This window comes from Anas acuta, chromosome 1 (genome assembly GCF_963932015.1).
Source record: "Anas acuta chromosome 1, bAnaAcu1.1, whole genome shotgun sequence".
NCBI lineage: Eukaryota > Metazoa > Chordata > Aves > Anseriformes > Anatidae > Anas > Anas acuta.
The window spans coordinates 72,883,216-72,955,304 of record NC_088979.1 but is presented as its reverse complement, the minus strand read 5'-3'; the positions used below and the strand labels follow the sequence as shown (position 1 = coordinate 72,955,304).

General features: G+C 36.3%; 1 long non-coding RNA gene across 1 annotated transcript; it reads left to right on the top strand.

The window, feature by feature from the left end:
* Positions 1-37,375: 37,375 nt before the first annotated feature.
* LOC137850159 (uncharacterized) lies at positions 37,376-48,002 on the top strand. Its single transcript, XR_011092309.1, has 3 exons — positions 37,376-37,446; positions 46,232-46,325; positions 47,108-48,002. It is a non-coding gene; the product is annotated as an uncharacterized lncRNA (long non-coding RNA).
* The last annotated feature ends 24,087 nt before the right edge of the window (positions 48,003-72,089 follow it).

Below are 72,089 nucleotides of genomic sequence, written 5' to 3'. Positions count from 1 at the left end.
CTTCAAGGATCGCTTCTTAAAACCAAAGAATTACTCAGCATCCAGATTGCATCTTAAACAGGAATTCACATAATAGTTGTAACAGGTATTGGTTAAACAAACAAACAAAACAAAAACAAAACAACAGCAATGATAACAACAACAACAAAAACATGGAGAAAAAATCAGGAATTTTATTTTCTAATGTACATTTTGCAGTTAATAAATAAATCTTGTTTTACTTAAACTTTATGCAGGTTTACAATAACATATTTGCAGACAATCAACTTATACAAGCCTATAATGAGTTAACAGATACTCTTATCTGTTTTTATGTTTCTATAATAAAGGAGCAATTTGACCCCATGGTCTTGATACCACGTACTCATGCCTTAAATTAAATTAACATAAAGTGACATACGTTGTTTTGTCTAGGTTGGAGGACTTTAATTTAATTTAAGAGAAGAAACTGAGAAAGTCTTATTTATATCCTCGTCTTTGCTTTTGATGAAATATTTATGCTATATGTAAACTGCTAGACTAAACAAAGTAGGTCTCTCTAAGTCAGAGAAAAACTATTATTTGTGACAAAATATTCCATCATTAGTATAACTGTCACTGAAAGGATCTCAATCACCACCAAATTTATAACAACTGATTAATAGAGGTTGTTTTTTAACCCAGACTTAATTAAAACCTCAAAAACGCATTATAGAGAATAATAAGGACAAACTTGATATTTTAAGTCTACCTGCAGCTAGAAAATGCATCTTATAAAATATACAAAAATATCCTTATTTTCCTGAAGTTATTCCCCCATAATATGAATGTTGTATTCAGATAACATTATTCATTAATGACTACAGAATACAATTTATTTTCATATTTTCAACTCTTACTGTAAGACATGAGAACATTCTGATGTGAAACTGTCATTACCACAGTTTCATTTAATAGATAATAATAAAAACATGTTTTCCTCCTGATGTCTTTTTTCCCATTACACTGTAAGATATTCTATAAGGAAGAAAAGTCCCTTTTTGTGAATCAGATAAGGAAAATAAAATTTCTTTTTTTTTTTTTTTTCCTATTTGCAATGAGAGTTAACGATGCATATTCCACCTCCCATTGTTTGTCATATACACATTTTTATTATATTAATGCAGAGAAAATCTTGCAACCTTACACTGAATTTTCCATTACAGGATAGTAATTTAAATAAATAAATAAATAAAAAATCAACAAGTTTCTTTATGGGAAAGTCAATTTCCTATTTAACCTAAGGAAATATGTTGATATGCATCTTAGTATATTAATGAAAATACATTAAAGAAAGTAAACATAAAAAAATAATATTCTTATATTTCAAATGAATGCTCTCACAAATATTTTTGTGAACATTAAAACATCCACAGCGCTAAAACTAGTCTTTAAACAAAAACAAGGAGGCAAAATGCCTGATGTTTATGAATTATATCATACACAAATGAACTTATTAAGGTTAGACTATTTCCCCATTGTCTTTAGCTTCTTAAAGAAGCTCAGGCTTAATTCACTTGTCAAGAGGCACAGTTCTTTTAATGCTTGCAGTTTGTGATAATGCTTTGGCAACTTCACAGTGATAATGCTTTTGGCAACTTCACACTTTCTTAATCCTTTGGGTAGTAGACATGCTAAAAATAGAGCAGCTTTTTTTTTTTTTTTTTCCTTCAGGAAAAGCAAAACAGTAAAAATAAAAATGTCCTCAGCAACAGTGCCCAAGTTATGTTAAATAAAACAGTCAGTGAAATCTGTAAAAAAATGAAAACTTTTAGTTGAAACAATGCCAGATTTTAATGAGGTAACGGAACAAAATAAAATAATAACAATGTTTCGTTAAGGTTCTACAGAAATTCTTTACCCTTCCCTTCTCTTCCCTTTCCATCCCATTTAAGATGACTTATCAGGCTGATTAATTAACTTAACAAGCTTTAGAGGGCTTTCTTTTTTTTTTTTTTTTTTTTTTTAATTCATTTGTTATCATAGCTCTCTCTTTAAGCAAGCCAATGTACTAACCAACAAAAAACTTCTAGATTACTTTTATCACATGAAAATCAAAGTTTTTTTTGTTTTGTTTGTTTGTTTGTTTTTTCCGCTCCCATGTGTCCTCCCCTTTCTGGAGTTCAGGGAGTGTAACATTTCACCGTAATTTAGAAAATTATATTTTATAGAATCATAGAATCATAGAATATCCTGAGTTGGAAGGGACCCTTAAGGATCATCAAGTCCAACTCTTGACACCGCACAGGTCTACCCAAAAGTTCAGACCATGTGACTAAGTGCACAGTCCAATCTCTTCTTAAATTCAGACAGGCTCGGTGCAGTGACCACTTCCCTGGGGAGCCTGTTCCAGTGTGCAACCACCCTCTCTGTGAAGAACCCCCTCCTGATGTCAAGCCTAAACTTCCCCTGCTTCAGCTTAACCCCGTTCTCGCGGGTCCTGTCACTGGTGTTAATGGAGAAAAGGTCTCCTGCCTCTCGACACCCCCTTGCGAGGAAGTTGAAGACCACAATGAGGTCCTCCCTCAGCCTCCTCTTCTCCAGGCTGAACAGGCCCAGTGCCCTCAGCCGTTCCTCGTACGTCTTCCCCTCCAGGCCTTTCACCATCTTCGTAGCCCTCCTCTGGACACTCTCCAACAGTTTCATGTCCTTTTTATACTGTGGTGCCCAGAACTGCACACAGTACTCGAGGTGAGGCCTCACCAGCGCAGAGTAGAGCGGGACAATCACCTCCCTTGACCTACTAGCGATGCCGTGCTTGATGCACCCCAGGACACGGTTGGCCCTCCTGGCTGCCAGGGAACGCTGCTGGCTCATATTCAACTTGCTGTCTACCACGACCCCCAGATCCCTCTCTTCTAGGCTGCTCTCTAGCATCTCATCGCCCAGTCTGTACGTGCAGCCAGGGTTTCCCCGTCCCAGGTGCAGGACCCGGCACTTGCTCTTATTGAACTTCATGTGTCTGGTGATTGCCCAGCTCTCCAATCTGTATAGATATCTCTGCAAGGCCTTTCCACCCTCGAGTCCACAACTCCTCCAAGTTTGGTGTCATCAGCAAACTTGCTCAAAATACCTTCTATTCCTACATCCAGATCGTTTATAAAAATATTCAAAAGTACCGGCCCTAAAATGGAGCCTTGAGGGACCCCACTGGTGACCGCCCGCCAGCCTGACGCAGCCCCATTTACCATAACCCTTTGGGCCCTGCCCGTTAGCCAATTGCTCACCCATCGTATGATGTTTTTATTTAGCTGTATGGTGGACATTTTGTCCAGTAGGATCCTATGGCAAACCGTGTCAAAAGCCTTGCTGAAGTCCAAAAAAATCACATCAGCTGGTTTCCCTTGGTCCACCATACGGGTGATCTTATCATAAAAGGAAATCAGGTTAGTTAGGCAGGACCTACCCTTCACAAACCCATGCTGGCTGGGACCAATGACTGCTTTGTCCCCCAGGTGCGCCTCAATAAGTTCGAGAACCATCTTCTCCATGATTTTACCAGGCACTGACGTGAGACTGACAGGCCTGTAATTGCTAGGGTCTTCTTTCTGACCCTTCTTGAAAATTGGCACAACATTTGCCAGCTTCCAGTCTACCGGGACCCCTCCAGATTCCCAGGATCATTGAAAAATAATTGAGAGAGGTTCTGCGATGACGTCCGCCAGCTCTTTCAGCACCCGGGGATGAATCCCATCCGGACCCATGGACTTGTAGGGATCCAGGCGGAGTAGCAAATCCCGCACACGTTCAGGGTCGGTTGGGAGTTTGTCATCCCCACCGTCCTGGTCCTCCAGCTCAGGGCACCCTGGGTCCCGAAGCCCATCATCGGCATTAAAGACAGAGGCAAAGAAGGCATTAAGCGTCTCTGCTTTGCCTATGTCATTGTCTGTGAGGAGACCTTCCCTATCAAGGAGCGGCCCTTTTAGTTTCCTTTCTTCTTATAATTTCTTACTAACTCTGATGTATAAATTAATTAGGATTGTAGTGGATCTGAGCTTCATAAAAAGTTCACAATGTAATTTATATAAGTTTTATAATGAGTAATATCAATTTTATGGTTCATCCTTAAAGAATTACTGTATTGAAATTGGAGAAAACATTGCATGTTATACATGAGATTTAAGAAAAACAAAATCCCTGAGTATGCTCTCTGAAGAGAGCATAAAATTTTATTAAAATGAGGAGTAAGTATCCTTGACAATGCTATAGTTAGAAGTTATAGAAAAGAAGAGGAATCAAAGGTTAAACATTGGTTTTCTTCTTTGAATATATCAGTATATTTCTCTAACTAGATTCAACTACCATAACGGACATTTCCATTGGGCATTTTCTATTTTGATACAAACAAAATCCATAACAATATACAGAACATGTGATAATGATACTTCAGAAGTTTTTGGAAAATAGGAAGGTCATTTCTATAAACTCGTAGATAAATATAAAAACTTTTATCACATACCTTTTTAATTATTTTAATTTTTGTCTACTTAAAAAAACATTCAGGTATGTTAAAGAAAATTATATGTTGTTTTGCCACTGTTGTCAACAGTAGAATGAAGTTGCAATTACGTGACTAACATAGACACAGTTAGATTTGACATAGAAAGCATACACACCGTAGAAGTCCGTGAAGAAAATTACAGATCTCTGTGGTGGGAATGAAATGCATCAGTACTACTGTTTTCATGTGGTCACACCACAGTCATCTAGACTGTGGTAGCAGGGAAGTTGTTTTTCTCTCTGGGTTTACACAGTATCTGGTAGCTTTGTCTTGTGTCAAGATCCTGGGATGGCTAGGGCTTTGAGGTGGCTGTCGGGATGTCCTTCCCCACAAAGCAACACAGGGATTTTAAATAAGAAAAGCTAGGTTTTATTGGGATGAGAATGAGAAACACAACTCTTTAAATATAAAAACCTCAGGGTACGTCTGAGCTGTCTGACCCCTTCAACGGGCACAGACATATTGGAACAAAGAAGCAGATAATCAAATATGTTCCATTACTAGGTCTGCTAATGCTATTGTATGAGAGTATTAATGGACAACAAAGGTAAAATGACTAGCTACAACTTCAAGACAAATCATGAATATTAATTCAATGTAATGGCAACCTGTCTAAAAAAATACCACTGTGCTTATTTAATGTTTTGATCAGTTAATAACATTTTGTAGAGAGATAGTTAATTTAACTACACATTGTTAAGAATATAATTTTTACAATATTTTGGCTATGACATGTATTTTACTTGCATGTATATGTGTTTAAAATCCGTATTAGAAAAGAAATTTCATGATGTATATAAACAAGTTTCTTTGTGGAAGAAAATTTGCTGACTCCTCTATGTTGTTATTGATTTGATCTTGCTGCTTGAATAATACATTAAATGTAAGCAGCAGAAGCAAATTATGCACCATAAATAACTTGTCATATCATGTACTATATCACTATAGTGTTACCAAGCAGTCTTGTAAAAAACTGATGAATCAGCAAAAAAGTTTCAAAGAAACTGTTCATTCTATTTATTTACATTAAAGAAATTACTGAATAAAATATAAAAAAGATCAACACCCAAGTGAGTATTTCTGCTTGCACAGAGCAGAAATGTAACTAGCTCTTTCAGAGACATAAAAAAATTAAAGGTTTTATTTTTAAAATATTTGTATTCATTTATTTATTTTAATAATTGCAGAGTGAATTTTAACTGTATTGCTACTTCTACTAATCTAAGGGATGCAGCAGAAAATTTCATCCAAGCAGTACCTGTGCTGTCACAGAAGCTTCTAATGCATATTCACATAATACATCTAAATCATAGAAAAAAAAAATGAACAGAATGAATATGAATTAACTATGGAGTTTTATGTCACTAAGTAAGAAACTGATAATGCCAAATGGTGTCATAAATCCTTGAGTGAGAACACCTCTACAAAGTACCATGGCAACATACTTTTCACAGTGTAGATAGTGAATTTTTATTTTATCTGAGTGACTCAGTAGAAAGCTGCCACCACATGTGATTATGGGTGGCATAGCATATACATAGCCCTGTGATGGTGTGTTACTGATATTTTAGCATGTAGTGATATATCGGGCAGTATGCTTTAATCCTGCCAGCCATAAAGTGTCTGCCATATTGGCCCATTTGCCCAAAGAAATGTTTGAATGCTGTAAATTAGTTAAAAAGAAGAAAGGCTTAAGAAGAGGACTTCTTCCCAAATACTATTGCCAGGAACATGTAGGTCTTTTGATTACAAAAAAATAGTCCTTTTTTAAGGTACCCTCCTGATGCACACTAAAAGTTCATCTTTTTATCTAGAGAGAGTTCTGAATTAACATAATTTGCTCAAAAATTTAATTAAAATCTATAGAAAATATAGACAATATTTAAGTCTGTTGATCATTGTTTCACCTTTTTTCTTCACTTTGGCTTGCTTTAAGTTTTCAGTTCCAAAACAAACAAACAAAAAAAATCCTACCATATTGAAAAAAAATTATTAACAGAAGTTTCCTTCAGCTGTTGAAAAAAAAAAATATATATATAATATATATATATATATATATATATATATATATATTTTTTTTTTTTTTCTGGTGGTTTTGTGTGTGTTTTTGTGTGTATGTGGTTGTTGTGGTTTTTTATTTTGTTTTTCCTGTAGTATTAGTATGTGAGAAATCAACAAACCTTTATGACGGAAGGAGGCTCAGAGAAAATGGGCACAGGTAATGTCTGTGAAGATCAGTGAAGAATATAGGGGATATACAGCTGCTGTAAAGGAAGCTGAACTTAACATAAAGGGGACCAGAGGGTAACTTTTGCTTTTGATAAACAGCTGTGTCAGATCAACTGGCTGTGTAAATGTCCTTCCCCAATTAATCTAAAAGATTGGAGTGTCTTCCTGAGGTAGCCAGACCAAAATGGGGGAATTGTACTTGTGGTCAGCCCAACAGAGAATGCAAAAACTAATCAAACAACGAAGTGGATTTTGAAAAGAGTGTTTGAGTTAGCTTCAACCTACATGTTCATTCCTGGTGACAGGGAACATACAGTGTCATAACAGTAAACATGTAGGGACTGATAATGAGCATCACATTAGTGTTGTGATCCAATGATACATTGTAATTGCAATTGTATTATGACTGCAGTGCATTGCTCTATCACCCTGATAAATCAAAAACCCATGTGCCATCCAATATCTTCAAATGAGTAAATCTGATATTAAAATGTTAAACCTTCCTCATGTTATATATATAAAAGAACCTTGTCAGAAAGTATTGGACACAAACATAGTAGTAAAACAATTGACAGACTCATAAACTGCAGTGCAGGAGGTCTGATTAAAGGACTGACTTTCTCCTGAAGTTGCTGAAAATTGGTTTGCTTTAAAAAAGTCATACAATGTGTATGGGTTTGCATTAAGGAGTATGATATTTTCAATTATTCCCTGGTAAGACTCCATCTCTGAGGAACTTATTTTTAAACTTCTGGATTCTAATACAGCCCATCATACTGATTAAATTGTATCTGTATTTCCATTTCTCAATTTCACAGTTTCTTAAAAATTACCATCCTGATCCTGATCATTTTTATTGCCACTTTTCCCACCTACATGTCTGTGTTTAGTGCTGATGCTTATAAGAATATATTTTTTTATCTTTTGTTAAAAAGGCTTTTTCTTTTTAAAATCAAAATGATCAGATGTACAATTTTTAATGCAATCTCAGAACAGCAGTTCTTCTGGCTGTAACTCCCTTTATGAACGGACAAAAGTAGTAATAATTTCATTGACTTTGATGTTGAAGAATTTGGCTCAATTTCCTATTCACATGGAGTATTAATGTCTTGGCATCAATGACTAGGCCAGCTCTGCAACTCAGAGCCAATACATTAAGTCAGAAAAATAATTGCATTGAGACAAAATCTCTTTTATGCCAGATAGAAAATTCAGTACAGGATCTGAGCCCAGGTGGACAGTGCCCAAAAATGCCACCTGTTGGTTTCACTAATTTTTACTCCCTTACAAGCTCCTTAAACAAAAAGGAACACAGTAGCTGATCCCTCCACTGTCACTGTTCTACCCTGACCTATTTCCACTCTTGGGAATAGGACAGGAGTCTAATTGTCAGCTCCGTGCTGTCTCTCAGTGAGATCAATATTGTGGAAAGCTGACTTATAGGAAAAGAAAAGAAGCTGATTATTGTATTACTGCATTATATGGCACCAAAGTTTGTGTTTGTTGTTGTTATTGTTTGTTTGTTTGTTTGTTTGTTTTTTTTTAAAAAAAAAAAATGTTAGGGGGTTATTACCATCCCACACCTACCCAATCTCCAAATCCTAGAAATATATTATTCATAACAAAAATGCTATTTGTTATTACATCCTGATTAGTTTATTTTATTGAACGATTTATTCCTGAGAAAAGAGTTTACAAACCACCTTGATGACTATTTATGTAATATACAGACATGTTACTAAGATTATCTGTTTTTATACCCTTAAGTATACCTGTCCATAAAGATACAGGTCTAGAAATGTCAAAACACTTGCAGATGTTATGGGATATGTGTACATAAGAAGATACTTTAAGTTCAGAGACAAATGGAAGTATAATTTTCAAAGCAGGATCAAGAAAATGCAAATTGAAAAAGTGGAGTCATAAATTACAAATAAATACATAACAACAACAAAATATTTGGGAACTCCTGCTGATACAGAAATAATATTGGACAGTAGTGCTGTGTATTGCATACTTCTAATAGTATGTATTAGTACTTCTATCTCTTGGAAGATAGGCAGTTTCTACATATCTACAGTTTTAAAACAAATTGGGCTGGGGCAGGACTGGTCAAAGATATTATACAGAACTAGAGACAATTCTGAATTTATTTTTTTTTTCTCTTTCCCCTAAGCAACATTAGATGGTGTAGTACACGCCTTTCAATTTTACTAGTTTTGCCAATACATTTTGTATTATCTGGAAACTTAAGAGATTATTAATTTAACCCAGTTGTAGAGTTGTGGAGGATAATTGGTATTTTCAGCATGTATTTTCTGCTTTGTCTATGAAATATATATGAAACACATGCAGTCCCAATGTCACCTTTCAGAGCCCTGTAGTTGGTTGACTGTGAAAGAGAAATGTATTCACATGCACTCATGACATCCCCCATAATGGAAGGTTTGGGGAATAAGAAACTGTCAGCACAATTGTGTAATAAACAATTAAAAAATCCATCTTAATATTCTACAAAATCTTGTTTATATACATAACAAAATGCAAAGAGTAAATGACATTTTATGACAATATTTTAATAAAAGAGATGGGTTCTTGTCTGTACTTTACAGCAAAATAGAAAAACAGTGCAAAATAAAGGGAAATATGTTACTTGCACAGAAAATACTTTGTTACAAGAAAGTATATATACACTCGATGTCTTTCCCTACGCTAATTTTAAACTAGGCATTCAATTTAATAAATGTCCTTGAAGTCATAGATACAAAGCAAAAGCAGCTGATTGTTTGCAGTTGAGAGGGTAGACGGGACAATTTCTTTATTCTAAGAGAGTATCATCCACAGATGATTAGTAAACTTCCTGTTTTTGAACTAACAAAGGTTAGAGGAAGTAAGGAAAGAGTAATCACTATGAAATGAAAGCAGAGGAATGTAAACTATTCAATAGTTTGCAAGCTAAAAAAGCTATATTAGATAACTAAAAAGTAAACAATGATTGAAACAGTAGAAAACTTTTTTCTAATAATGAATGAAAGTTGAAATAAGAAAGAAATCGCTCATTCATAATAAGTATATCAAATAACTTAAATTTTGGTCAGTGTTTGTGAAACAAGAAACAAAGAATCCTGAGTGCCACGTCCACAGAGCATCTGAATTCTGGAGCCAGTAAACCGATGGCAAAAGAATGTGTTAACTCTTCCTTGGCCATTGCTTGAGGGAATCTGGTCAATGAATTGAACTACGAAAATGCTATAGAGAAATCTGTACTTCTTTCACTGGAAATTAGCTTTAACTTTTTAATTAGTTTTCCCTCTAGGAGAAATGCTCTGCTTAATAGAGGCATGTAATAGCAACAAGAAATCTTATCATTAGAAATAGATATGTTTAGTTTGTGTTTGGATATAACAACTGTGATTTCCTTGTTGAAACCAAAGCCTGCACTCAGGAACTCTAATGAGAATGGCAGTCTTGTATTACGTACTGTAAAAGCATGTACAAAGTCATCCATCAAGAGAACAGATATCAAGTAACATTATTTTTTTTTTTTTGTTTCCTTTTTTTCCAGGTTGAAGATTTCTTCATTGTACAGAATTGGCTTCTGTTTCAAGGCTGTAATTTCACATGCAGAAAAACAAACAAAAAACAGAGCAGTAACAGGTAGTTGTGGTATAGTGTTAGCTCTTTGCAAATAAGTTTTGGTCAAAGAAGTCACAAAAACAATTGCATTGGCTCTAAATCTATATAATTGTATAATTCATGTTCAGTATTACAGATTATTGTTGTTTCCTATATTAAAAAAAAAATCTACAACGACCATGTGCCCTATGTACTTGATCTCAATTAATGATTTCCATGACACTTCTCACTCAATTTTTGCTGCATCCTAATTTTCATCTGGAGACTCAGTCTCCACAGTTTTATATTCAAAATGTTGCTATGGGCAAAAAGAAAGTACACTTTATAAACAAACCCAAATACTTATTGTGCATGATAATAACAGCTAAAATAATTATGCACATAGTTTTATGTCTATGCTTTTTCTGATATTATTCCCAACCTTCCCCTGCCTTTCTGGATGGTAAGATCTGTACTTTCAGTTGGTGAAAGAGTACTCAGCATCCTGAATCCCTTCTCTGGAGGAAGTATGATGATGACGATTTCTTCCTCTTCACATGATCCACTGATAGGTTCATCTCTATATCTTTGCTAAAATTCTCTACATTTTGCAGAGTGGCCTGAAAGTTGATGCTACATCTGAATTTACTGGGCTGTTTTCACACACGTCAGAAATTTGTTCTTTCTTCTTTTTGTTTTGTTTTGTTTTGGTTACCACTAAATCCAGTTTTGCCCAGGTCTACATTTCTTTAGTAGACACTTGCGAGCTATTTATTTCAATGCCAGTCCATATGTCTTCTTAAAAATTTTATTTGTTATCCCATACTTACTGTTCTCTGTAGTAGGCATAGAAGCATATCTGTCTGGATGTACAATGAAGGCTGAGGTACTTTCATTATAATCAGGTCACTTGATAGAGAAATTAGTAGATGAAAAGATGACAATATATTTTATAGTCTCTCAGGACATCATGGAAAGTTAAACCACGGCTAAAATACTGTTGTAGCATAGCTGGTATAACCTTTAAAGTGACCTTTCTCTATTGTTTAATAAAAAACAATGATGGCTTGATAGAAAACAATATTAACGTTATTATTATTATACAGTAAACAGTATAATAATCTTTAGCTACAAAAACTCCATTAATATCTTGCAAAGAAGATAAAATTTATATAAAATTTCATATGATTACTCCAAAAAACATTGTCATTACCAGAAAAAAAAAAAAAAAAAAAAAAAAAACAGACTAAAGGAAACAAATATATTGAGTTTTACCATTGTAGTATTGACATGCATGACATATACTGACATTGTAGTACCAATATACATGAAAAATGAGTTTTTCACAGATCTGTTGAAAGGTGACAGAAGAATACAGGTGCAAATCCTACTCATTTTCATTTGTATTTCAGATATTTGTTCTCATACACAATACATTTTGCATATTGATTTATAACTTTATCTTAAAGGAATACTCAATATCTTACAAAATATAAAAACAAGCCTGATATGTGTGAGTATGCTTATGTGTTTATGTGACAAGTGCAAATAAGACTTAAATACATAGCTTATTCCTGTGAGTCAACGCATCTGAAACTAAATTCGGTCTTTATTAAGAGAAGATTTAACTGTGATTCTACAATTTTAGCTAATATTTTAGCCTATTTATACTGACTTACTTTCTGTTACCTTCATTTATGTACTTCATCCCAGTCTCCTTTATTGAAATCCCATGCTATGGAACTGTGAGAAACAAACAACAACCGAACCAAAAAAAAAAATCAAAGCCAACAACAATAACAAAATAAAATAATCAAAAAAAACAAAAAACAAACTTCATATTTTTCCATTGACTGCTTGAACAGTAAGTCCTTTGACTAATTCTGTTTATTCTGGCCCACTGCTATAAAATGTAGTAGCAAATTTTTAGAAATTCTGTGGGCTTATAGTGATCTTTAAGTGTCTAGTGGCCAGTACAGTACAGTAAAATACACTCTAGCCAGTAGCTATCTAGATAGACTGTCCATCTAGGTAGACTGTCCTGCATTTGAGAATTATCAGGAAAAAAAAGAAGAGAGAGGAAAAAAAATATTCTGGATAATGCTTCAGGATGACAGAAGTGCCTTTTTTTTTTGCTGGTACATGACACCACCTTTCAGAGCTAATTAAGGCTGACCAGTTGAACAACATTTCATCCTCAAGTAAAAAATTACAACAGACTTACAGCTGCTCTGACATTAATTTTCTAATTTTCTGGTCAAAAAAAGCACAGTTTTTTTTAACTAGCACCGGCTAGTTAAGACTAGCACAGGTTATAATAACCTTTAATAATACTTGTTATATTAATTAATACTTGTTATATATTAATAATGGAAAAGATTTTCTGCTTGTACTCAGTTTCTGAACCTTAGCTACTATGACAAAAGACAGCCTGAAAACAAGCCAGTTGCCCTTAACGGTTCTAGTAGTTGCTGATCAGCTGTATAATCTAAATTCAAGCAGGACAGTCAGTAGCAAGATAGAAAGTAGATATTTTTAAGTTTTATTAGAGAGAACTTGAACCTTCCACACTCCTTAACCTTTCTTCCTCCTGTCTTGCTGTGCCACTTACCCCTGCAACACAGTTAAGGAAAAAAACACGCTATAAAGACAGCAGTTATTCATGATGAAATTATCATTGAGGAGATTGAAATTCAACCCTTCTGATACACAAGATGCACAGGGTTTGATTATTCAAGATATTTTACTTGTAAGACCTGTCATAAATGAAACAGAAGACATTCAAATAATGAAAATAAAGAGAAAATTACCCTTGATTCCATGATGCTGTACATCAAGAGAAAGTTACTTGGAGTAAAAATGGTGATCAACAAAAGGAAGGAGATAAGAGGAGAAGCAGGAAAAGTATTTAGAAGGAATACACAATCTTGTATCTACATATGAGGCAAATTGTGATGGACACAATGACATCAATTGTTTTGATACTGCAAATGGAACCATACTTCATCAGAAACAAAGTGGATATAACAATAATTGTAATTTATTCTTTTCCCATTTTCATAACTCATTTTATTTGGTACTGAGACAACATCCACTTCTATATGTCAACCTATATATGTCAACCTTCTGTATGTCATTACTGGTCATGAGGTGGTATAGTTGTACTTTAATGCATATTTTTTTTTTTACTAATGTGCATGCAGATCTCATTTCTAAAAGTTTATTCATCATTACTGATCTCATAAAAACTTAGGCAAAATTTACAAGTAACCTTCCCCCCCACACACACATTAAATATATACCTCATTTAATTATGTATAGCGTTTGATATTACATTGATCTGTTGAATAAAACACAAATCAATAAAACACAAATCAATAGAACATACAGCAAAATTATAAGAAAACAAAACACTGGGGTTTGTTCTCCCTGTCCACATATCTAAATAACCAAAATATTAATACAGAAAATCTGTATCAAAACCATCTCTATCCACAGAAACATCTGTATCTGTGGATACAATTAATAACTTTCACTTTAAATTTGGAACATCATTACTGTACAGCTTTGGCATTCCATTTTCTACTATACATATATATATATCTATATAGTCCTTACAGTCACAGATTTTATGAGAATGCAAAATGTTTCCAAAGAATAATTAATATACAACATTTTTTTTTAAATCCACTTTGTCTTAGTTGTCACTAGTCAGAGTCACAGGCAATTAAATTGAAGAAAAAACACTGATTTATTGAATGTTGCAGACTATTCTGGATACCTGAAATTTAAGTATGATCTTTACTAACTTGTTTCCTTCCAAAGAGCTTCCTAGCTCTCTGACAACTGGAAGCCACTTCTTCTTTACATGTTTTCTTTGATATAACACCCAAAACTGCATATCTTGCCTTGTGTTATGTAGGGTGCTTACATGACAGCTGGACACTTCTTGGAGATTAACTACCCTCAAGTCAAATTCACAACTTCATGATAATACACTAACTCAGACCAGATTAAAAGAAAAGGTAAATATCTGAACAGAGAAGGGTGATCACAAACATTTGTAGATGAAGACATGAAAGAAAACCTTTCTTGACCTATTCACATATGGATAAATAGGAAAAAATAGGAAAATTCCATGCCCCTTGATTTAGCTAAGTAGTTAGAGATGTTTTTCTGACACACCCAGTTCCCTTTTTTTTTTTTTTTTCTTTCTGTAGTGAAATCATGCACTTAGCACAGTTATTTCTCCTTGGAAATTCTTTTTTAAGAACACTTATTCTAGTTCTAATTTGTTTATAACTTTCAATTTCTCACCCAATTCCTTTTATTTGATCATTTGTAGGGTGGGTTGTATTAAAAAATATATTCAGCTAAAAATAAAATCACTATTTATTTTATTTTATTTTATTTTATTTTATTTTATTATTTTATTTTATTTTATTTTATTTTATTTTATTTTATTTTATTTTATTTTATTTTATTTTATTTTATTTTATTTTATTTTATTTTATTTTATTTTATTTTATTTTAATGTTTTTTATCTTAAGGTATTTTATTTTATTTTATTCTATTTAGTTTACTAGAAATGGATTTATTTCACTATATCAATTACCTGTATGAATCAGCAAACATTTTTGATAGCTCCATAGAGAGGTGGAACAAGAACCAGAAATAGAAAAGAAAAAGTAGGGGTGGAAAATTATTTAGTGGAAAAAGGTGGTGAGGGGAATTTGTAAAGTCAATGCTACTGTAAAGGAAAAAGTACACTGGATAATTTTGAGAACACCATTCTAGTGGAACATGAGTTCTTCACCTGGCCCAGTCTACCTCCTTCAAAATAAATTGTCCTCGAAATTATTCTCTTAGTTAAACTTTCTTAATGTTGGAATGCAAATATAGTTCAACACACCACGTATCTTCTCTGTACAATACTGCCTTATTAACTAGTTCTGTTTTTGCGGTCCCTCCTTATTACTGGATGATTCTACAAATCACTTTCTTCGAACTGGCCCAATAGCTGGAAACTTTCATTTTATACCAACCTGCACACTGACAAATGTTTCTCAGTCACTATGAAACTGATGCACAGAGTTCACTAGGGTACTGAGTGATGACTGGGTGCAGTGGCAATCGTTACTTTGAGTGATAATGAGTCAAGAGATTGAGTTGAGAGAAGCTCGTTTTCCTGGGCACTGTGACACTATCATTTTTGCAATCTGAATATAATTCCATCATAGAGTGGCTGACAGAACATTGCTGTAGAGAATCACTATGAACCCAGCTTTGTGGCAGAACAGCCATGTCAGCCTGATACCAGTTTATGTGGGAATCCAAAAAGTGGCTTTGTTGCATATTGCAGCTTGAATTGGCTTTCATAAACCAATAATTATATACCTTGAAGCAGAAAATTAATTTCCCCCATATTGGAGTTAGAACTCCCGTAAAGAGTTTTAACATTTATCAAAATATAATATCCAGTGTCTTTGTAGTTGTAATAGGTGGTCTAGAATTAGTTGTTTTCTTTTTGAGTGTTTTTAGCCACAGTAATCAATAACTTTCTCATCCTCAAAAAAAAAAAAAAAAAAAAAAAAAAAAGGACAAGTCTATAGTATACATAGAAGTTTCATTTACCTAGATCTTTGATGGAGAGAGAAAGAACTTTTTACACTGTCTAGAGAGAAGTCACAGGTATATTCATGTAATTGCTGGCCTGTCATTTTCTATCGTTTCAGTCTGCTATAACATTGTCTATTTTAGGAACTTTTTCAGGATGATCCTAATGACATTCAGCTTTCTAGACATCAGGGTCTCCTAGATTCAGGGTGTCAAGAAGTGCCAAGAAGTTCAAGATGAAGAAAGTAGCAACTAACATAAAAAAGAGGAAAAAAAAAATGCTTGCATGAGAGAAATGAGAAATTGTTGGTTATGTCTGTTTAAATAGAATTCTTATCAATATATTTTAAAACTATTTTCTGTTTTCTTGTGAGAAAGTTACTTAAAGAAAACTATGAGTGAATATTTCCACAAACCTGAAACACCCCCAATGTCATACTATGAAACCACCAGTGTTGTTCTCTGCAACACAACATGATATTCTAGATAATTAATCAGTACCAACCCTCTGCACACACACACTGACAAAAGAGATTAGGCATTTTCAGGGTACGGATCTACATGGGGGCCTGGAAAATGTGAAGCTATGTTCTAGGCAGCACAGAAACCATTCCTTGCTAGATAGTGCTAATGAGGAATTGTCTAGGTTTGTCCCTTTCACAGTCTCTGTGTCAACTAGCTCAGTGTATCAAGAGAAATGTATCAAGACATTTCTCTTTCATTTAGGAACATCAACATATCTTGGGAGTTAATGTCATTAAGCTCATTCTACAAACACTGGATTCTTCTCTTCAACTCTGAAACTTCACCCATTCTACAGGTGTGTTCTCTACAAATCTGATATTTTCTAACCATACAAGCCTTCTAACAAACTGTTCTCTTGATTTTATGCAGATTTTTTTTTTGTCTTGTTATGCTGTTACATTGTGATGTAGCTCCTAAGCTATTGAATAGACCTCAAAACAACCAGTAATAATAGACTATTAACTTTACAAATAAAAAATGGACTGTATTTCTCTTCAAAATTTGCATCACTCTCTATTTTCTGTTGCTGACATTCTTATGTTGTGTTTAATGGAGAGTATTTAATGAGCTTTTGGGTTAAACAAAAGTCCCCAGACTGACATTAGGCTGACGTTTATCCATTTAAAATTTGCTCTCTATGCTGTCTGCATGCAAATATTGCTCTCCTTTCCCCAAAGGGTGGAAAGATATTTTATAACACACAAAAATATATATATAAAAAAAAAAAGTAAGAGGGTTTGTATTTTTTTTTTTCCTGTAAGGTACATGTATAAGTTCCCTTATGAACAGGACAATGCAACACATTCTAGCCTATCAGAAGTATACTGTTTTTATGAATATCCAATATCATCACCTTCTTCTCCCTTTACTGGACTCCTAGGAGTATAGAAGCTAAAATATTCTATGTTAAGACCTGATTTTTAGTTATTAATTGATCTGCATCCCATTCTGTTAGGGTATGATGAAATTACCGATAATGTGAAATTCCTGTACAAATGCCTCAAGGAGAGAGTAAATAATAGTCCTTAATAGTAAATTTTGTCTTTGTGTCATGATATGTATGAATACTAACCTGGTAAAGTATTCAAAGAAAATAATGGCTGTAAGTATGAGGAGAGAAAGCTGCTAAACTTTTTATTACTTTGTTGTTGAAGTCTCCTACCTCTGGATGTGGGAACTGAAGCAAATTAACCACCATGCAAGAGTGAAATTTCAGGAAACGGTCATAACTGACTTTAGAATCTGTTTTTCAGACATGACCAGTAATTTGATTCTTAAAATTTGCACTTGATGGAACTGTGGTGTTTTACATGTGTTGCATGAACAAAAAGTATGCTGCAGTTAATATGTAAATGGAAAATGTGAACAAAGTGTGTATGAATATATGAATGTTTACATAACAGATTTTTTATTTTATTATGATTTATTTTTTTTAAGGTTTGGGCTCTTTTAAATTCAAAAAAAATGACCAAGTGAAAAACCTTATTATGACCTTGCTATAGATTTCAGAAATCATTTTGGGAAATGTTTTACACAAGTACGTAATTAAGTTAATGAATGAAATTTACTGTGTTTTTTTTTTTTTTGTTGTTGTTGTTGTTTGTTTTTTTTCTCAGAGGGACACTGAAAATTTACCTCCAAGTAAGTGAAGTGTTTTAAATGCTGTTCTGTTTATAGTTTTTTTATGGACTTAAGGCCAATAAATGAAGCACCATGACCCCAAGTAGCCATTTGACTAACTGTAATATCTAAGGTTTAAAAAGTACAATAGTAGAAAGAAAAATAAATTTAAAAACAAGAAGCAGACTTTAAAGACAGACAAATTTAATTTATTTATTTGTTAATCTAATGTAAGCCAGTACTGCCTAGTCTTGAAAATGTAATATTTCAAATAAGTTTATGTCTTAATAATAGCTGTTAGCCATAACCTAGAAATTGTCCTTAAGAATTCAGATTGTCTATTTATAAATTGACCTATATCAGTTTGAAGACAAGATGAAGCTCTGGAGATATTGCACTTAAAGATAACTTTGGGGTCCAAATTCTGTGGTGAGTTAGCCTTGACTGGTCTCCAGGTGCTCATGCTCACTTTCTCACTCCCCTTCCTCAGAAAGATGATGTAGGAAATATGATGAAAAATCTTGTAGGTCAAAATGAGGACAAGGACATCTCTAAACAATTACATTCATGGGCAAAAGAGAATCAACATAAAGGAGATTAATGTAATTTATTGCCAACTATTAACAGACTGGAGAAGAGAGAAACTAAAAGCAAACTCTTTTCCCCCAACCACCCTCTTCTATGTCTTCACCCTGAACAGTCCAGGGGAATGGGGAATGAAGATGTGGTGGTTTTAAACTGCTGGGCAGCTGAACTCCACCACAACTGTTCTTTTACTCCCCCTTCTCAAAGGGAAAGGGGAAGAAAATACAATGGAAGGGGTTCAAGGGTTAACAGGGAGATCACCCACCAACTATCATCACAGACAAAACAGACAGCATAGGGAGATTAACATGATGTATTGCCTATTACTAACAAGCTAGAGCAGTGAGAAACTAATAACAATTAAAAGCCCCTCCATGGACTGTACATGTGGTACATCTGCTCTGCCATGGTATATTGTGGGCTGTAGGGGGATGGTATGATCCACCATGGACCTCTCCATGGTCTTCAAGGGAAACCCATTTATTCTCTGGCACCTGGAGCATCTCCTGACCTTCCTTTACTGACCCTCGTACCTGAAGAGTTGTTTCTCTCTTCATTTCCCTCATTTCTCTCTCTCTCAGCTGCTGCACAGCACTTTTTCCCTTTCTTAAGTATGTTATTGGAGAGGCATCAGAGTATGCCTGCCATCGGAGCCATCGGAGTATGTCTGCTGGGCTCACCTTTAGCCAGTGGTAGATCCTGTTGGGCCCAACGGAGGTATGCTGCTGGGCAGGCTGGAACCAGCTGTGTCTGGCACAAGAGCAGCCCCTGTTTTTTTTCTCACAGAACAAGGCCAGTTCTCCAGTCCAAAAGCTTGCTACTTAAATGCAATAAAATGTCCTTTCACAAAGTGTTATATTTAGTAAATTCTGAAAGTTTGCTAGACAGAAATAAAAACAGAAGAAATAAGTGAACTGAAAAGTATTTGCTGGTTTCAAATGTCTATATTTTATGAAAGTAGATTTTACTTTAAAAACTTTGCATAGAATGGAAATTCTGCATTCAGTAAAGGCAGCTTTTGTCTAGAATACCGCAAAGTCTGTGTTAAGTATTGACAGAATAAAATAAAATAAAATAAAATAAAATAAAATAAAATAAAATAAAATAAAATAAAATAAAATAAAATAAAATAAAATAAAATAAAATAAAATAAAATAAAATAATAAAAAGAATTTCTAGGCTGAAAAGCTTATTTGAGTGAATTTAACACTTTAAAAATAGGAAAAAATTCTAGAATGTTTATATTTTTTATTTGGATATTTAAAACTCTTTAAAAATAAGTAGTTTAAAAATAATAAATAATAATAACTTCTTTTATCTTTATCTTTTTTTTTTTTTAATTTGAAAATTAATGTCAAAACTATCTACAAGGTATATAACACAAGCAATTTAATGGTGACACTGATGATATCTTTTCATGAAGTGCAGCAAATGTCATTTGTTTGCTTGCTTGTTTTTCTCAAGCTTTAGACTTATTTTCACTGCATTTCAGATATGTATTTTCTCAGATTTGCTCTTAATTCTGATTCTGAATTTCTACTCGATGCTGGCCACACCTACATAGCAGCAAAATTACTGCTGGAAGATATTTAAAAATGTTTTTTATTACATTTTCATGTAAGAATATGTATGTATGACAATATATGTGTACTGAACATATATATAGACATGTTCTGCAGCATGATTCAACAAACTTATTCTCCCTATAGAGTCATCAGCTCAGGTCACTAACAGTGAGTTCAATTAATAAAGATGTTTGAAACTAGGATTAATGCAAGTACAATAACATTTTGTCTGATTTCATGGATTAAGCCATGTTTTTACAGGTATTAAGTATTATTTTTGAAAAATAATAAAAGGCTTATTGGCAGAAATATGTAAGTAGTTTATAGTCAAATCTCTTTCTCAAAAGCTACTTTATCACCTCTGTTATCATAACATTTTTCACTGATGTGAGACATATAATTTAATTTCAAGTGCTTCATTAACTGATTTATTCTCATGGCATAGCTATGATTTGGGAAAAATCTATCAAAATCTATTACGAAGAAGGTGAGCGATCTGAGAAAGGTCATGGCCTGAAGTAAGAAAACACATGAAATAGAATCAAGAGAAGAAATGTAAGAGGGACATAGAAATAAAAGTGTAGTCATATTTCATAATGTATTAAGTGAATATATTTTTAATATATCTTCCAGATCTATCCATCACATCACATCTCATGGTGAGAAGATGTATAGAACCTATAAGTAAATGAACAACAACCACAACAAATGATCTACACTAATTACATATTATATTTCCATCTATTTACAAATATATAGTATTCATAATATACAGATATGATATGATATATGATAAATGACATGTTGGTATGATGATATATGATATGATATGATATGATATGATATGATATGATATGATATGATATGATGATATAAACTCTAACCTGACAGTGAGATTGTCTGACCTATAGTTCCTTGTGTCTTTCTTCTTCCCTTTTTAAAAATGGGGATTATGTTTCCCCTTTTCCAGTCAGCGGGAACTTCACCGGGCTGACACAATTTCTCAAATACAACAGACAGTGGCTTTGCAACTTTCATCCACCAATTCCTTCAGGACCTGAAGATAAATCTCATCAGGTCCCACAGACTTGTGCACCTTCATGTTCCTTAGATGGTCTCAGACCTGATCTCCTACTTCTAATGGTTCTTCATTCTCCCAGTCCCTGACTTTGCCTCCTGGGGCTTGGGCTATGTAGCTGGAGCTAGTCAGTGAAGAGAGAGGGAAAACACCCATTGAGTACCTCAGTCTTCTTCATATCCCATGTAACCAGGTCTCCCATTTCATTCCAGAGAGGTCCCAGAGTTTTCCCAGTCTTCCTTTTATTACTGACATACCTATAGAAGCCTTTCTTGCTGTTCTTGATGTCCCTGGCCAAACGTAATTCTAACAGGTCTATGGTTTTCCTAACCCAATCACCAGCTGCTTGGACGACTTCTCTGTATTCTTCCCAGGCTATCTGTCTTTGCTTCCACCTTCTGTAGGTTTTCTGCTTGAGTTTGGCCAGAAGCTCCTTTTTCATCCATGCAGACCTTCTGGATTTTTTTTGCCCAGCTTCCTCTTTGCTGGGATGCATTACTCTTGAGCTCAGAGGAGGTGATCCTTAGATATTAACCAGCTTTCTTGGGCTCCTCTTCCCTCCAGGGCTTTGTTCTCTGGGACTCTACCAAGCTGATCTTTGGAGAGGCCAAAGTCTGCTCTTACAAAGTCCAGAATAGCAAGCTTGCTGTGCTCGCAACTTGCTGCTCTCAGGATCCTAAATTGCAATGTTCTGTGGCTACTGCAGCCAAGGCTGCCCTTAAACTTCACTTTCTCCACCAGTCCCTCCTTGTTGATGAGAAGAACATCCAGCAGAACACCTCTCCTCCTTGGCTCCTCTATCACCTGGAGAAGGTGTATTTTTCAGGAACTCTTGTACTACCTATGCCGTGCCGTGTTATCCCTACAACAGATGGTGGTTGAAGTCCTTCATGAGCACCAGGGCTAGTAAACATTAGGTTACTTCCATCTGTCTATAGAGGTTCTTATCTGCTTTGTCTTCCTGATCAGGTTGTCTGTAGCAGATTTCTGCTATAATTTCCCCTGTCCCTGCCCTTCTTGTAATCCTGACTGGTAAGGTCTCTGTCAGCTCCTCACCCACCCCTAGGCAGAGCTCCATGCACTCCAGCTGTTCATTGACACACAGGGTGATGCCCTTTCCTTGTCTCCCCTGCCTGTCTTTCCTAAAGGTCATTCCTAAAATTCTTCCATAGCTTTTGGACTAGGTCAAATGCATGTGGATTCATAAGAAAATATACTTCTTAATAATGCTAAAAGATAATATAAAAATCACAGAATAGAATCATAGAATAGAATCATAGAATATTGTGAGTTGGCAGGGACCCATAAGGATCATGAAGTCCAAATCCTGGCACCGCACAGGTCTGCCCAAAAGTTTAGACCATGTGACTAAGTGCACAGTCCAATCACTTTTTAAATTCAGACAGGCTTGGTGCAGTGACTACTTCACTGGGGAGCCTGTTCCAGTGTGCAACCACCCTCTCAGTGAAGAACCTCTTCCTGATGTCCAGCCTAAACTTCCCCTGCCTCAGCTTAACACCATTCCCATGGGTCCTATCTCTGGTGTTTACAGAGAATAGGTCACCTGCCTCTCCACTCCTCCTTGCGAGGAAGTTGTAGACCACAATGAGGTCCTCCCTCAGCCTCCTCTTCTCCAGGCTGAACAGGCCCAGTGCCCTCAGCCGCTCCTCGTACATCTTCCCCTCTAGGCCCTTCACCATCTTCATCACCATCCTCTGGACACTCTCCAACAGTTTAATGTCCTTCTTGTACTGTGATGCCCAGAACTGTACACAGTACTCCAGGTGAGGCCTGACCAGCGCAGAGCAGAGTGGGACAATCACCTCCCTTGACCTACTAGCGATGCTGTGCTTGATGCATCACAGGATATGGTTGGCCCTCCTGGCTGCCAGGGCACACTGCTGGCTCATATTCAACTTGCTGTCTACCACAACCCCCAGATCTCTCTCTGCAGGGCTGCTCTCCAGCATCTCATTGCCCAGTCTGTACGTATAGCCAGGGTTGCCCCGTCCCAGGTGCAGGACCAAGCACTTGCCTTTGTTAAACTTCATGTGTCTGGTGATCGCCCAGCTCTCCAATCTGTATAGATATCTCTGCAAGGCCTTTCCACCCTCGAGTCCACAAATCCTCCAAGTTTGGTGTCATGGGAAAATTTGCTCAAAACACCTTCTAGTCCTACATCCAAATCATTTATAAAGACATTGAAGAGGACCTGCCCTAAAATGGAGCCTTGAGGGACCCCACTAGTGACCATCCACCAGCCAGATGTGGCCCCATTAACCACAACCCTTTGAGCCCTGCCCGTCAGTCAACTGCTCACCCATCATATGATGTTTTTATTAAGTTGTGTGCTGGACATTTTGTCCAGTAGAATCCTATGGGAAACCATGTCAAAAGCCTTGCTGAAGTCCAAAAAGATCACATCAGCTGGTTTCCCTTGGTCAGCTAGATGGGTGATCTTAAAATATGAAAATAAGAAATTTGAAAAATATGAAAGCATTAAAGAAATATTAGTTACAATATATTTGAAACTGTTGCAGTGTTTGAAAAACAGATTCAAAGCAGAGAACATATTGCTTGTTTGCTTAGGATTACAGTTGCATTTAACTCTAATTACTAAAAAAGAAGTCACCTTTTCTCATGCAACTTGCAGTCCAAAGCTAACCCTAAATGTAGTGTTGCCCATGGGTTTATGGAAATCACTGTAGTTTAAAACTAAGGGTGCAGTTTAAAAGCCAGGGTTCCAAAGCTTGTGCTGAAAATATTTAATCCACTTTAAATAAGAAGTTTAATACTTCCTATTCATAAACACTAATTTTAAAACTTTTTTATCTTTAGGTCCCAGTCCTGAATGCATATCCATGTGGGATGCATTAGTGTCTTGTTTGCAGGATTGGATGAGACTTTGATATAATGAATGGACTACACAGACAAGCCAGTCTTTTATCCTTCACCTTGGTTCTTACTGATTTACAAAAACTTTTCTGCATCACTGGAATGAAGTCAGGAAGGGGGGCAGACACAACATTTCTTTCTGTCTACATTATCACTTGCAGTGATAATTTGGGATCTCAGTCAGTACATTTTCTCGGTATTAGTAAGGATAAGACTAGGCATCCGATATACACTTCAGGAATAATTTTTTTGTTATTGTTGTTGTTTGTTTGTTTTTGTATGCCTGAGCTGTCCTTAGAAGTAGAAGACCCAAGCAAATATGCACTTTGAGCTAAAAAAGAATGAAATTCACATGAAATTCACAGTTCATTCTTACTGGTTGTCAGATTATACTTCAGAGCACAAACTATTATTTCTTTCATTTTTTAACCCTATTTACAGACCAGAGTCTAAGACACTGAGAAAAATTCCAGAGCTTTTCAAGGAAATGGACAGTTACATTTTTACTTGAAGAGACAGCAGCTCACGTTATTCACCTGACTTTTAGAACACAGAGCCAAATCTCAAGACTCTGCTCTGTATTTAGTAGCACCCTTTTTCAAAGATTCACTGATCTTACTGTGTTTGTCCTCAAAGTATGATAGATTTCAAAAGCTGCCTCCTTTTTAAGAACCAGAAACATTTCTCTAGTCCCATGTTTGACACATCCTCATATTATTTCAGAGTAAAATTTGAATGCATGACAGCCTTTCCTGTCACCTGGTTTCTGTGAACAGAGAAACCACTTCTATAGGCTAAAGTGAGCCCAGGGATACTCAAATGTGTTTTTCACCCATTATTACTGGGGGACTGGATTCTTAGCTTTCCTTGTGAGGCACTGTGCTGTAATTTAGTCTCAACACAGCCAACGTGTTTCATCAGACTACCTCAAAGGAAATCAATATTGTTTAAAAATGTCCCTATCTGTTAGGAACAAAAATGTTTACATTTCTGTGCAATGTGTGATATTTATTATGTCTTAAAACAAAACAAAACAAAACAAAACAAACAAACAAACAAAAAAAAAAAAACAAACAAAAAAAACAATAATACTGTCTTTGTTGAGATAGTTCCTATGATAAGAAAACAACAAAAAATGCAACTCTTGTCAATAGGGAAAAAAAAATGCAGACAGAAAGACATTAATCTTCCTCCAGTTTTGGTAGGCAGGAGACTGCAGAAAAACTACAAGTCAGTCATACTGTAATTCACATTTTCTAGTTCAGGGTGAATGGGAGGGGAGTGGGAAGGGGAATAGTAACAGTTATGTAGTATGATGATCATGTATAAATATTTCACTACTTTAAGTTTTCTTTTCAAAGAAGTCTCCTGCTATTACTTTTGCATGTTAATATAGTATACTAGTAGGATACTAGTCATGTCAGTGCAGGCATACAGCATTGGAACGTTAACTGTCTCTGTAACTCAGTCCTCATTCTTCCCTGTTGAGAGAATAAAGTTGGGTCCAAAAAAGAGCTCCTTTCATACTTTTTGTCTGCCTCTGCCACAAATAAACTTTGCAGATTTCTATCAGTCATCTCCAGAACACATTCAGAGACATCTAATTTCATTCAGTCTTCCTCTTTTCCCATTTAGCTACAGAAAACATCAAATCTTCCTAAATTGGTTCCTACTTAGAATATATAACAGAAATTACCTGGACCAACTTTACTTATCAATCAATGGTCTTCTGAGAATTACTAATATTAGTTAGAAAAATAACAATATAGTTAGAAAAAGAAACAAACCAAGAACAATTTCTGAGTTCTGTACAACAGAAAAAAATACAATAAATTAAAATACATTTTTTAGGAAAATAGTAACTAGAAATTAATAATGTAATTGGAAAAAAATATGAGAATAGTTAATCTGGAAAAATGTACTTTTTACATAAATAATGAAGTTGTGAAGAAATGAAGAAATGAAGAAAGGAAGAGGAAATAAACGTAAATTACACAAGCTAAACTGGAAAGTAACATGAAGCTCAGCAAGAAAAAGAGATAGAAAGAGGAAAATATCAAATGGAAATGAAATAGAAAATGAAATAGGAAATGAAAAGAGGACAGAAAATGATAAAACCTTAAGCCTTCAAAAAACTCATAAACCATAAGGAAAAAGCAGGGAAAAATCTTCCAGGAATATTTATATGTGGTTAATGAAGAAAATAAAGACATAAAAAGAAAGAAAACAAAAATGAAGTATAGGAATAATTAATTGTATTATATTAGTTACATGTGGAATGAGCTTACTTTTGGAGTCATGGAAAGATCTGTGCACTGATCTGTGATATTCATTGTCATAAAAGAGTGAGTAATGGCCAAGTTACACAGATGATAAACATTTTTCCAAGAAAGTAAAAAAAAAAAAAAAGTGACAGTAAAATATTGCAGAAGCTGATAACAAATAACAGAAACAACACAACGTTCATAAATTCAAAGCATACATACATAAAATTATTAGCTTAACTATGGAGATGGAATGATAGTCTTCAGACTATTAACTAAAATAATCTCAATATAATATTACATGCATTGTAGCATAATAGTCAAAGGGATTGTGCTAGTTAAAATATGCATGTACATATACATGCAAAGTGCTTGATCTTCACATTATGGTTTATAAAATGGTAAGCTGAATGTGAACTTGTCATTTAAAAGCTTCTAAATAAAATATAACCAACAAAAAAAAATAGTCCTCCATTATATTTTTCACTGTCTTCATTTAAGTGAACACCTTATTTAATCTGCTTAATTTAATAGCAATATGTCAAATGGATTTCAGCAACTGAAGGTCATGCAAATAGGCAACATCAATCTCAACAGTAAACATATCTTGGAAAATAAGTTTCCATCAGTACAGTGAATAAACAAGCTGCCATTAATAAAAAACAAAATACTCTCTGATCAGAGAGACACATGTGTTCATGATTCTGTTTCCAAAGACTGAGGGTCATGCTCCTCTGGATGAGTCATTAAAAATACCAGATGGTTAGGGGTGGTTGGTATAAAGAGTGGGCTTATTACTTCTGCTCATAATAACAAAATTTGATCATTATGCTTAGCAGAATAGATGTGTGAGTTTTTAAAATTTACTTAATAGCATACAAAGGGAGGCATGGAACATGGATTGGGAAATACTACTCTAAGGATCTGCAATTACAGTAGGGGTAATTTTTGTTTTTGCTGTTGTTTGTTTTTTAAACAAATCCAAAACAACAACAACAACAAACTAGAATATAATATGTTTAACCCCTCTCACATCCAAAGTTAAATATTTGGAAGTTATTTTTTTTAATATAACTAATACGCTAGGTTTTGTTTGTTTGTTTTTGTTTGTTTGTTTGTTTTCATTTTCTCTTCCTTTCTGGGTACTTTAAGTCTGTCCAGAAATAGAGTATTCACACCCTGGAGATTACACAACTAACACTTTTCTTGAGGTTTTCATGTTCTTGTAGTAATGACAATAATTTTAAAATTCTATGCTACAAGAAAAGATAAAGCAAAATAAGGCAACAAATGAAAGCAACAGTGAAATACAGGAAAAAAACAAACAAACAAACAAAAAACTGTGTTTTCTGTGATCACTACTGACACTGTGAACAATTTTTTAGACATTCTTGTGGAAGCAATCATAGAATGGCTTGGACTGGAAGGAACCTTAAAGATCATATAACTCCAACCCCTTTGCCAGTAGGTGGGGATACCACCCATTAGATCAGGTTGGCCAAAGCCCCATCCAGCCTGGCCTTGAACAACTCTGGGGATAGGGCATCCACAGCTTCTCTTGGCAACCTGTTCCAGTGCCTCACTACCCTTACAGTGAAGAATTTATTCCTAATGTCTAGTCTAAATCTATCCTCTTTTTGTTTAAGATCATTCTCCCTTGTCCTATCATTATTTACATAAATGAAGAGTCCTTCTCTACCTTTTCATAAGACCCCTTTAAGTATTGAAAGACTGCAATGAGGTCTTCCCAGAGCCTTCTCTTCTGTAGGCTGAACAGCTCTCTCAGCTTTTCTTCATAGGAAAGGTGCTCCAGACCTCTGATCATCTTTTTAGCCCTCGTCCTTGCTCTATCAGGTCCACATCTGGGGGGCCCAAGCCTGGAAGCAGTACTCCAGGTATGGCCTTACAAGTGTAGAGTACAGGGGGACAAACACCTCCCTCAACCCTCTTTTGATGTAGTCAAGTGTGCAGTTGGCCTTCTGGACTGCAAACACACACTACTAGCTCATGTTGAGCGTTTCATCCACCAAAAACCCCAAGTCCTTCTCTTCAGGGCTGCTCTCAAGGAGTTCTTCTCCCAGTCTATATTCCTGTCAGCCCAAGTGCAGCACCTTGCACTTGAACTTGTAGAACCTCATGTGGTTCACAGGGTCCCAATTCTCCAGCCTATGCAGGTCCATTTAAATGGCACCTCTTCCTTCTTTGGTATCAGCCGTACCACTCAGCTTGGTGTCATCTGCAAATTTGTGGAGAGTGCACTAAAAGTTGTTAAGCAGCTCTGCCTTCTATACATACAAATTTTAAATGAAATGTTTGAATGAATCCCATCTCTATAATTGTGATGAATACAATCACAAATGTATGATCAGTATACAGCAGAAGCACATTTTGTGTATTTCCTGCATTCCAAGAAACCACTTCTGCTGTGTTGGACAACTGCTACTTTAATCAGCTCTGACTAGCACAAAAATTAGATCATTCTTCCTTTGCTCATGCTATGGAACATCCAAGACAGTGACAGCAGTGGATATTTGGATCACAAACAAATATTTAAAAAAAAAGCCATTTTTAGACCTTATGTGGTGCATTGAAGTTACTATTTGTCTACATCTGTTACATTTTTTTTATATATATATAATTTGAATTATTTTTATGTACATACTTTCTTAACTTCTATTTTTTCCAAGTTTGATGTTATGCTATCTTCGTAATCCACATTTTTCATAGTTTACCTGGGAAATAATTTTATTAGCTCTATGAATTTCAGTGTTTCTTAAGAACTGAATGCCAGAGAGTATCTCAGCAAACTCCCCAGTACTGAGGAACTTATGCATTAAAAAGAGTGGAAAGGAATAGAAACACTTTTAATGTTAACAATGTAGGTTTCTGTTACCAGAAGTAATTGCTACATTACATCTGAGTAGTAATTGCACTGCTCTGTGGCAAAAATATGACTTTTACATAGCATTATAAAAAACACATCTTAAATTAACCTCATCAAAATAGGGGCTATAATAAAGATATACACATTATAAACAAACATAAGTTACTTTGTTTGTTTGTTTGTTCTTAATGGCAACTCACTTCACACTTTTTGTTACCCAGGGAATGAACATCAAAGCAGTTTGTATAAACAGTTTGAATAAACTTGGGGCTGAGGCACTTGATTGTGTGAATGTCTTGTTTTTGTTTGTTTTATAATTTGAATTGTCTATGTCTGTAGTAAATTGTTTTCAGCTAATTTCTTGCAGCTGTTACTAAATTACAGGCTCTGCTTTCCAAGGCCACTTAGGGAAAAGAAAACTAGTGCTATTTAACCACTAATCTGACTATGTAATGATCTGAATGAAAAGAGGAAAATCATTTAGTATTTCTAGTTGTACAACAGAGTCTGTGTCAGCTAATCATGTGACTGAATGGCTACAATTTACTTACTGTGAAAAGTAAAGAATAATATATTTATTTTTAAATAATAAGATATTAAGAAAGATAAATTTGGTTCTTCGTTCTTTAACAGAAGAGGGGTTAGCCAAACCATTTTAATAGTAGCCAGAAGTAGCAAAAACATAATATCTTCAGTAGTAGCTGAAGATATAAATGTCATGATGTTATAAATGGTGGAGCATTTATATATATTTATATATATATATATATATAAATATATATATAAAGTATTATATATATATATATATTTATTTATGTATATATAAATGGTGGAGCAGAGACTCCCGGCGCACCCAGCGCTGTTTGCTTACCTCTATTCCTTTAATAAATTGTCCTATTTTGAAGACTGAGCCTTTTATAACAATGATCATAAACTGACTTTAGTTACTAGATTCAGTGCAAGCACTCATGTACTCAGATGTATAGAATTCACCTGAGGTCTCTTCCAACATAGAATTTCTGTGATTCTGTGATTCTGTGATCTTCAGATTATTTCAGACTCATTAGCCATGTCTTCTGCAATATTTAAATGTAAGAATTAATAGATTATTTTTAGAAGAGTTTCCAGAATAACAAGGACTATCAAAAAAATCTTAAAAATAATAGATATTTAGTTTTATGACCTGATAATCTAGACTACAGAAATGTGACTGTTTTTTCTTATTCTACCCAGACCAACTGATTTCAAAATCACAAACCATCAGTCCTGTTATCTCTTCCAAAGCCACTAATACTTTTGAAAACCATGTGTACTCATTTGATACATATTTTATCTATGAAGAGAAAGAAGGAATTATATTTATATACATAATTTATATACATGTAAATGTAATGTGTTTTATATATATATATATGCGTGTGTATATATATATATATATATATATTGTTATATAATTACCTATGCCTATTATTTTTAAAAATGTCTTTTGGGGCTCAGCTCTTTTGAAGTTGATAGCCAACAATGTTCTTTTCTTTTCCTTTTACATAGTAATGTTGCTGTATGTACCACTGAATTAACAAAGTTACTTTTCTATCAAATGGTTCCAGTAATCTGAAGCATTTAAATAAGATTTGAATATTTTATTCTATATGATTTTATCACAAGGAAGTATGTGTATATTCTTAAAAAAAAAATAGAGTTAAAGTTAAATCCTTGATTTTTTGTTTTCTCAGAAGTACTCATTTGTCCAGTTTGGTTTTAAATAAACTGATTTCAAAGACACTTCAACAGTAAAATCTCTGTTAAAAACTCAGTGCTGAGTCTAATGCAAATGGCAATAATAATCAATGGGTACAGAAAATTTCAAAAAATTATGCTACTAATGTTGAATGCATTTCTATACAAGAAGTTTTTCATTCCCTGGCTTTGGTACACGGCAAAATATGTGCAAAGATTAAAACCAATGTAGATATTTGAAAGATTTTTCTAACTAGAAACATAAAAATTTTGCCTATTTTACCATCTGTTCAAGCCAGAGGAAATTATTTCTACCTTTACAGATTTATAGAGTATGTACAGTCAGTTCAAATCTTCTGAATTTTACCAAAAAATTACTGTAGTGTTTGTTTATGCATTTCAGGAACTTGTTCAGAAGAATACATAAATATATTTCATATATGTTTTTACTAAAATATTCTCAACTTTCTAGTTAAGAAGTGAAAGTAAACTGTTCAGTGAGAGCTACTGTATCATGTATTCCAATATCACTTCTTTCCAAAACATAATAAAAAATACTTAGAAAGGAAGACATTTTTATACACATGTATTTTTGTATCATGAGAAAAGCATTTTTTTTCCAATTATCCAGTAAATCAAGACCACACAATGACTTTTCTAAGTGCAATACAAATAAATCTCATTGACTGGATGTTGGAAAAAGAGAAGAAATTAATGAAAGTATTTCAGAAAGGTATCTACAAATAAAAATAAAATAATATAACCAGCCATTGTATAACCAGAATTCCTGTGCAATAAAAATGTGTTCAACAGTCATAGAATGAATATGACTGAAAGATCAAGAACATCAGAGAACTGTGGCTTGAGCTTAGGAGAAAAAAGAGGGTTTATAATCTTTGGAAAAGTGGGCAGGCCACTAGGGAGGACTATAAGGATGTAGCGAGGCTGTGCAGGGACAAGATTAGGAAGGCCAAAGCTCATCTGGAGCTCAATCTGGCTACTGCCATTAAAAATAACAAAAAACGCTTTTATAAATACATCAACACAAAAAGGAGGACTAAGAAGAATCACCATCCTTTACTGGATGCAGGGGGAAACTTAGTTACAAGAGATGAGGAAAAGGCGGAGGTGCTCAATGCCTTCTTTGCCTCAGTCTTTAGCGGCAATACCGGTTGTTCTCTGGATACCCAGTACCCTGAGGTGGTGGAAGGGGATGGGGAGCAGGATGTGGCCCTCACTATCCACGAAGAACTGGTTGGTGACCTGCTACGGCACTTGGATGTGCACAAGTCGATGGGGCCGGATGGGATCCACCCAAGGGTACTGAGAGAACTGGAAGAGGAGCTGGCCAAGCCCCTATCCATCATTTATCAACAGTCCTGGCTATCGGGGGAGGTCCCAGCTGACTGGCGGCAAGCAAATGTGACGCCCATCTACAAGAAGGGCCGGAGGACTGACCTGGGGAACTACAGGCCTGTCAGTATGACCTCAGTACCAGGGAAGCTCATGGAGCAGATCCTCTTGGGAGTCATCATGCGGCACTTGAAGGGCAAGCAGGCGATCAGGCCCAGTCAGCATGGGTTTATGGAAGGCAGATCCTGCTTGACGAATATGATCTCCTTCTATGACAAAGTGATGCGCTGGGTGGACGAGGGAAAGGCTGTGGATGTGGTCTACCTTGACTTCAGCAAGGCATTTGACACCGTCTCCCACAGCATTCTCCTCAAGAAACTGGCTGCTCTTGACTTGGACAGGCGCACGCTTCGTTGGGTTAGAAACTGGCTGGATAGCCGGGCCCAAAGAGTCGTGGTAAATGGAGTCAAGTCCAGTTGGAGGCCAGTCACTAGTGGCGTCCCACAGGGCTCGGTACTGGGGCCGGTCCTCTTTAATATCTTCATCGATGATCTGGATGAGGGCATTGAGTGCACCCTCAGTAAGTTCGCAGATGACACCAAGTTAGGTGCATGTGTCGATCTGTTCGAGGGTAGGAAGGCTCTGCAGGAGGATCTGGATAGGCTGCACCAATGGGCTGAGGTCAACTGCATGAAGTTCAACAAGGCCAAGTGCCGGGTCCTGCACCTGGGGCGCAATAACCCCAAGCAGAGCTACAGGCTGGGAGATGAGTGGTTGGAGAGCTGCCAGGCAGAGAAGGACCTGGGAGTGGTGGTGGATAGTCGGCTGAATATGAGCCAGCAGTGTGCTCAGGTGGCCAAGAAGGCCAACGGCATCCTGGCTTGTATCAGAAACAGTGTGACCAGCAGGGCTAGGGAGGTGATCGTCCCCCTGTACTCGGCTCTGGTGAGGCCGCACCTCGAGTACTGTGTTCAGTTTTGGGCCCCTCGCTACAAGAAGGACATCGAGGTGCTTGAGTGGGTCCAGAGAAGGGCGACGAAGCTGGTTAGGGGCCTGGAGAACAAGTCCTACGAGGAGCGGCTGAAGGAGCTGGGCTTGTTCAGCCTGGAGAAGAGGAGGCTCAGGGGCAACCTTATTGCTCTCTACAGGTACCTCAAAGGAGGCTGTAGTGAGGGGGGGGTTGGCCTGTTCTCCCACGTGACTGGTGACAGGATGAGGGGGAATGGGCTTCAGTTGCGCCAGGGGAGTTTTAGGTTAGATGTTAGGAAGAACTTCTTTTCTGAAAGGGTTGTTAGGCACTGGAACAGGCTGCCCAGGGAGGTGGTGGAGTCACCATCTCTGGAAGTCTTCAAATGACATTTAGATGTAGAGCTTAGTGATATGGTTTAGTGGGGACTGTTAGTGTTAGGTTAGAGGTTGGACTCGATGATCTTGAGGTCTCTTCCAACCTAGAAATTCTGTGATTCTGTGATTCTATCCCTATAGTTATCATACACAAGGACATGGACTTTTGTTAATTCTGGAAGCCATGTGACATGTGACCTGAATATCTCTAGGTAAGACTAAAGACAGATATTCCACAACTTAATAAAATAATCTATTTGAATGCAGGGCTTTTGTTTGTTTTATTTTGTTTTGTTTTGTTTAGAAAATGCTCTCCAATATTTAACTTGAAAACTCTTGGCTGCAAGGTAATCCTATGGACACCACAATTATTTTTGCAACAGCCTTCTCTACTTGTCCCACGACTGTCTCCTTCAGATTTCTCTGCTCTGAGCAAAAGCAACAAAAACCACATTTCCTTACACTTTCTTGCAAGGCATCATTACTAAATTCCGGATAACTATTTCTCTCTGAGGACAATCTTCAATTTGTTCATTTCTTAACTGAAGGGCAATACCCAAAACTGGACATAACTCCAGATGAGCCTTAGCACTGCTTAGAAAATAGAAATGTCTGCTTCTCACATCATACATTCTTTACATTTGCTGTTATGTCACAGTGTTATATCTTCCGTGAGAAACTACATATATTATTCATATCCAACATAAAATCCACAATACTCTGTGTGCTTTTCTGATAGACCCAATGCCAAGCCAATGGTTTCTAAAGATGTATTTCATCAAGTAATTATTTTTCCATTAAAAAACATCTTTTATTTGCTGATGAATTTCATTCAGCTTCCTCTTTGTGTGTATGTGTGTGAAAATGATTTATTTTCTTTTAATTTTGATCCATTTATTGAGAAGATTTTCAGTTTCTTCCTGCTTTATGCCATAACTAAGCATATTTTCAGTCAAAACATTAATGAAATAATATGAATAGAATCAAGATAAAATCCTGAATGACCTTGTTTACTCACAGAATCAGAGAATCAGAGAATGGCTCAGATTGGAAGGGACATTAAAGAAATTATAGTTCTAAGCACCTTGCCATGGGCAGGGTTGCCACATACTAGATCAAGTTGCCCAGGGCCATATACAGCCTGGTCTAGAACACCTCAATATATGAGGCATCCACAACCTCTCTGGGGTTCCAGTGCCTCACCACCCTCTGAGTGAAGAATTTTCTCCTAATCTCTATTCTAATTCTCCTCTCTTTTAGGTTAAAACCATTCCCTCTTGTCATATCATTATCTGATTGAACATAAAGTTGCTCTCCATCAAGAACAGGGAAGGGAAGGGAAGGGAAGGGAAGGGAAGGGAAGGGAAGGGAAGGGAAGGGAAGGGAAGGGAAGGGAAGGGAAGGGAAGGGAAGGGAAGGGAAGGGAAGGGAAGGGAAGGGAAGGGAAGGGAAGGGAAGGGAAGGGAAGGGAAGGGAAGGGAAGGGAAGGGAAGGGAAGGGAAGGGAAGGGAAGGGAAGGGAAGGGAAGGGAAGAGAGAAATACTTTAACAAGTTTATACTGAATATTATTTAATGTAAAAAAAAAAAAAAACTATGTTAATATTAGTCAATTAAAATTCTATGGGATTTACTAATAATTTTCTAATATTTATTTTTTATTATTTTTATTATTTAATTCCTTATTATTTTCTGATAGTCTTCATAGTTGTTGATCTTCTCCGGTTAAAAAAGAAAACACAAACAAAAAAAAGGAACGTATATCAGTAAAATTAATACTGATATTCTTACTCAGAATCCTAAACTTAACTTCTGTAGTAGAGGTAGGTAGAGCCAGAGTTCAATAAAGCTGTCTGTCATAGAAAGGAGAATACAGCACAATGACAAATCTTGTTGCAGTTCTGTGTTTACCTTGGCATGTCTTTTTCAGCCTAAGTGCACCTTGGACTCCAAGCTTTGTCACTCTCTGAACCCTAAGCCTAACTGTAATGGTAGAGGTGGGCTGAGCTGGAGGTTATGGGAACCATAACTGGCCTAAAAGAGAAAGCTGTCATGGGACAAAGCTTACATATGCCTTCAGCAGCCTCAGTGTCCATGAAGCTCTAGTATATGTCAGTCTCTGAACCCTAAACCTAAACTTAATGATGGAGGTAAGCTTAGCCAGAAATCTCAAGCCATCATGGGTCTGCTGGAGAAAGCTGTGAGGAGACAAATCTTTTTGAAGTCCTGGGGTTACCTTGGCATGCCTTTTCCAGGGAAATAAATAAAAATAAAAAATAAAAAAATCCCTGCAGATTTTTTTTCTAGGCTATGCCTCTCTCTAGCCCTAATCTTAACTCTAATGGTAGAAGTGGACTCAGCTGGAAATCACAGGCATCATCATTAGTTTGGATAGGAAAGCTGCGAGGGGATATATATTGTTGCAGTACTTCCCTTGGCATGTATTTTTCAGCTCTAGTGTTGGAGCTTTAAGCATTGTTACTTTCTGAATGCTAACCTTAATGGTAGAGGTGGGCTCAGCCAGAACTCACAACAGAGCTCACGTCATTGGCTCAGAGGTCAAAGCTGTTACGGGACAAAGCTTGCTGTAGTATGGTGCTTACTTTGTCATACCTTTAGCAGCCCCAGTGTCATTGGAACTCTAGGTTATGTCACCCTCTGAATCCTAAGTTTAACCCTAATGGTTTAGGTGGTCTCAGCCAGACCTCTCAAGCATAATCACTTGCCAAGAGCAGAAATATGTGAGGGGACAAGTCTTGTTGTAGTTTTTTGCTTCCCTTGCTGTGCCTTTTTCAACCCCAGTGTCTCTGGGGCTATAAGCTTTGTTACAGTCACTTGGATTGTTCAGCCTAGAGAAGTGAAGACTGAGGAGAGACCTCATGGCAGCCTACATCTTTCTCACGTGGGAAGCAGAGGGGTAGGTACTGATCTCTTTTCTGTGGTGGCAGCGAGATGACTCAAGCGAATGCAAGGAGCCACAACAGTGGAGCTTCAGGCTGGATTTTTTGGTTGTCCTGTGCAGAGCCAGGCATTGGACTCAATGATTCTTGTAGGTCTCTTTCAATTCAGGATATTCTACGATCCTATGATTCTGTGAACTCTACTCTGAACCCTAACCCTAATCATAGAGGTGGGTTAGGCCAAAGTATTAAGGTGCTATCACTAGGAATAGTCTGGGGGGTACAAATCTTGTTGCAGTCCATTATTTCTTTTTGCATGTCTTTAGCAACCCCAGTTCCTCTTGGGTTTTATGCATTTTTTCAGCCACATTGTTTTAGGAGTTCTTGTCTATGTCAATTTGTGAGCCGTAACCCTAATGGTAGAGGTGTGGCAATCTAAATATCTCAGGCACAATTCCTGGTCTAAAGGAGAAATTTACAAGGAGACAAATCTTGTTGCAGTCACTTGTTTCATTTGGCATGTCTTTATCATCCCCAGTGTTCCTGAAGCTCTAGGTTTTGTCGCTTTCTGAACTCTAATTGTAGAGGTTAGCTGAGCTGTGTTAATTGAAGCAGAGAGCACAATAACCTCCTTCAGCTGTTCTGGCCCAGGACCACTCCTGCGTATCCACTGGAGCCTATGCGAGTGCCTGTGGATCTGTGGTCTCTGCCCAGCTTGGGGTATGTGTCTGCCCCTTTCCTTTTTACAGAGATAGAATTAAGAAATGATTTAATGAGAAAAGGTATAAGAAGATAAGACATACTATGGCAATTAAGTTGTAACTAAATCTTCTTTGAGGTCCCTTCCAACCCAAGCAATTCTATAATTCTAGGTGTAGATACTGTCTTTCTATATAGCATTACAATATGGAGCTCTTGGGCACCACAGCTGGTCCAGTGGAAAAAGCTGTGACCAGACAAATCTTGTTGTAGTCCCATGCTTTTCTAGGCATGTCTTTTTCAGCTCCAGTCTCCTTGGAGCTCTAGGCTTTGTCACACCCTGAACCATAAATCTAATTTTAATAGAAGAGGTAGGTTGAAATGCAGCTCTCAGGCACCATCAGATGTGAAAGCTGTAAGAAATAAGAAATGACAAGTTTGGGCAATGTTACCGCTTCAGGCCATATGAAGGTAGAACAAGTAGGTAGGTTGTTTACAGACAGATATTTTCATGAGGTGCTTCAGCCACTGATGTCTTTTGAAGGGAAAACACAATAGGTCATAAATGGTGGAAAGGTTTAGCTACTGAGTCCTTTCTTTGCTTCAGTTTTTACGAATAAGACAAGCCCTCTGGAATCCCAGGTACAAGAAACCATAAGATAAAACTGGAGCAAGAAAGATGTGCCCTTGATGGAAGAGGATCAGGTCAGGGAATGCTTAGTAAATTAGACATGCATAAGTCCATTGGCCCTGATGGGAGTGGACTGATTTGAGTTCTGATGGGCCCTGATTTCCCTCACAAGTGTTAAGGGAAATGTCATGTGTCACTAGAAGACTACTTTTGATAATCCTTGATTGACTGTGGAAACTGGAAGAAATACCTGAGAGATTCTCTGAGGAACCTTCTTTGGCAGGGGGACTGGACCGGATGATCTTTCAAGGTCCCTTCCAACCCCTACAGTTCTGTGATTCTGTGATCTGAAGACTGGAGGAAAGCAAATATCAATCCTATCTTTAAAGAGAACAAGAAGAAGGACCTGGGGAACTGCAGGCCAGTCAGACTCACCTTGATCCCTAGGAAGGAGATAGAGCAGCTAATTCCAGAAAACATTTCCACACACATGGAAGACAAGAAAAACAGCAGGAATAGTCAGCATGGATTCAATAAGGGAAAGTCATGCTTGAAAAACTTGATAAGCTTCTATAATGAAACGGCCTGATGTAAAAGCAGTGGATGTTTTCAGCCTGGACTTAAAGGCCTTTGAAGTCTTTGACAGTGGCTTCCATAAAATTCTCATAGACAAGCTGTTGATGAATGGGTTGGATAGCAGACACTGAGGTGAAACAAAAACTGGTTAAATTAATTGGCCCAGAGGGTATTCATTAGTAATTCAAAGTCTAATAGGAGACCAGCAACCAGCAGTGTACTCCAGGGATTGGTACTGGGTCCAGTCCTTTTTAATGCTACTACATTAATTATTTGGTTGATGGGGCAGAGGGTAGCCTCAGCAAGTTTGCAGATGATGCAAAACTATGTGGAACCATTGATTCACCAGTTAATTGTTCTGCCATCCAAAAGGACATGGACAGACTGGAGAAATGGACTGAAAGGGTCCTCATCAAGTTCAGCAAGGAAGAACACAAATTCCTGCACCTGGGAAGGAACAAGCCTATGCACTAATATATGCTAGGGCCTATCCAGCAGGAAAGCATCTTGTCAGAAAAGGACCTGGGGGTCCTGGTAGACACTAAGTTGAACATGAGTCAGTAGTGTGCCCTGCTGCTAATAAAGCCAGTAACATCCTGAGCTGCATTAGGCAAAGTACTGTCAGCAACTTGAGGAAGGTGATCTTTCTCCTTTATTCAGCATCAGTGAGGTCACATCTAGAGTTCTATGTCCAGTTCTGGGTTCCCCAGTGCAAGAGAGACATGGACATACTGGAAAGAATCCTATGTACGGTCATTAATATGATGAAGGGACTAGAGCATCTCTCCTATGAGGGAAAGCTGAGGGAGCTGGAACTCTTCAGCCTAGAGAAGAGAAGGCACAGGGGGGAATTGTAAGAATATCTATAAACACCTGAAGGGAGGGTGCAAAGAGAACAGAGACAGGCTCTTTTTAGTGGTGCCCAGTGACAGGACAACAGGCAAACTGAAACTCATTCTGACATTCTGACATCAGAAAACACTTTACTATGAGGGTGACTGAGCACTGGAAGAGATTGCCCAGAGAGGTTATGGAGTGTCCCTCCCTGGAGATGTCTAAAAGCTACTTAGACATGGTCCTGGGCAACCAGCCATAGGTGACCCTGCTTGAGCAGAGAGGTTGAACAAGATGAGCTGCAGAAGAGCTTCCACTTTGATCATTCTGTGATTCAGAGAAGATGGTTGTGAAGTGGGTTAGCAGAAGATATATATGTTGTAATAATAACAATAATAAAGTTATTAAATTATATTGTAAGTAAATTTTACCTTCAGCAGACTTTTTTTTTTTTTTTACTGACTGCTTTTGTGGGAATTGATTTTGTACAGAAATAATTGAGTAAACATTAGAAAGTGGATTTTTAAAGGAATTTAGAAGGGAATTTAGGATTTCTAAAATTCTGCTTAAGGAATAAATGTATCATATTATAGCAAATTTTTTTTCAATTTTATTTAATTATGAGTGGTTGCATGATTTTTTTCATATTTGTAATAAAAGAATAGGCAATATCCCAATATTCTTACTCAAGCAAAGATTCAGTTTGTGTTCTCCTTGCATAAAGACTAGCTAATCACAGAATTAAGTTATGAAGGTTTCCAACAGAACTTATACTTGACATTGTAGTTCTATGTCTTACATGATTTTATTTTTAGTAAGCATTTCATACATATTGTTGTATGTATGTATAATGTGTATGTATAATGTATATATATATATAAATCAGTTACTTATCAATGCTTGTATTGTTAGCATTATCCTGCATTTAACTTTATGCATTCTGTATAGTGACTTAACCATAATTTCTCTCTCTATTTTTTTTTTCTTTAAAATTGAAATGGTATTATAGTTTTAAATGGCATTTTAATCTTGCATCATGACTTCTCAAGACTGTAAGAACACCTCTAATTACTAATTTCTACATCACAGTTTCTAAGATTGTTTCCATCTCATATAAAGAGGTTTCTTATTTGTTTAACAGTAATAAGTATTATCATTATACAGTTGTTAGCTAACGTATTAGTTAAATTTCTGTTTAAAGTAAGTTTTCATTAAATTTTTGATGTTGTGTATGTGCTCACTGAAAAATATTAATAAAGAATGAATGTCCATAATGGGTGTAGAGATGAGAGTATTAAAAAAATGGTTAGATCTTTTTTAGCATTCCATCCACAAGTTCATATTTGTATTCGTATTTGTACTCATTTTGTATGTACAAAATATGTATGAAGTATGAAATGTTTAATAGAAACTGTTATATTTTTATCTTCAGATAAAGTTGTTAAAGTTGCTAATGAGAAACCTGTGCACACCTGGATCAGTAGAAGAAGGGTGATAGTATCTTGTACTTTAGAAAAATCACCTAAGTCTTCCTAAGTGTACAGATGATGAATTGTGGTGACTTCACCCTGATGAGAAGCTGAACTTCACCATAATCACTCTCTTACTCTGCCTCCTCAAGGAAGAGAGGGAGAAAAAGGACTCAAGGATGAATAAAGACAGGGAGATCACTAACCAATTACTGCCATGGGGAAAGCAGAAATTGTAGGGATATTAATATAACTTGTTTCCTATTGTTAACAGACTAGAGCAGTAAGAAACTAAAAGCAAACTAAAAATACCTTTCCCTCCATCCACCCTCTTTTATTGGTCTTTGAGCACCTCCTTCCCCTCCTTCTTTACTAATCTCAGGGCCTGCAGGAGTCTCTCTATTTTTAATCTTTCCCAGTTGCTGTTTCTCAGCAGTTAGCAGTTTTCCCCTTAAATATGCTCTCATAGAAATTCAAACATTGTCAAACATTGGCTTAGCTTTGGCCAGTTACATGTCCCTTTTGGAACTGGCTAGATGTGGCTCTTATCTGACATGGGGAAGCTTCTGGACTCTTCTCACAGAGGCATCCACTGTAGCCTCCCTCACTAAAAAATCTTGACATGTATACCTAATACAGATATACTTCAGGCATATAAGTTTATCAAATGAACAGTTGAAAGTGCAGGAAATTTTTAGCAGTTATATCTGCCTGCCCTGTGCCTTACCCTTCCAAATGTTTTCCAAGCTGTGTTTCCTGCTTGACAGGGCACAGCTTCCAAAAGAGATGAATAAAGGTCATAATTACACCTTCTAAATTTATATACTTTAAACAATGACATAGAATTGTAAACACTCAGCAAGTTTGCAGATGATACCAACTTGAGTAGTGGTGCAGCCAGTACACCAGAGAGAAGGTGTGCCATAGAGTGGGACCCTGACAGGCTTGAGAAGTGGATCTTTGTGAACCTCATGAAGTTCAACAAGGTCAAGTGCATCATCCCGCACCTGGGTTGGGGCAATCCCTAGTATGAGTAGAGACTGGGTGATGAATGGGTTGAGAACAGGCCCACAGAGAAGGCCTTGGAGATACTGATGAATGAAAAATTAGATATGAGCCAGCAATGGGTACTTGCAGCCCAAAAAGCTAAGTTTATCCTGGACTACATAAAAAGAGGTTGAGGAAGGTTATTTACCCCTTCTACTCCATTTTTGTGAGACTCCACCTGAAGTACTTCTAGTTCTTGTGTCTCCAGTAGGAAAAAGCCATGGAGCAGTTAGAGTGGGTCCAGAGGAGGGCCACAAATTGACCAGAGGATTGAAACAACTCTCCTATGCGTAAAGGCTCATAGTTGGGGCTGCTCAGCCTGGAGAAAAGAAGGCTTTGGGGAGACCTTACTGCAGCCTTTCAATATGTAAAGGGGACTTATAAGAAAGATCAATAAATACTTTTTTACCAGGGCATGTAGTCTTTTACTTTTTAAAGTAAAAGAGGGTAGGTTTAGATTGGATAAAAGGAAGAAATTTCTTATGGTGAGAGGTGTGAAACACTGAAGCAGGTTTCCCAGAAAATTTGCTGATGCTCAGAAATTTGTTGATGATTGGATGTGATGAAATTCAAGTTGGCTGGGGCTTTGAGCTACCTCATCTAGTGGAAGATGTTCTTGCCCATGGCAGTGGTTGAACTAGATGATCTTCAAAGGTCCCTTCCAATCCAAACTGATTAATTCTGTTTTCCAAACATTGAAAGTTAATCTATTCTTTCTAAAAGAAGATATTTAGTTGCTCTTAAAATGGCTCTTAAAAATGTACTTATTTGTTGTTCTTCATGGAAGGAAGGAAAAGTGAAAAACAACCACTAAAGGTTAATTATTTTTATTATTATTTTTTTTTCCCCCTTTCTGAATCACTGATGACATAAAAGCAATAAAGGGCAAAATTCACATGAATTTTGACTTGATTTGATATTTCTAGTGACCACACTGGAAATGAAATTTATTTGCAATTATTAATACTAGTCATTTACGTACCTCAGTAATGTGACATACAGTAATGGATAAAGGTTTCATTTTAGGCCAGATATTTCATAAGTAGAAAATAAGAAAAAGTATTAAAGAGAGAAGTAGTAAATATGTAATAATTTGTACAATATATTCATAGTACTCATCTGTGATTCATGAGATCCATTTAAAGTTACACTGTGGGGAAATACATATATATATATGCATGTATATATATATATATCCTCTTTTACTATATTTCCCCTTATTGTTATCATTGTGAAATATATATTTTTAAAAATTATTTTTTAAAAGATCCTGCTCACAACTAGAATTTCTCTTGGACCATATAAGCTGGTAGAAGACTTGGTAATGTCAATCAACACTAGCAAAATCTGATAGCGATTAGAAATCTTGGTATATTTTTAATTAGAAACTGCAGGAAGTATGAGAAGTGCATGTTTATAAAAGAACAGTGTATCCTGAGGGCAAAATAATTCTGTATAAAATATTGATATTTTCACTGAATATTTTGTTGAGAAAAGTGATTTAAGGAAAAAGTAAACTATAAGTGCTCTAAAAACCTGGAATGCTGAATTGAGTAAAATGTACTGAAGAGCTTATGTCCACTAATGTATTGCAATGAAGTTGTTAAACTCACTTATATCACATAAATTCTTTTTGCTGTTGGTGGTGGTGGTCACAATCATAGAACCACAGAATCATCTAGGTTGGAAGATACCTCCAAGATCACGTAGTCCAACCTCTGACCTAACCAGTCCTCCACTAAACAATATCACTAAGCTCTACATCTAAACATCTTTTAAAGACCTCCAGGGATGGTGACTCCACCACTTCCCTGTGCAGCCCATTCCAATGCCTAACAACCCTTTCGATGAAGTTCTCCCTAATATCCAACCTAAACTTCCCCTGGAGCTATTTTAGCCCATTCCTGTCACTAGGCATGTAGGAGACTAGACAAATCCTCACCTTGCTACAGCCTCCTTTAAGGTACCTAAATAGTGAAAGGTACCACAATGGTGAAATTTCATACCACTCCACATGATAAACAAACTCAAATTTTTTAGAAAAGATTAAGGTGCACTAAAAAAAAAAAAAAAGAAAAAAAAAAGCAAGAAGAACACATAGCAATAATTAGTGCTGGTCCTGTTGTTTCCCTTATAGTTGCAACTCCACAGATTTGTTCTAAAATTAAACCTGGAGCCTCAGATACACTTTGTATAGGATGCTAGATTCTTATTTATTTATTTTGTTTTTAATTCAGTTTATCAGAGTCCTATGTTATATATGCTTTGCATACAAAACTACTTTTGCATCATTTATATTCCACCTACCCCCTACTGCACGTTTCATCTGCAAAACACTGAATGAAAATTAGACAATGTTTACCATTTTTTCATGTTAATTTCCTGAGAATCTTCACCTATTAGGTCTTGTACAAGTTGTAACTTATTTTATTGACCCCATAGATCTTTTCAAGGATTCTTCTTTTTCCAGAGTGGAGCTGTATGTTTCTTTGTTTTCTCTTGAAAGGCTGGCACTGCTAATCCTTCAATAAGTAATAATAATTATTTTAAATAATAAATAAATAGGAAATCAGTTTAAATAAATTATTTGATCCTGGCTATTGCATTGGATTAAAAAGTGTTTTATAGTCATTGTATAGTCAGTTAATACATTAGGTTTTTACATACCTTAGGTATGTCTATTTTTATTTATTTCTATTATAATATTCTAATTAATCTTTCCTCATTTGAGGTTCTATCTTCCATAAAGTTTATTATTTGCTTTCCTGAATATATTAGGATTCATTTCCAGCTTCTCTAACAGTTTGAAGATGTTAAATAATAATAATAATAATAATAAAGTAGAAACATAAATATATATATATATATATAACTTTTTTCATTAACAAAGATTTCCACTAAACATCCTCAATACAAATACACTACCAATGTAATTCATCTTTTTCTTCAAATTTATGTAAGATTTTCTCAGCAATATCATCTTGGCTTGGTCAACAGTTATTCAGAAAGGATTTGATTTTCATGCTCTTAATAGTTAATTTGCTGTTTATTTCAGATATTTTAGATTGCAGCCTCTCAGCACTCATGTATGACCTTTCTGCAAAGCTGCTGTTTTAACCAGAGTTGATTTAATTGCAGCATTGAACTCTAACTTCTGTAGAGTCATAATCCAGTCATTTTATGCATATGCAGTTATCTTTCTTGTACTCTGCAACAAAAGTATCTTATTAATATTCAAAACTGGCTGGTCAGGTTTCTGATCCAAAAGAATATAAAATCTTTTTACAGTGCTGTCTTGCTTTTTATTCTTAAGACATTCTGTGACATTATTACAGAAATTTTCTAGATCTCTCCTACACATACACACACATAACAGAAGATGTTAAAATTAAATAGAGATACCTCACTAAGTCAAAAGGTCACATTTACATTATCTTTCACTTTAGTAACTCAACACACACACACAAAAATAAAAAATAAAAACAACAACAACAAAAAAACAACAATAAACATGATGTTCTTCACCAGGATCGGAGGACAGTCAGATCTTTCTATATCTCAGTAAAAAATTCTTGACAAGCTGCATAACAAAATAGTTGTACAAATAAGATAGAATGAAAAGAAGAATATAGACAGGAAGTGAATTTAACATCTGTTGAGGCACTGGCATTTCCACTATCAAGCAGCATCAGATGGTCCTGGATAGATTTTCCCCCAGCACTCTGAACAGATTCTGTTCATGGAGAGGTTCCCCCACTGCAGAACACAAGACTGTCTCTTTTAAGCATATATGTACTTTAAAACACTAATCAGTTAAAATATGTGGCACATCAATAAGAGGAATAGGAACCAAAGTTTCCGTAGGATATACATGTATGTCAATGTGTATTGAATGTCAGATCTGGACAGTAAGCATAGTCAGTGTCTGCAAAGGACGTTTAATCATATGTGGTGGGAGCATTCTAATTGAACTGACTGACAAGTTCAGCAACACAAGTTGCTGAATATTAGAAGTTTGATGCAATACATTGACCCAGTGCTAAGAGTTTGCTCAGAAAAAAAAAAAAAAAAAAAAAAAAAAAAAAAAATTTGAATTGAAAAAAAAATATTGAATTTGAAATAAAGCAAAATGTAAACTACTTTGGGGAATGGAAATGGAACACTCTCCTCTCTGTATGGTGCCACGGAAGTCAAGCGTTCAAGAGAGAAATATCTTTTACCTAAACAATGGTATCTTGTGCTTTTCAAGGTATGGAGGCATGGAGGCCTCAACATGGAGCTGAAAGCATCAAACCTACGGGTGTCCTCTGCCATTCTGGAGGGGCAGTTGCTGGTCTGCCCAGGTAATGCACTAAATCAAAAGTGGCATATGTTTATGTTTAGAATGAATCTTCTCTTTGCAATTTGATTTAAATCCATTTAAGTTAAAGGGAATCTTTCTTTTAACCTCAATAAAATGTTAAGGAATGTTCAGTGAAGGAAGCAACTACTAGAACAGACCAGAAGCATTCCCTGAGACCCTGTCTGCTTCACAACCAATCTTTAAAGATTCTCTGACAACATACTGTGAGCTTTAATTATGTATTTTAATTGACAAATTTTATTTATCTTCCACATGTATGTACTTAATGAAAACTGACTCAATAAAGATTGAATCTTTGGTTGAAAGCATTAAAACAGGCATATCTATTCCTAAAATACAATTGTTTTTGCTTCTATGAAAATTTCTGATTAATATAACAGGAGAAAGTCATTGTTTATTGCTTATTCATTTGCAGAAAGAACATTACTATCATTCCCATCAAAATTATCCTGGTTATTTATTGAATTTGTGCATTAAGTAACTTTGCAGCAGGGTAAATGCAAATTGTCATTATATACTACTGGAATTCTAATTGCATTGTGTATAAAATATTGATATCAACAAAAAGAATAATCTTGTATGCAAGGCCAAATATCTGACTTTCAGAATCATGTAAATCTTAGAAATCTAAACAAAGATTAGTGTACAGTTCTGTAAGAGAAAAAGGGAAAATAAACAATACTATTACAGGAAAAATACAGTAGCAGTAATTGTAGTAACAAGAACAGTAACGTTAAAATTATATTTTATTTTTCTTTCCAGCCTTCTATGATTCTAAACCAAATGACAGCAAAGCTCAAGAAGAGTTCAGAGAAAATGATCCTGACAACCTGCTTTCCAAGGGCCTTGAAAATTTTGCTTCTGGCTTGTTACTAACAATGGTAATATAGTATCACTTTGATACAACACCACTTCTAGTCTCCCTCAAACATGGGTTTGCTAATCATTGTAATCTTCTCCACATGAGAAATTTTTGGCATTTTATGGGAGTCAGCTGAGAATTTTCCTGGACTTGAACCTTAAAGATTTTGCTGAATATTTTAATCTGTGGACTGTGAATTACTTTATAATACAGTTTTCCTTTCATTTTGTTTTGTTTTGTTTCTATTTAAAATGTTGTTAGTTTCTAGTGTGTTCTAATGTGTTTCACATGTGTGCACATCTATATTTATTTATAAATGTATGAAAAAAAAAGTCTATCAAATCTATCAATATCTCAAAATCTATCAAAGATTTCACTTCATACTATGTTCTGTACTGAGAGTCACTTCACAGAATCTATGGCTGTATTTTCTGCCACAGAAAAATAAGAATATGCAAAATAAAGTAGAAATACAACCTGACCTTTTACTTCATAGGCTTAAGTCTGAAATTCTAACATTCCTTCTAAACATAATCTTTTCAAGCTTCCAGTACATTTTGTCAGGCATCTGGCATTTTACATTACTTTACATCATTAAACACTCTTTGTAAACAAAGTAACCATCAAATATCTCTGTGAGAGGACATTTGGCTTAAACATTGGAGTTCTCTGACAAGCTAAAAGGAGTAAAAGGAATTGTGAAAATGAACTGTGATGGAAGGATTTAAGGTGTCAAATTTCATGTGTGTGAAACATAGCTTAAGCTGATGGGTTTGGATAGCTACTTTTTGCAAAAATGAGGTAGGTTAATTTATTTACATATTTACTGCTTAACTGAATTAAATTTTAGGCAAAGGAATGAGAATGACTGGGCTTTACAGAAAACTGATAAGTTATGTCTTCAAAAATTATTATCAATAGCTTTTTAATACATTTGAACAAATACATACATGCAGATATAAAAACTGAGAAGCTTGCCCTAAACTGATCTTTTCCATATACTCAACATTAATGAAATTTTAACCTTTAAGCTGATGATTAATTTTACAATGAACAGATTCATATTTTTGATTAAATGCAACTTTCTGAATGTTAATTCTGAAGTACCTCAATAAAAAATAAAAAGTAAGAGTGGTTTAGAGTGTGTGAAAGAAAGATGAAGCAGTAAGATAAAGCTATTATCGCTGCCAATTAATCTTTTTTTTTTTTTTTTTTTTTCTCCAAATCAGGATAATTATAAAGAAATGTTCTTACATTTTTAATGGAAACAGATTACTGTTTAAGCTTTTAGAAACATGGCACTTGTACAAAAAAATAATAAAAATAAAAATCCCAGGACTGAGTTGGCTTGCATTGCATATTTCCCTTTCTATATCTGAAGTATATTAGAAATGGCTCATTGGAATATAGCCAGGGCATGAACTAACATCTAGGGGTGGTGGCAATCAGTGGTTCTTAATTTTTCTTCTTGGTATTTTGCTTTTTAGCAGAATATGCACTCAGCTGGCTGTGGTCCTGGGTTTAATTCACTCCAGAGTCCTGATGAAAGAATAGATGAAAACAGACAACATATTGTTTTCTATACACTATACAGTTATCCAACTATTATCGTATTTTCAATTTCCAGTGTCCTCTTACCTATTTGTACTCTGTGAAATATGTACCCTTAGTACCTCTGCTTTGACAAGCTGCATAAAGAGTTCTATTGTTTCAGAAACTTTGAAATGAAAGAAAAAACACAAAACCTGATAATATATTGTGGGGTCACAGGAGTATCCCACAGGATAACCTAAGCCAATTTGTATGTAGCTTGCACATGCTAACCTGTTCCTGAGGAGTCTAGCCTTTAACTAGCCCTAAAAGAGAATGTGGGACACTTTGTAACTTTTGGAACACACAGAACCAGGTTTATCTCCTTATGATGGAGATAAAACATGACAGTTAACCATGGAAACATAGACACAGTTTATTCTGCAGAAGTGAGTACCTCTCCTCCACCCTCCAGCTCCCCCACATCCCCATACTACATGACCATAGTAGAATTTTAAAGGATTCTTTCTTCAAGGAAAGTTCTTAAAAATATTGTTCTTCTTTAGAATTACATTAATGTAATGTTGGAAGTAATCAAACAATGTAATTTCATTTTATTTCTTCATCTTTTGCAATAGGAGAACTTGAATTAATTCAAATGATGCCTGAGACTATCCAAAAACAAGGCAGCAGTTCTGCACATTGTGGGGTGTAAAATCAGAATCCTTTGGTAGTGAAACCACAAACCTGCAAACACATAAGGAGTGATAGATATCATGTATCATGATGGGCAATTTGAATCTTTCATTCCTTACTAACAGCTAAGCAATTTATTCTACCAAAAGAAGAAAAAGAGCAGAGTTAAAATTATAAGACTGTGGAAAATACCATGAAGAAAAACAAGATCCCGATTTCTTTAGGCTTAAACTAAAACCAGAGGAAAGATTAAAATAAAATAAAATAAAATAAAATAAAATAAAATAAAATAAAATAAAATAAAATAAAATAAAATAAAATAAATCTTCGTTGGGTTAGAAACTGGCTGGATAGCTGGGCCCAAAGAAGTCATGGCAAATGGAGTCAAGTCCAGCTGGAGGCCGGTCACTAGTGGCGTCCCCCAGGGCTCGGTGCTGGGGCCGGACCTCTTTAATATCTTCATCAATGATCTGGACGAGGGCATTGAGTGCACCTTCAGTAAGTTTGCAGATGACACCAAGCTATGTGCATGTGTCGATCTGCTCGAGGGTAGGAAGGCTCTGCAGGAGGATCTGGATAGGCTGCACCGATGGGCTGAGGTCAACTGCATGAAGTTCAACAAGGCTAAGTGCCGGGTCCTGCACCTGGGGCGCAATAACCCCAAGCAGAGCTACAGGCTGGGAGATGAGTGGTTGGAGAGCTGCCAGGCAGAGAAGGACCTGGGAGTGGTGGTGGACAGTCGGCTGAATATGAGCCAGCAGTGTGCTCAGGTGGCCAAGAAGGCCAATAGCATCCTGGCTTGTATCAGAAACAGTGTGACCAGCAGGGCTAGGGAGGTGATCGTCCCCCTGTACGCAGCTCTGGTGAGGCCGCACCTCGAGTACTGTGTTCAGTTTTGGGCCCCTCGCTACAAGAAGGACATCGAGGTGCTTGAGTGGGTCCAGAGAAGGGCGACGAAGCTGGTGAGGGGCCTGGAGAACAAGTCCTACGAGGAGCGGCTGAGGGAACTGGGCTTGTTCAGCCTGGAGAAGAGGAGGCTCAGGGGCGACCTTATCACTCTTTACAGATACCTTAAAGGAGGCTGTAGTGAGGGGGGGGTTGGCCTGTTCTCCCACGTGACTGGTGACAGGACGAGGGGGAATGGGCTTCAGTTGCGCCAGGGGAATTTTAGGTTAGATGTTAGGAAGAACTTCTTTTCTGAAAGGGTTGTTAGGCACTGGAACAGGCTGCCCAGGGAGGTGGTGGAGTCACCATCCCTGGAAGTCTTTAAAAAGACTTTTAGATGTAGAGCTTAGTGATATGGTTTAGTGGGGACTTTTAGTGTTAGGTTAGAGGTTGGACTCGATGATCTTGAGGTCTCTTCCAACCTAGAAATTCTGTGATTCTGTGATTCTGTGAAATAAAATAAATAAAATAAAAGTTGCTACAAGGAACTAGGTTCCTTCCCAGCATTCTGAGTTCTCAGATTTTCACTGCAGAAGATAAATAAAGTGGAATACTAGATAATATATCTACTTGTCATAAATGGGCAATGAAACTTGTGATTACAGTAAGAAGTTTAAATAGCTAGTCAGGAATATCTACTATTCTATTGGAATAAAGTATATAACTTGATCTTTTTTCTTTTCTTTTCTTTTCTCTTTTTTTCTTTTCTTTTCTTTTCTTTTCTTTTCTTTTCTTTTCTTTTCTTTTCTTTTCTTTTCTTTTCTTTTCTTTTCTTTTCTCTTTTTTTCTTTTCTTTTCTTTTCTTTTCTTTTCTTTTCTTTTCTTTTCTTTTCTTTTCTTTTCTTTTCTTTTCTTTTCTTTTCTTTTCCTTTCTTTTCCTTTCTTTTCCTTTCTTTTCTTTTCCTTTGTTTTCCTTTCTTTTCTAGTTACAAAATCCATCAGAAGAATTTGTTTATGTGAAGAAGAGCACACTGACAGATATCTAAAATCAAACTTTATTAACAATGTGATATATATTACATTCTGTGTTTTAAATTAAAAGTATTCTTAATCACCTGAATGTATATCATTTAAGGCAACAGTTTTTAATGTAAAACTAAAATTCCTTGTTTCCAAGACACTTTTTACCACAACATTTAGATAATTGTGTTTGTCTTAAATTAACTGAACTGGGGTCTTGAGGATAACATTAACCTTATATATATAAATATAAGGTGTTATATATATAAGGTTAATACATATATTATATATATATATATATTCAAAAAACATATTTTATATATATTCAAAAGATCCTTAATCATGTATATATATGTATGATAGAACAGGTTCTTCCCTGACTTATTAGTAACCTGAGAGAGGACTGTAAAGGACAGTGACCTGAAATTATTGATTTTTTTTTAGCTAATAATTCCATTTTGAAAATCAGCCTGAAAAAAGAAATGGACACTTTATTATGTATGATATAGATTAATTTCTTTGCTGTCTTTAATGATGTGATTTTACAGCAAAGTATTTGTCAAAGAAAAGGTGTTGTAAAAACAGTTAAAAAGTTAAAAAAGTAAAAAACCCACTGGTTTCTGATGTGTTACTAGTGATAGTGAAAATTTTGTCAATTGGAAGTTCATTTGCAGGAAAGAGGTTCCATAAAATAAGAAATGTATCACTGAAATTCCTGATGATTTTCAGCTGAACATTCCTTCCATTATTTTCATACATTAGTATGAAAATACTTTCTTTGATGGTTATTTTCCCCTTCCTGTATAGAAGTCTAACAACTTTAAAAACAAAAACACAAAACTTCAATTCTTATTATTTTCCTCTGAAAATAAGACAAAATATAAAATAAATGAATTGCTTTCTTATTCCAATCTTATACAAACAAATTTTTTAAGTTTACAATCACATTAGAATATTTACTGCTTTTAGGGATGTTGTTATTTTTATCATTTTACTATAACTTTTAATTCATGATATGTTAAAGATATTCTGTTTTATGTTGTTATTGTGATGTATAAAGATACTAAAAATATTTCCAGATTTGAGAGAGTTACTAATGTGATTTAAAAAAATAAATAAAAAAAAATCTACCCACCTTCAAAAGAAGGTGGGTATTTAGCCCTTAACTGTAACTTAGGGGAAAAAAAAAAAATAATAATTAAAGATAAAATATATACCGTATTTCTGAAACTTAGCCACTTGGTGAAGAAGTAAACTTTCAAGTACATTATTATCTTTAATCTATCAACCTTAAAATAGTTGTATTTGTTTATCCATCTTCATTAATAAAACAACAGGAGTTATAATATGTAAATTGTAGCCCAAATGCCATCTTGTTCATGAGACGTCTTCCCATTGCCTGTGATCAAAGAGAGCTTTCTGTGGCCACATACATAAATGCACAGACATAAATGGATTTTTCCACTATCTATAAATAAATAACCCATACTGAAGTTCACAAGCAGAGCTTTCCACATGCCACCACATGCAGAACAGGAAGCCCACTCTCATAGAAGACAGTATGCAGTAACTGGTGGAGCTCTGACAGCAAAGCATGCCAACCAGTATCTCAATTACGTATGACCAGCTGATCCCTTTTATGCCCTTAATTTCCCCAGGCCTGTTCTTTCCGCATTCTTCTTCTATTGATGTCTCTCTTTTTCTACGCTTGTTCATTCTCAGATAAAAAACATACTTCTACCCTCCTACTGTTTTTTCCCTGTTGGTCCTAGTTTTCTACATCTGCATTGAAAATTAGTATTTCTGATACCATTACCTAGATTTTCTCAGCTTTCCATTGCACTAACTTTGCGTTATTAATAAGGTTACTTAGGCCCTGCTGGTCCTTTAAGACACTGCTATTCAAAAGCCCTTTAATCATGTCCTCCAAATATCTGTGATGTTTGATGTCTTTCACAAAATTTTCTTTAACAATCTCTAAAATCCATCTATTCAACACATCATTATCCATAACTTTGTTAGTTTTTTTTTGTTTTTTTTTTTTTTTTTTGTATGTGTGTGTTTTGTTTTGTTAACAACTCTGTCTGAGGCCAGGGAGTATAAACATCTTTGTCCAGTGTATTGACCTAGAGAATATTTTGTAATACTGAAAATTTATACCCTCTGTCTTTGCACTAAAATGCCTTGTCAAGTCTTTCGTGGCATGAAAGGTTGCTCCTTGGATGTACCTAGACACCAATAGTATATAATGGCTGCCAGTCAAAGGTTAAACAAATGCTTCTAGAGTATCTCAAAATCCAAAGTGTAGTAAAGTTTTATGTAGCGTCCAATCAGTATTACATCTTCTCTATTTCTCTCTGTCTTTATATTTTGAAATTAATCATTAGAGAGATGAACATACATATATGAGACTTTAGAGATTCCAGAAGACTTTAAACAGAACCGTCTGCAACAATTTCTTATCTGTATTGCATGTAATACTGAAAATGAATAATCCTTGTTGATGGTCTCTTGCTTTTCAAGTTTCCTGACAGAATGAAAATAGAGTAATTCCACTGTTGGCTACTTCGCAGTGACAGCTTTGTGAAGTCATTGTGAACACTGAACATAACTTTCCATATGGCAAGAATTCCTTAATTTTTGTTTGGTAATCAGCAGTGTATGCTCATTAGTAACCAGAGCTGCATAATCCTACTGGAAGTAATTCTTGGATTAGAAATTCTGTTGTGTTGAATTTCTCCACAATAAAGGTCCAAGTCCTAATCCTTGAATTCTGATAGAGATTCTGATAATTGAAGGTAGAAAATGTATGTATTTGGATCCTTTTCTCCTCTGCTTCCCTTCCAGTCTCCATTCTCATTTAGATACGAAATAAAAAAGTAAATTCTCAGTCAAGCACATCAGCAGTTGACACTCAAATAGTGACTTCACCATTTTTGTTTCTTTCTGCTTCATTGAAGTCTTCCAGCACAGGATTACTAGTGGCAAAGTTACCAACTGAAATTCCACATTTTGCAGTTTCTTTCAGACTGTTTTTCCCTGGATGATACTAAATGCTTATATTTATATAGCCTGAATCAAGTTCTCATTTTGAATTTTTAATATTTCATAACAAATAGTGATTGAGGTAATAAGAATAGCTGTTTTCCAAAGAGGCTATATTATTGCAACAGGATATGGTTTCTCATCACTACAATACAATTTTATAATATTTTACATTTCATTAAGATATTAAATAACAGTTTAAAAAGCACTGAGAAAAAAAAAAAGAGAAAATCAAAAATCAGAAGCAAGATATCAAAACTAAATGAATAGCTTTTCTACTGTCATAACTTATTGCTAGTCAATATTCACACTTGAGAAATGAAACAGAACTATTTGACTATTTTACACAAATAATCTCTCAAGATAAATGTTTTCTTTTTAGGACTGACATTGTAAAGTTTCAGAAATACAGTAGAACATTAAATATTCATTGGCTTAAAAATATTAAGAAACAAAATCTTAATATCTAGTATATGGATTTTTTATGTACTATCAAATAAGGATATTTCACCAATCCTACAATCTGCAAACAAATGCTTCCCCTTCTTCCCCTATTAAGATAGTAAAAACCTGTATGAAAATCCTGCCTTCTTTTCATTAAGGCACATAGAAAAGAACAAATATTTTTTTTTTCCAAGTTATATTCAACACATTATAGAAAGGCTTTAAACAGAATTGGCTTAATTAGCATATATTTCATCTCATTCTATGCCACATGCTATACTGAAATTTATATTAGAATTTTCTTATTTCATTGATAGCAGAATGTTTTGATTTTCAGGAGACTGAAGAAAAGCTAAATAAATATTCTTCATTATGAAAAATAATTATGCAGTGAAAGTCTTATGTTCTAATTCAGCCTTTTTCCTCTCTATTAATCAAACATCCATAGGATTTTCTTTAACTAGAGATGAAATTACTGTTCTTAGAATCACAGAAAGACTTTGATTGGAGGGATCTTAGAAGGTCACCTAATTCAATATCATGTTCAAACCAAAGTTTAGATCAAGCTGCTGAATGCAGCTTGTGTGGCTGAGTTTTAAGGCCTTTTTTTTTTTTTTTTTCCTTTTTTTTTTTTTTTTTTCCTGTATTGTTTGCTTGCTTGTTTTCTTTTAGGGACAGTTCTCTTCAGCGATTTTATAAATTATCTGGATGCAGGACTCAAGCATATACTAAGTTTGTTGATGATACTAAATTAGGAGTAGCTGTTGAGGGTTAAGAAGCCTTTCTGAGAGATCATGGAAAATTAGAAGGTTGGGCAATCACCAACAATTAGCAAGGGCTGGTGCTGGATTCTGCACCTGGGACAGAGCAACCCTGGCTATATGTACAGACTGGGGGAGCAGCCCTGTGGAAAGATATCTGGGAATTTTGAGTCAACAGTATGCTCTGGAAGACAAAAGGACTTGTGTCCTGGGATGCATCAAGCACAGGGTTCCTAGCTGGTTGAAGGAAATGACTGTGTCACTATACTCTGTGCTGGTGTAGCTTCATCTCAAATTTGGGCACCATAGTAACAAAAAAGAGAATAACACTTATAGAGAGTGTCCAGCATAAGGCTACAAAGACAGTGAAGGGTCTAGAGGAGAAAATATATGAGTAGCAGCTGAATCCATTTAGTTTATTCAACCTACAGAACAGACTAAAGGTAGAATTCATACAGTTCACAGCTTCCTCACAAGGGGAAGCAGAGGGAAAGGTGCTGATCTCTTCTGTCTGGTGACAAGAAATTGGGCCAAAGGGCCTATTTCAGCATGAAGGGGCTGTTGAATGGCAGGACAGGTGAGGTTCATATGGGATATTAGGAGAAGGTTTTTGTGATTTTATCCTTGTTATGCAGATGAACTCCACTACAATTGCTCTCTCATTTCCTGTCCTCAAAGGAAAAGGGGGAGAAAATGTGATGGAAAGGGCTCGAGTTACAGTAAGGACACCAATTCTCATCAAAGGAAAAACAGACTCAGCATGGGGAGATGAATATAATTTATTGTCTATTACTAGAGACGAGCACAGAGAGAAACTAAATGCAAATTTAAAAACCTTCCCCCTGTTCACCCTCTTCTATGTCCTCCCCCTGAGCAATGCAGGAGGATGGAGAATGGGGGCTGCAGTCAGTCCCTAACACTGTCTCCGTCTCTCCTTCACAGTCCCTCTCTGACCCTGCTTCACATGGGGTCCCTCCCACAGGATGCCGTCCTTCCTGAACTGAACCTGCAGGGGCTGCCCACAGGCAGCTACTCTTCAAGAACTGCTTCCGCATGGCTCCGTACTACGGGGTCCAGCCTTCACGAATGAACTGCTCTAACATGTATCGCCCATGGGTGGCAAATCCCCCAGATCACCTGCTCCTGCGTGGGCTCCTCTCCACGGGCTGAAGCTCTGGCCTGGGTCCTGCCCCTGTGGGGGTTTTCAGTGGGCTACAGCCTCATGCAAGCCAGATCGACCTGCTTCACCACGGGCTGCAGCATGGAAATCTTCTTCAGAATGGTACACCACAGGCTGCAGGGCGACTTCTGCTCTGGCACCTGGAACACCTCTTCCCCCTTCTTCACTGACCTTGATCTCTGCAGGCTGGTTTCTCACTCCTCTCTCTCCCAGATGCTCTTGTACAGCAGTTTTTCCCTTTTCTTAAATATGCTCTCACACATATTTAAGCACAACCAATATTGTCCCTTTTGGAGGTGGTTATAACTGGCTCTTACCTAACATGGGTACAGCTTCTGGACTCTTACAGAGATCACCCCTGCATGCCCCTTGCTGTCAAACCCTTGCCACATAAACCCAAGATAAATTTGTTCAATGTGAGAGAGTGATCAGACAGTGGAACAGGCTTCCCAGAGAAGTGGTTGCAGCCCCAAGCCTGCCAGAATTCAAGAAGCATTTAGACAATACCCTCAGATATACAGTTTAATTTTTAGGTAGTCCTGTTTGGAGCCAGAAGTTGGACTCAATGATTCTTGTGGGTCCTTTCCACCTTGTAATCTATGATTCTATAAGTTTCAAAAATCCCCAATGGCAGAGGTTCCTCAGCCTAAATAGGAAATTTTTTCTCAACATAGTCTAAGATTATTTCAGTAATTTTCATATCTTATCTTCATAGTCAAATCTTTCCAGTTTACAGTTAATATTTGCTCTTGTTTTTGAAAATAGGAGGAAATTATGTCATTTTATAAAGATAAAGACTGGCATTTAGGCCAATTAAATATCAGATTAAACAGAAGATCTATTTAAGTTTAGTATCATTGCCAAAGAGGAGGCAAGAATGTATATATATGAAGACGATGTAATGAAAGACCAAAACTAGATCAAATTAAAAATAGATCATTCTTTTTTTTTTTTTTTTTTTTTTTTTTTTCTCTCTTCCTTTTTGGATGTAGTTTCAATATCCTTTAGCTAAAAAGCTTACTCTACTTGTTTTTTTTCTATAACATCACTCTTTATTTACTGGTACATCTCTTGATTCTGCGGAGGACACTGGTGCTCTGGCAGGAGTCACCTTAGGTAAACAAGGAGAACATCTTTACTTCCTGTCTCATGAATTCATCAGTTGAAATGACAATTCCATTAAAAAATCAGTATACAGAAAGCAAGAAATTTTTCAGATTTTCAGGTGAGCTCATGAAAACAGACCACTCCATGGTCACAGGGCTAACTGAAAAAGCTGTTTTCGATTTCAGTTGAATCTCTGAAAACAGACATATACACATCCAGTTCTTTGTGTCCTCCATTTTACATGACCTCATTAATCAAGTGACCAACATGAATTATTTTTTTCCAGTTTTTCCTCTTCATTCTATTTCTAACTGCATAATCTGGAAACTATAAAAATATTTAATGCTGCATATCACTATAAAAAGTTTCAAGCTTGTGTATCACTGTTGTGTTTATGTATTTTTCCAGGGTTAAGTGTATTTCCTGAATGCTTAAAAAGCAAAATAGATAGATATTATGTATTATTAAAGAATTAAATAATCTTTAAAGAAGTTTTTAATGTGTGACATGTAGTAGAGTCATTAATTGGTAGGGCCATCAGGGATAATTTCCTTATTAATGAGATTAGCAATGTTGGAGTGAGTCCAGAGGAGTGCCACAAGGATAATCAGAGGGCTGGAGCACCTCTCCTATGAAGACAAGCTGGGAGATGTTGTTCAACATGGAGAAGAGAATTTACAGAAGCTTTCCAGTACCTAAAGGGAGTCAGGGAGCCTAGTGATAGGAAAAAAAAGGATAATATTTATCGAGTAATGTATATTCTTCTGGTTATTTTGTGTTTTGTTCCACATCTGGAGGAAAAGCAGACCAGCACAGAAACATTTTCACAAGCCTTGGTTCTCTTGGAGGACTTTAACCACCCTGATATCTGTTAGAGGGACAGAACAGTAATGCATAGGCAATTCAGGAGGTTCCTAAAATACACTGATGTTAATAGCTTCCTTCTTCAAGTGATAGAAGAGACAATGAGGAGAGGTGTTATGCATTTTCACCAACAAGGAGGGCCTGGTAGGGAATGTGAAACCCCAGGGCATCCTTGTTTGCAGTGATCAGGAAGTAACGTAGTTTTGCATTCAGAGGGCAGCAAGGAAGGTGCAGAGCAAGCTCTCTTAGAAGAGCAGACTTTGGCCTCTTCAGGAATCTGCTTGGTAGAGTACCATGGGACAAAGCCCTGGAACGATGAGGAGCCCAGGAAAACTGGTTAATATTTAAGGATCACCTCCTTCAAACTCAGAAACAATGCATCCCAAAAAAAAAAAAAAAAAAAAAGTCAGGCAAAAATGCCAGGAGTCCTGCATGGATGAGCAAAGAGCTTCTGACCAAGCTTACACAAAAGAATAAGGCATACAAAGACTGAAAGAAAGGACAGATAGCTTGGGAGGGACACGAAGACACATTATCTGAGTAGTCAGGGATCAGGTTAGGGAAGCCAAAGAAGTAATTTGCTAATTTAGAATTAAATTTGGCCAGGGATATCAAGGGATATCAAGGACGATCAAAAAAAGTTCTATATGTACATCAGTGATAAAAGAAAATGGAAAAAAAAAGAGAAAGGTTAGGGAAATTGTGGGCCCTCTTTGGAAGGAAACAGGAGACCTGGTCACCTGGCGTATGGAGAAGGATATTAAGGTACTAAATGACTATTTTACTTCAGTCTTAAGGGAACTGGTGGATGTAGTTGCTAAGCCACTATTTGTTAGAGCGCTTTGCAGGAAGCACGGCCGAAAGCACGACAAACACCAGTAGCGTCAAATCATGCTCCATCTTATTGCCCGAATAGCCTAACTTTTATAGTGAACTTAACAGGGGCGGAGAGTGTTTCACACAAGATTATTGGTCAAAAGCACTCAGACAAACAACTACAAGAAAACAACCCCACCTGCAAGAAAACAACCCCCTTGTGATTAGCAGTCACATAGACCTTGTCCTTGAAGCCTGCTGCTGGTAACAATATTTTTCTGAATTCCTCAATTGGGCGATGTGGGAACACTGTCGTGGGAACTTTTCATAGTTACCCTGGTAGCTTGGTTTGCTCAGCTACAGCAAGCCATGGGATTTTCTGAGGCCTACTCCTGGTTGCTTAAAGCAAGCTCAGATCGAACAATTGTTCCACGGACTCATGTCCACGCCCTTTGTGCCAATTCCCAACAACTATCCATCATATTTGAGAAGTTGTGGCAGTACGGTGAAGTTCCCACTCACTGGAAGAGGACTTCTGCTCCGGCATCTGGAGCACCTCTTCCCCTCCTTCTTCACTGACCTTGGTGCCTGCAGGGCTGTTCCTCACTCCTCTCACTCTCCCAGCTGCTGTGTGGCACAGCATTCTTTTCCCTGTCTTAAATATGCTCTCACAGAGGCGCAAAACAACATTGCTTATTGGCTCGGCTCTGGTCAGCAGTGGGGCCCTTACCAAACATGGGGCAGCTTCTAGATCCTTCTCACAGAAACCACCCCTATGGCCCCCTGCTACCAAAACCTTGCCATGTAAACCCACTACAAAACATCAGCATGATATCAACATTATTTTCATCCTAAATCCCAAACACTGCACCATTCCAGCTACTAGAAGGAAAATTAACTCTATTCTAGCCAAAACCAGGACAGCCATCCAGAGGGGTCTGGACAGGCTTGAGAGGTGGGCCTCTAAGAACCTCTTGAGGTTCTTGAGAACCTCAACCTCTTGAGAGCTGAACCTCTTGAACCTCTTGAGAACCTCTTGAGGCCAAGTGCAAGGTCCTGTACCCGGCCTGGGGGTGATTCTAAGCACAAATACAAGCTGGGCAAAGAACAGATTGAGAGCAGCCCTGAGGAGAAGGTCTTAGTGTTGTCAAATGAAAAACTAAGCATGAACCATCAATAGGCACTTACAAACCAGAAAGACAACTGTATCTTGGGCTGCATCTAAAGAAGCATGGCCAGCACGCTGAGGGAGATGATTCTCCTTCTCTGCTCTGCTTTTGTGGGACCTTACCTTGAGTACTGCATTCAGCATTGGGGCTCCCAGCATAAGAAGGAAATTGACCAATTACAGTGAGTCCAGATGAGGGCCCTGAAGATGATCAAAGTACTGGAGTACCTCTTCTAGAAAGACAGGCTAAGAGAGCTGGGGATGTTCAGCCCAGTGAAGTTAAGACTTTGGGGAGACCTTCCAGTACTTAAAGGAGGTCTACCAGATAGGGAGGTACTCTGTCAGGGATTGTAGTGACAGGACAGAGTGATGGTTTTAAACTAAAAAAGGGTAGATTTAGATTAGGTGTAAGGAATAAATTCTTTACTCAGAGGGTGGTGAGGCACTATAACAGGTTGCCCAGAGAAGCTGTGGATACCCCATCCCTGGAAGTGTTCAAGACCATGTTGAATGTGTTTTTGGACAAGCTGATCTAGTGGGAGTTGTCCCTGCCCATGGCAGGGAGGTTGGAACTAGATCAATATATGGTAACATATTTATAACTGTCAAATTTATTGTTAGACAGAATTATTTCAACACTATTATATATGTTTTTGTTTGTTTGTTTGTTTGTTTGTTTTAATTATTTTTCTACTGTATTCTCAGTGTTCTCTGTGTTTTCCTACAAAACATTAGTTATTTCCTTATTATTTCTTTATTTTCAGTCTTACCTATAGAATTACTATTTTTTCCCCCTCAAGGTCAAATCTTTCCTCCCCGTGAGTTCTGTGTTGATTTCAGTACAATTGCATCACGTTGTAACATATATTATTTTTTTGTTTGTTTCATTAGAAACTGAGATCTGAAATCAGTTCTCAGAAAATAGTCATGCAAGCTGTAGTCTTCTATCTAGACAAAAAAGTGGTGAAAAAACTGTTTAGATCCAAATTTTATATGTATACATATAAAAATTATGCACATTTCATGTGGCATATCTCATTTATAATAAGGTTTAATTATGAAATCATTTACTAGCTACCTTTAAAACAACTTATCATTACTTCTCCCATCCTATATGTGCATATACAGAGAAAAAATAATATATATTTATAAAGATACCTAACTTATATAAGTATTTTTACAAATTTTTGTCATTAGCGTATATTTATGTTAATTTATGTAAAAATATTATACATAATTTTTATCTGCTCTCTCAGTGCTAAAATCTATCATTAATTTCAGTTAAACCACATTATGAGAAATTTTTTTCCTTTTTTTTATCAGGACTTTTATTCTTGCAGTTAAATGTCAATATAAATGACCTGTGGATATATATATATCTGATATATATATATATATATATGTATATATATATATATATCAGTTTTATGTCTGTATCTTTATTATGTATTTAAAATATAGTACATTGAATAAGCATTATTTACTAGGTATTTTCCCATAAATATTTTAATGAATAAGGCGTAACACAATAAACACTACATTTCATGCATATGTAACAGGAGACTTTATCATAATGTTCAAGCCTAAAAATAAAAACATGAATGCTAACGTTTTAATGCAATTTTAACTTGATCCAAATTAGAACAATATATTCTTTATATATACAAAGATTTCCATGGCCTTGTTTGTTGTTTTTTTATTTGTTTGTTTGTTTTTCCCAGCAGATAAAAATAATAATAAAAAATAAAGTTTGTTCTATGTAGTTTTGAAGCATTGCTCATAAAAAAAAACAAAAAACAAAAAACAAAAAAACAAACAGATATGCTGTCATTACTGAGCAATGGGATACTTGTATGTCTTTTCCTTCAAACAATGTAAGACTTACATAGAAAGGAGATTCTTTCTCTATATTGTGAATTAGCATTTTTCTTCTGAGAAGTGCTGGATGATCTGCAGATGGACAATAGGTTTCAGAATGGCTCCAAAAATCAGTTAGACATGAGAATACTGAATATTAGAATGACAATTAGACATGAGAATACTGAAATCTCTACAACTACCTGAAAGAAGGAAGTTGTGGGGAGCTGTTTTTTGTTGTTGTTCCACAATAGAAAAAAGACATGACAGAAAATGATACAGCCATTTAGCAGAAAAAGAATAAATGTTTTTTTCTGATGTAATACATAAATAATGACAGCATAATAGCTTGGCACTAATGTTAGCCCTTATTGAAAATAATCACTGATTTTTTTTTTGAAAATTACTGCTTTGTTTTCTCTTATAAAGTGACAGTTTTCAGTTTTCAACAGACAAAACTTGAATTTTGTTAAAAACAGCTCCCTATACAAGATTAATCAGTAATATTTATTTATTTCAGTTCAATCAGTACTTGAAGTAAATAAGCTGTTGTTGGTCAGTTTGATACCAGTTAACTACCTGCACATTTAACAGAAGAGTACTATCTGTAACACGTTATAGTGTGAGTTGAATACCCTACCATAAGTGGGCATTCAATTAATTCAATATTAACATCCTGTTATATTACAATACCAACATTTAGAATTAAAGTGTATTAAGGATTCCTTACTCCTAAAGGATTTACTTACTCCTAAATAAATGTATTTAGCTGAAATCTGAACTGACTTTGTGGCTATGGTGTGGCTGATATTAAGGAAAGTTTGAAGTGAAGGGTGATCTGAAGCTTTTGGTATAGAATCACAGAATCATAGAATCATTAAGATTGAAAAAGACCTCCAAGGCCATCTGCTCCAACTGTCCCCCTACCATCGGTACTACCCACCAAACCATGTCCCTAAGCACCACGTTGAACCTTTCCTTAAACACCTCCAGGGACAATGACTCCACCACTTCCCTGGGCAACTTGTTCCAATGCCTACCACTCTCTGAGAAGAAATGTCTCCTAATTTCCAGCCTAAACCTCCCCTGGCTCAACTTGAAACAATTCCTTTTCGTGCTATCAGTAGTTATTTGCAAGGAGAGACCAACCCCCAGCTCCCCACACCTTTCTTTCAGGTAGCTGTAGAGAGCAATAAGGTTTCCCCTGAGCCTCCTCTTCTCCAGACTGAGGGAACCCCAGTTCCCTCAGCCGCTCCTCATAGGACTTGTGTTCCAAGCCCTTCACCAGCTTTATAGCCCTTCTCTGGACATGCTCCAGGGACTTAATGTCCTTCTTGTAGTGAGGGGCCCAAAACTGAATACCATATAGAACAGTACCCTCAGCACCCTTGGTTCCTATAGACTTGTAACAGTCCAGGTGGAGTAGCAGGTCTCTAACTGCCTGAATCATGCAGGGGTTTATTCTGCTCCACATCTCAGATTTCCAGGTCAGGAGGCTGAGTACCCTGAGGATAACTGATCTGGCTATTAAAGACAGATGTAAAGAAGGTGTTGAGAATCTCAGCTGTTTCCTTATGCTCAGTAGTCAATATATATATCAGTATAGCTGCACCTTCTCCAGTAACTAGCTCAGAATGATATTCTGTAGATAAAATATGAGATATAAAAGGTAAATATTAATCTTTGATCACATGAACAGTTCCTGTGTCTTTGTGTAAATGCTACAAAGTAAGCTTCATTGCCTGCTTTGATGAAGTGTTTATACAGTAAAAACATTTCAGAGCATACTGAGCTCCTATAAATCAATTTGAAATTAGTTTACTGTCAAGTTGATAAATCTAATTTTAGCATTATATTTTGAAGGTGATTTAACAGGTATTTCAGTGTATAATTTATACTATATCAGAGATAGATAAGAAAATAAGTGTTCCAAACCAATAATTATTGTCACATTCATTTATAAATTCTGTTAAAGCTTTGAATGCAGTTTTGAAAAAAAAAAAACTTCTTAAATATAGTTTATTCATATTCATAATTCTAGTGCGTAAACTCTGAAACCTCTTGAGTTATATATAATTATAAGGTACTGTATTTTTTTGTGATGGATATAGCCTTCAGATCTTCAACTTTCCTGAGACTGGAACAAGCTACTTGTCAACAGTCAGTGTAAGTATATATAGCATCCAAACTTATAAAAAGGTCGCACACTAAGAAAGTATTTTTATGTTTTGTTTTGTTTTGTTTTGTTTTGTTTGTTGTTTGTTTGTTTGTTTTTGTCTGCAATAATCTAAATAATCTAAACCAATGGAAACACATGTGCAAGAGGACATTCTCAACTAGGCTGAGAAAGTGTGGGATAGATGAGTGGACGGCAAGGTGGGTGGAGAACTGGCTGACTGGTCAAGCTCAGAGGGTGGTGATCGGCGGAGCAGAGTCTGGCTGGAGGCCTGTGACTAGCGCTGTTCCTCAGGGGTCGATGTTGGGTCCGGTCTTGTTCAACATCTTTATCGACGATCTTGATGAGGGAATAGTGTCTGCCCTCAGCAAGTATGCCGATGACCCAAAGCTGGGAGGAGTGACTGACATGCCAGAAGGCTGTGCTGCCATTCAGCAAGACCTGGACCGGCTGGAGAGATGGGCAGGAAGAAAGCTTTAATAAGAGATTTAATAAGAGCAAGTGTAGAGTCCTGCACCTGGGAAGGAACAACCACATGTATCAGTACAGGATGGGAGATGACCTGCTGGAGAGGAGCTCTGAGGAGAAGGACCTGGGGGTTCTGGTGGATGACAGGTTGACCATGAGCCAGCAGTGTGCCCTGGTGGCCAAGAGGGCTAATGGGATCCTGGCATGCATTAAAAGGAGCGTGGCCAGCAGGTCAAGGGAGGGGATCCTCCCCCTCTACTCTGCCCTGGTCAGGCCTCACCTGGAGTACTGTGCCCAGTTCTGGGCTCCCTGGTACAAGAAAGACAGGGATCTCCTGGAAAGAGTCCAGTGGAGGGCCACAAAGATGATATGGGGCCTGGAGCATCTTCCCTATGAAGGAAGGCTGAGAGACCTGGGTGTGTTCAGCCTGGAGAAGAGAAGATTGAGAGGGGATCTCCTCAATGTATATAAATATCTGAGGGGAGGGGGACAGAAGGATGTAGCCAACCTCTTTTCAGTGGTTTGGGGGGATAGGACAGGGGGCAATGGCTGCAAGTTAGAGCACAGGAAGTTCCGCACTGACATGCGAAAGAACTTCTTCATGGTGAGGGTGATGGAGCATTGGAACAGGCTGCCCAGGGAAGTTGTGGAGTCTCCTTCTCTGGAGATATTCAAGGCCTGTCTGGACGCCTACCTGGGCAGCCTGCTCTGAGGAACCTGCTTTGGCAGGGGGGTTGGACCCGATGATCTTTCGAGGCCCCTTCCAATCCCTACAGTTTTGTGATTCTGTGATTCTTATTGGTTTCTCATACCACTATATCTGAAGACATAGATGACAATTTGCTCTTATTATTCAGTTTCTTGTCTCTGTTATTTACAAAAGAAACTGAACACTGTATTTTGGAATAATATATACACATGATGATGACTGGTTCCTGAAGTCTGAGAAGTGTAATGTATGCAGGAAAGTGAAAAAAAATATATACAGTTAATCTACAGATATGGATAAACAGAAGCATGGTATCACATATACTTGTGTTTTTTCTGGATTCCAAAAATCAGCAGAACACAGAATGGTGTAATCATGTTCCAGATCTACCTGCAAAAACTGCAATTATGTTCTCTTTTCTCTGAAGGAAAATGATTTTTTTAATGGACATTTGGAAGTTATAACTATTTGATTCCATGAAAGCAGTTATTCCTGCATCTGTAAGTAGATGTGTTACTTTTCACACAGATATATCTTACCACAAAATAAAATACAATGCAGAGATTTCTGGGTTCAACTGTCTGAGCTACCTACCAAACCAGCAGTGCTGTCCTAATGCAGAAATTACCCTTACTGGTATTTAGTTAGTATTTCTGCATGGTTTTTCATTCAGTACAGAAAAGGTCAATTGGTGTTTACTGTGTCATGACATCTTAGTGACCAAGTCCTGCATCACCATTGCTAATAACAGGCCACAGACTAAAATTTTTGAAACTTTCCCTTATGCCTTATTTCCTTATAGTGCTTTGATCTTTTGTAGTCCTCCTTTGGAAGCTCTCTAATAGTTATAAAACTTTCTTATATTGTGGAACCAAGAACTGTACACAGTACTTGAAGTACTCTGCACCACCTTAGAGCAGAGTAGGACCATAACTTTCCTTGACTGGCTAGAAATGCCATGTCTGATGCACCCCAGAATATGGTTGGCCTTCCTGACTGCCAGGGCACACAGCTGACTCATATTCAATTTACTGTCAACCAGAACTCACAGATCTCCAGCCTCTCATCCCTCAGACAGTAGGATTGCCCCATCCCAGGTGCAGAGTATGGCAGCACTACCTCTTTTTAAAACATATCGTTGCTGATTTCCTAGTTCTCTAATTGGATCTAATTTGATCTCCATGATCTCTCTGAAGGGCCTCTCCACCCTGGAGGGAGTCATCAGCTACACCTATTTTAGTATCATCCACACACTTATTTAGTATGCTTTTGAGTCTTATGTCAAGATAACTTATTATCTGTCTGTGTAAACTGGACCTTCATACCAGGTATACAAAGTTTAATATATACAAAGTTTAACTGTGAAATTGTAGTAAAGGTCTTGAAAATATAGTATACATGTACAAGTTGAAACAAAATCTTACTAATTGCCAGTTACTCACCATTCAAGAACTGTTCCTTGAGAGCTGAGATAAAATGTCTTCAAGATTTACAAAGAAAAGAAGTAATAGCCAAGTAAGAATCAATACATATGGTGAAATTTCATTTAAAAAATAAAATTTATGCTAGAAAATAGATACCTACTTAAGATTATGAGTTACTTTGGAACAAATAAACCACATATTTCTTATAACCTTCAATAACAAATTGTTATCCAAACTGTTCAGTACTTTTTTCTTGTTTTAAATAGATACAGATATGTGTTTTGTGTTGTATTTTAATAAAGCAAAGTCATACATAATTAGAAAATAGTTGCTCTCCCTCTCTTTATAATACATGTAATAGATTAGACAGATAAATACAAGGGCTAAACATCAGTGGGTGAAGTTCCATATGTATTGTGTTTCACTGTTGAAATAATGCAACGTTTAATAAATGGACATTAATTTTAAGAAAATACTGCACCTCAAACCACACTCATTGTTTTACTATGACATCTATTTTTTATTATTATTATATACTTATATTTTTGATGGAAAACAGCAATATTATCACTAATGGAAATGGGAAAATAACGATAATGATAGAAGATAAATATAAGATAAGAGAACAACAGAAGAAGAGAAGAAGAGAAGGGAAAGAGAGGAGAGGAGAGGAGAGGAGAGGAGAGGAGAGGAGAGGAGAGGAGAGGAGAGGAGAGGAGAGGAGAGGAGAGGAGAGGAGAGGAGAGGAGAGGAGAGGAGAGGAGAGGAGAGGAGAGGAGAGGAGAGGAGAGGAGAGGAGAGGAGAGGAGAGGAGAGGAGAGGAGAGGAGAGGAGAGGAGAGGAGAGGAGAGGAGAGGAGAGGAGAGGAGAGGAGAGGAGAGGAGAGGAGAGGAGAGGAGAGGAGAGGAGAGGAGAGGAGAGGAGAGGAGAGGAGAGGAGAGGAGAGGAGAGGAGAGGAGAGGAGAGGAGAGGAGAGGAGAGGAGAGGAGAGGAGAGGAGAGGAGAGGAGAGGAGAGGAGAGGAGAGGAGAGGAGAGGAGAGGAGAGGAGAGGAGAGGAGAGGAGTCTGGTTGTTTTCTCCTCTCATTATTGTCCAAGCATTTAGAAGAATATAAAGTCAGTTTTTCACCATAAAAGGTCATAAATGAAATGGAATGCAGCAATGTTGACAACAAATACTTTGCAGATCTATTTGAGGCCATTTAAAGGCCATTAGTTTTTGGATGAAAGATTACCTATTAAATCTGAAAAGGTTTTCAAGCTGAATAAACACCATCTAGTAGGGTCACTTCTTCTTATGTGCATGCAATGGAAGGAACAGAAATGTTCTAGGTAGATTGACAAAACATCGGATATATAAATCATACTGAAAGTTTTAGGAGACACTAAGATGAAATGAGTCTAGCTGGAATAGCAATAATCAACTTTTTTTTTTTTTTTTTCCAGCAAGTATACTGTAAAAAAATAAAAAGCATAAGTCTTTAATCATAACAAAAAAATGATAAACTACAGTCTCCTACAGAAGGGGTAAAAGACAACATGTGATAAATAAAGTCAAAACAAATCACCGTGTATGTGTAAGCATGTGGCTGTACAAGATTGGTTCATATGATCCTCCTAAGTCATTTCACTGATGTAAGATGAAAAAAAAATAATAATAATAATTTGGAGTTCAAAGATTGTTGTTGCCTTCAGGGGGCAGTGGTGACCTGGTTCAGGAACGGCACGGCGACCAACCCCAGGCCGCTCGGTCCATCGGCTCACAGACACCAATGTGGTGGATGGCAAATGGCGTTTATTGTCGAGTCACATGGGGTTATCTACCCGAGGCCCATAGCGTCACTTCCGCTTGCTTACATCACAGGCCACACGCCACTGTCCATCAAGGGAGGGGCTCCACCTTTCCGTACATCGCGACATCTTCCGGCCGCCAGACCCTAACTACCCACAGATTGTTAATCTATATCCCGTGCTATCTACATGGGGAAAGAACAGTTCTACAGTGAAGGAAGAATGAAAAAAAAAAAAAAAGGTTTTATATGGATATGGAATTCAAATAAATATATTTGAATAATCCTGGCCAAGAAGGAATATTTGAGAAGTGGTCTGAACAAGGTCTGAGAGGAGCAACTTGCAGAATGTTCGCTGTTTGCTGTGTTTGAATGTTTGCTGTGAGAACCACTCTATCATGTTTATAAATTAAGTCTAGGTTATTGGGTATCTCTTAACTGATGTTTGACTGTCTTTTAAATCTGTTAAATTAATTATCAAAAAGATTTTCCTATATTCTGTATTTGACTTGAAGCATAGAGGTGCAACATTGTAAGTAAACTTGTGCTATCAAGTTATACGTCACCCTTCATCAATACTTAGGGAAGGAAACAATATGCATGTTATTCTGATGTCTCTAACAAATATACTTTTTAGAGGGAACAAAATCCAGAGCATAATTACAAGAAATTTAAGTCAGTACCTCAAAAGTATCTGGTTTGTGATTTCATAAGAAAATTATTGGATGGATTTTTAAATATAGCAGACCTTCAACTATCTTATGATACACTATACTGTGGAAAGAATTTACACATGTACAAGCCTACTACTGATATCCTGGTCAGTGCTATAAACAGTACTGGATATACAATGAAAAATATTTGAACTGACCTGTAGATATTTTGCATATTCTTAACCTGATCTTCTAAGGAGATTTTAAAAATTAAATCTTTGCTTTGGCTGTGGGTGCTCATGTGGATGAGTATCTGACGGATAAAGTCAGCAAGAAATAAGATTCTACGTAAGGTAACACTTTTCTGAAAGCAAGTGTATGATTAATTTACCTTCAGAACTAGATCAATGATGCCAGGTTATTATCCGTTTACACTGTTTCTTGTTTGCTTTCTTTATAAACAGGCTATGCTCAGTGGGAAAATTAATGGTAAATAGAAAATTTATTTTTCCTCACTTTATGCCAAGAGGGTTTAAAATTAGATAATTATGTTAGATTAGGTTGCTGGCATCAAGTCTTAACTCTTTCACTATTCTGTTTGAATGCATTATAATGTATAACATCAGTGCCCCCTACTAGGACAGGTTTAAAGTGCAAGCCAATATAAACATAATGTTCACACATTATGAAACAAATTCTTAAACATAATCTAAGAATTTCTATTACTTGACACTTTCAACAGCATCATGAAAGATATTTCATGTGCTTCACTGGATTTGTGTCCACTTGATTTTAACAGATTAAAACATAGTTTATGAAGGATTTTATCCTCAATTCTGTTCCTAAATATCATAATCTATTCATGATTTCCAGATTGCAAAATCAAAGGAGAAAAATAAAATAAAATAAAATAAAATAAAATAAAATAAAATAAAATAAAATAAAATAAAATAAAATAAAATAAAATAAAAAATAATAAAAAACCTATGTTATGAGTTTTTTTTTTCTTTAGCTATGCTCAATGTGCTTTATTTTAAAAATTCTTTTAATTTTACCTTTCTATTTATATTTGTAGATTCATATGTAAATAAGTCAGAATTGCAATCCTCTTCTGTTTATATTTGAATATATTTTTAAATTGGAAAGGTGGGATAATTACTTATTTCTTCCAGTGATGTCAGAACTATTAATCTTTCCTTCAGTTCTGCCACCAATAATAGCCTAAGCTTTAGGCTACAGTTGATCTCTGTGTTGAGTATATTAATATACATGTTATTGTTTATCATCACATTTACTTAAATGTTTTCAAGATAACCTACTCTTCCGAGAAAAATGGAAAATTATTTTCTTTGTACACGATCAAACTGTGCTTTTTTATTAGAAAATTAAATTTGTTTACGATCTTTAATGATTTTTATATGTCTTCTTGAATGCAGTTTCTCCCTAATTTTGAGTATCAGCCTCTTGTATTGTCACCCATTTGAATATCTTCGTATGTGTTTGTAAATAAAATGTTCATGGTATCCTTTACTTGTTAGTAGAGAAGTTTCTGCTACTTTCATATAAAAAAAACAAACAAACAAACAAAACCACATCAAATTATGCTGTGCATAATGATGCGCAATGTATGTACTAGGTATGTGTGTACATGCTGGGTTGTAGGGGTTGACTGACTGGAAAGAGCTATGCAGAAGACATGAGGGTCCTCGTGGACACCAAGCTGGACATGAACCAGCAATGTGTCTTTGCAACAAAAAAGGTTAACAGACATTAACAAGGGCTACATTAGGCAGAGCATTGCCAATAGATCAAGTGAGGTGATCCTTCCCCTTTCTTCATGCCTGATGAGACACACCTGGAGAGCTGATACGAATTCTGGGCTCCCCAGTGCAAGAGACAGAGCTACTGGGGAGAGTACAGCAAAAGAACATGGCAGTGATTGAGGGACTGGAGCATCCAGTGTATGAGAACAGCCTGAGAGAGCTGAGACTGTTCAGCCTAGAGAGAAGATTCAGGAGGATCTCATCCATGTGTTTAAAAGCCTGATGGAAGGGTATAAATGAGACTGTTTTATGTGAAGCCCAGTGACAGAACAAGAGAGAATAGACACAAATGATAAAACATGAAAATCAACCTGAACACAAGGTATTTTTTGTTTTTTTGTTTGTTTGGTTTTTGTTTGTTTGTTTATGTGTGGGTGGTGAAAAGCTGAAGCAGGTTGCCAAGAGAGATTGTGGAAACTCTATCGTTCATGAAGTTCAAAGTTGAATGGGCACAGTCCCAAGCAACA